Below are 72,089 nucleotides of genomic sequence, written 5' to 3'. Positions count from 1 at the left end.
TCGCTTCCCTACTCCATCCCAGTAATACTAATTCACTTGCCCAGCCTCAGGGCCAGTTTGTAAATCCCAAATTCCAGATCAGCATTTACACTAGAGCCGAAGACATTTCTCAAGAGAAGTTATAAATGTAGGTCTTTATTCACAGACATATCTCTGTAAACAAGAACATACTGTCCTAGAAAATAAAATGAACCCCAATTATTTTAAATAACCATTCTTCATTGAATATTAGTTTTACAGCTCGCTAAATCATGACTACCATTGTCCTGAATTCCCTTGGATGAATTATTAGCTCCGTCATCTCTGTTACTTTTGTCATTAATATTATTGTTTTTTCAAAGAAAAGAAAATATGCACACATAAAAATATAAGATGGGATTTGTTAAGAACATGTTAATTGTACCCAGCCAAAAGGTGTAACTTAATATCATTGTCTACCAAAAAAAAAGAAAGAAAGAAACACAGCTGGTACGTTAACAGAATTTGGAGTTAATGTTTAACTAAGGAGTTTACAGTCTGCAAAACCCTAGTCCTTTTTTTAACATTTCTGTCATTTTTTGGCACCTAATTCAAATTGTTAGCTTTGCATAGTGGCCAGCTGTTGACTTCCCCTTATATGCCCAAGAGGAATATACAGACAGGAATATAGCATAGACGTGGCTTGAAAACTTAATTCTGATTATCTGTGGAGTTCTCATTACTTTCTGTAAATGGCTGTGGGATCAATGAAAGCATGTCTTTCTTGATGTAATCTCTCGCCAGCATCTGAAGCAGCCATTACTGTTCGTAAGGATTTATGGGGGAGCAATTCAAATGGATTAAACCCAGTGTACAAGAATTCTGTGTGGAAGACATTATCAATCCAGTAGCTGAAACAGTGCCAATAAACTGTGATTTTATCACTGTTCTACTTTATTTAAAGATTGTGGATCTTCAGTACTGGGCACAGGACCTTCTGATCATTCAACATGACTCTAGGCAGCAATGCTTCAAAGGTTACAAACTTTTAATTGGACTGTAAAAGACAAACATTGGATTTTCTATAAAAAAAAAAATTAAAAAGTGAATGAGTGATTCCATATGGTCAGTTAAAAAATGAAAGGGACATAAATGTCATCTTTTAATGAGGTTATATTAACCTTTGGCAAAGTGTTTACTTATCTGGCTGATACGGACTTGCACTTGCCTGACTGTAGCACTAGATGTCCTAGTGTCCCAAAGGAACTATCAGCAAACTGACGTGCAAGGTTTGAGTGTCTGTGAGGAAACCAGGCAGCGCATAAATGGTTCAGAGAAGAAGTCTACAGGAGCTGCCGGAGTTCCTTGAAGAGAGTTTTCGCATGCAGAAACAGGGGGAAAATCCGGTGTGTTTTTCAGTTGCAAAGCCAGGAGAAAGGCTGTGTTCCTTACTTGTCTACGCCAGGCACCACGTCTGACTAGTTATATAAACCTCGGGTCTCCTGGTTTAATCAAACACAGCAAGACAGACTCTGGAAGAGTTTATTGTTTTGGTTTAACTGGTAAAAAAAAAATTAAAATAATTAATAAGATTATGTTCGTTGTTTGAAAAGACTCAGCTCAAAGGAGCTACAACACACTGAGACAGGGTGGCCCTGAAAACTATATTGAACTGAACAGAGGAACAGTACATTGAGACAGGGTTGCCCTGAAAACTATATTGAACTGAACAGAGGAACAGTACACTATATTGAACTGAGGCTTTGTGAGTTAACTGAAATGTAGTTAAATAAAACATTTGAAGATTGAGCTTTGAAAAAAAAAAAAACATTGAAAGAGTACTCCAACGAACTGTAAAAACAACACGTTCTAAGAGACGAGACGTGACTGCATGTGTGTGTGTGTGGGGGGGGGGGGGGGGGGGGGGGGGGGGGGGGGGAGTTATTATTGATCATTTCAGCTTCAGAGCTTGAGCGTTTAAAACAATTATAGTATTGCATGATTACTATTAGTATTATTGTTGCCATTGTTATTCAATTCACCAGTGTGTAACATAATTAAATGCTATTTCATTGTTCATTTTCCCTGTGTGCATGGGTGCACATTTAATTAGTAAATTCAGGTCATATAGTGAGTGGGGAGGCTATAAGCATTGACGGGGCTGGCACAGTAACAGATATCCCTCAGAGTATTTTAATTAGAGCACTCTCTTCCATCCAACGAGGAGACAAAGTAGGGAACCTTCTTTTCCCTGGAGGCATCAAACAAGCCATCAGCCCTCAAACAACCCAGACTGCTGAAACCCCCTGTAGTGACAGTGGGGACACCACGTAAGGAGCGCCTGCAAAGCAACAGGTACATGCGCAGCCACCAACATTACAACGCTAACACATATATTTAGAAAAACCCTTCATTAAGTGAGGACTGAATTTCACTGTGCTTTTAGTAAGGTCATTTTATATTTTAGAAGCAGTGACAATTTGGGGCTTTCTTGAAGTTCATTAGGGTGCATTCTTGTGCCTCTTCTGGAGTTTGCTTCGCTGCCTCCTCCCCCTCTTCCAGAGGAGCTCCTCTGCTCTACCAGCTCTTTAAATCAATGTGATCTGGTCAGTTGCCATGGTGCTGTCTGTCTACACACTTTCACCCAGCACAGACCTGAGCATTCCTTTAGCAAGCCTCTGGCTTGATAGACTAAATATAGTTTTATATCATGAAACTCTCCTAGGCTGCTGTTCTCTCCTTTAATACAAATATCAATCTATCAACCACTCTTTAAATAACTCACACGTGAATGCTTTGTGAAAAGGGCTCATATATATTGCTTTAAAGCACACATCAAAGTACATAGAAGTATTGTGAAATGGGTCAATCTTAGCTACATGCAATCAAATTACATCTGCTGGAGGCATGACAGGAGGCACAGCATAAGCCTATAAACACCAACCAGGAGAATAAATCTGTCAGACGCTACGCAGTGCCAAACCCAGGCATAACCAGACACAATGATCTCCAACACTGATTCCTTAATAGTAAACATCTGTGTGCTTGTCTGTTTGCTATGCGTACAGTTTAGCTAACCAGCTTCATTGTAAAACTAACAGATCCATAATTCAGACTTTAAGGATCATATCCCTGTATGATGCTACCATCAGGGCATGCTTGATCTGTTTAGAAAAGACAAGTGTTCCTTATTTTTTTAATGCTGCAGCAGATTATGGCTCTGGCTCTTGAAGATTGGGCATAATCTGTTAATTGAAAGACCATTTTTATGAGTCAATGAATCAATTCTTTATTAAAGCAATTAGCTCTTGGTGACTTGTCACTGTCGGTAGCTGAACAGGTCAGTTCATCAGCATTAGACAATTTTTAGAGCATTTTACAGCACTGGGGAATCATACTGGATTACATCAACCATGGCTATCCCCTAATATAATCCAGCTGTGGTCCTAGTGGGGTATCTCAAAAGCATTAATGATCTATGATTTACTGCACCATGCTTTCTTGTGCTGCCATGCTTAACCAGCAGCAGACAGCTGCCCAATTGGCTTTTACAACAGAAATTAGAAACAGTTAATGATTCCAATGGCCAAACTAGTTACCAGTTGTCCAATTGCTTTTTCAATAGAAAACAGCCACGTGGAGATTAAATTGACCAATGGACAAATACTATAGCTCCCTGTAGGCCATTTGGCTTCTCAGATGGATATTTCCTTATTTAAATTCTGACTAACCAAGCGGAAGTCAGTTTCCAGTCAGTTGTTCAGTATCTGCCCCATGGTTTTCAGTATGAGACCCCTTTTGTTAATGCTGTAGTGCTGTGGGATAAATAAATAACTGACTTCAGGCTTTATATTTATGAGACAGCTGTAATCAGCAAAGTAATTGGCTATTACCAGGAGCATAAATCATTAAAACCAACATCATAAGGGTTACACGCTGCTCTTATCAGTCACGAAGTGTCAACTACCAAACTCAGAACTCTTTATTTCTCCTGACAGCGCAGTAAACAGAAAGTGGGCAGCTGGATTAATCACATACTAGGTATGGGGCTTTTCAGGAATTTCTTTCCCAAACCATTTGTTTTCCATGCTCATTCTTTAACATCTCGGAGTCTTCTGTGCCTTTTTGCAGTGCTCGTATAATGTGCATTCTCGTAGTTCTTTAAGAATGGACACAAGAATGACATTATTAACATGCAGAATAAACATTACAGTCTCAGTAGATATAAAGCACAGAACCAGGTACTTTAACCAGCAGGTAAAGAAACTCTGGTTTTCATGTTAAAATGGGTTTAAATCTGTAGTACCATGGTACGGTTGTCAACAAAATGAACTTCCATAGCAGCAAGCTTATCTTAATATGTGTCTTTTAAATGTTTTAATGCAGTTAGTCAAAAGTTGTTTTTTTTTGTTTGTTTTTATTAATAGGTCTTATACAGGATGCTATTTCAACTTTTCAGATTATAAAAGCAATGGTTACAACTAGAGAACGTATCAATAATGGATTTCAATTTCCATCATGCAATAGTAAAGCTGAGTCAGCACAAGAAGGTTAAAGAATAATAATCCTCAATTTTTAAACCCAAATAAGGGTGTCAGGAGATGTTGATTTCCCCAGAGAATTAAAAGGATAAATTGTGAACTTATAGAATATGCAATATAAATATCACTAAGGGGTGTCCTTACAAACCTGCATGTTGATCTTGAATACATTTGCATGGAAGACTACACCGTCAGCTAAGAAATTGTGTATTCACATTACATACACAAGGCTTAGTGATCCACTTAGTGAAACACACATGTTAAATTAAATTAAAAAACCTTGTCAAAAGATTGTTCATGTTTTGTTTTGCATGTCTGTTTTCTTTGAACAATTGTAAATATACTTGCCCGGCAAAGTTGTAGACATAATTTATAAACACTGCGTAATAAAACACATTTATAAGAATGTAATTATGAGAAAGATGAATGCAATTATGAGGAAACAATCTCCCATCATTAACCTTACCATGTCCACCTCCCATCATTAACCTTACCATGTGAACCTCTCCATCTCCCATCATTAACCTTACCATGTGCACCTCTCCATCTCCCATCATTAACCTTACCATGTGCACCTCTCCATCTCCCATCATTAATCTTACCATCTGCACCTTTCCATCTCCCATCATTAATCTTGCCATATCCATCTCCCATCATTAATCTTACCGTGTCCATCTCTCCATCTCCCATCATTAATCTTACCATGTGCACCTCTCTATCTCCCATCATTAACCTTACCATGTGCACCTCTCCATCTCCCATCATTAACCTTATCATGTGCACCTCTCCATCTCCCATCATTAACCTTACCATGTGCACCTCTCCATCTCCAATCATTAACCTCACCATGTCCATCTCTCCATCTCCAATCATTAACCTTATCATGTGCACCTCTCCATCTCCCATTATTAACCTTACCATGTCCACCTCCCATCATTAACCTTACTATGTGCACCTACCCATCTCCCATCATTAATCTTACCATGTCCCTCTCCCATCATTAATCTTACCATGTGCACCTCTCCATCTCCCATCATTAACCTTACCATGTGCACCTCTCCTTCTCCCATCATTAACCTTACCATGTGCACCTCTCCATCTCCCATCATTAATCTTACCATGTGCACCTCTCCATCTCCCATCATTAACCTTACCATGTGCAACTCTCCATCTCCCATCATTAACCTTACCATGTCCACCTCCCATCATTAACCTTACCGTGTCCATCTCTCCATCTCCCATCATTAATCTTACCATGTGCACCTATCCATCTCCCATCATTAATCTTACCATGTCCATCTCCCATCATTAATCTTACCATGTGCACCTCTCCATCTCCCATCATTAACCTTACCATGTCCATCTCCCTCCCATCATTAACCTTACCATGTGCACCTCTCCATCTCCCATCATTAACCTTACCATGTGCACCTCTCCATCTCCCATCATTAACCTTACCATGTGCACCTCTCCATCTCCCATCATTAACCTTACCATGTGCACCTCTCCATCTCCCATCATTAACCTTACCATGTGCACCTCTCCATCTCCCATCATTAACCTTACCATGTGCACCTCTCCATCTCCCATCATTAACCTTACCATGTGCACCTCTCCATCTCCCATCATTAACCTTACCATGTGCACCTCTCCATCTCCCATCATTAACCTTACCATATCCATAGCCATCTCTCCCTCTCCCATCATTAATCTTACCATGTCCATCTCTCCCTCGCCCATCATTAACCTTACCATGTGCACCTCTCCATCTCCCATAATTAACCTTACCGTGTTTATAGTCTTTCATAGTTTGGCTTTCTCTGTATTCTGCTTTTTTGAGAATGAAGGACCTGTTGAAAATGAAGAGGAGGTCCTTGTCTATATGTCACTATGAGGTCCAAATAGGTATGCTTACAGCAGTAGAAGGTAATCAAGAAAAGCAGAAATTTACTGAAATGTTGTTTTTGTATTATAATAATAATAATAATAAATAATAATAATAATAATAATAATAATAATAATAATAATAATAATAATAATATATTTTGTTTAACTCATATGGGGCATAAACCATGAAAAACTCAATGATATGTAAACGTGTGTGCTGCACTTCCCTCTAGTGTGATAACCCGGAATTGCACGGTTTAGAAAATCTTAGTTAATATGTTAATTACAAGAAATGTGCGAATACAACTTGTCTGACTTTGTTTACTATCTGCAGTTACCCATGCTTTTGGTTTCCTGTTAATTAAATATGTGGAAAATTACGTTTTAAAAGCCAACTTTTCCTATGGTAAACTATAGTTGGGTTAAACATCCTATAATCGCGAATACTTGAAATAGACAAACCAAACATACTTACACACATAACACAATATTTTATAAGTATTTTTCTTTTTAAATATTATTATTTTATTGTTTTGTTTTTTTTGTTTTGTTTTGTTTTTTTGTTTGTTTTGTTTTGTTTGTTTGTTTGTTTGTTTTACATAATACCCCAAATCTACACTGTAATAATAGAGCAGGGCAAGTTATAAACTGAAGTGGCGTTTGCAAACACTTTATAATAAAATGTGAACACATTTTAGTATGGGGTCTGTGGATACTATATCCCAACACTAAAGCTTTTTTTTTTTTTAATGGACTGTTCTCTGCCGCACTTCACTCTTATATTCCTCCACAGAGCAATATAGACTGTCAGTACCTATACTAAATTACAGACTTTGTTATTCATGTGCAAAGGTCATTCACCATTTCCCTGTCTAAGGAACAGTGCGGTTAGTTTGAAGAGCACTCACAAACATGACTGGAGTAAGGAAGATGAAAGGTATAAATCTATACTTCATGTCCAAGCCTTTCAGGCAAAAGAATGATTTTATTGCCAAGCTGTCATACAGTGGCTGTTCAAATAAAAAAAGTCCACACATTTTAGATTTACTAAGCTTTTGGGTTGTACAGCAAAACAATGGCCGTAAATTCGTTTGAATTGAAATTGAATATGAAATTAATAGCTTAGAACTGCAATGTGAGTTTCACTTTAAAAAAAAAAAAAAAAAAAAAAAAACGGTTCCTCGACATCTATAATACTATAACAAGCTCGGTTCAAACAGGCACGGGTTTCTCAGAGGCGGAGGTGGGACGCGAACCCGAGATCGTTACTGATGTCAGAAGTGAACGCAGGTACTCCCGAGTGGCAGTGGAAAGTGTAGACTGTACGTGGGTAGCGGCCAGGCTGGTAGGTGACGCAATAAAATATGAAGACATAAATAAGCCCATACCAGTAAGCCTATACCAGCAAGGGAGCCGGCTCTTGTACAGCGATATCGGCTCTGTGCTTCAATGTGGGAGGTCCCCAGTTCACGTCACAGCTCTATCTGCAAGAACTGAAAACGCTGTAATACTATCAATTACAATTGAAAATCAAATTAATAATTGCTTGAACAATGACTTTTATTCCTTTGTGGTAATAAGTTATTAAAATCGCATAGATAAATTGTGCTTGGGTTAATTTTATTAAATAAAAACATTACTGATGATCAATAGCGATTCATCATCTAAAATTGTGGGTTAAACCTTTGCTAACTTGATTTTGTTCCTTACCGCTATCCAGCATCATAATGTTTAAATAATTAAAATTAAAAACAAATACCGTCGTCAGTATTATTTTATGTATTTTTTTTTTATCAATATTTCAAAGTTTATTTTTTATCTTGTTTTAGTTGATATTGCTTAATCTATTGATAAAATAATTATAATGATCCGCTGTTGACTATTTCTGTTACCTTTCTGACGAGTGAACTTGCTGATCGGTGTTATTATTATTTGATCGGGAGAGTGGATACAAATACATTCTAGTCAGTGCAGATTAGGTAAAATATTACTTTCAATTTAAGGGCAACTTCGAAATCCTATCCTGTCTCTAAGTGGCTGGTAAGTATTGGGCCAGTCTACATGAGGCGACCTGGCAAGAAAATTAATTACCCCAATATTTTGTATTTCATTTCTTTGCATTATCTGAGCAATTGTGTTCATACTGGTCTTGCTCAAAATGTTCCTGTAATTATTTTCCTAAAATTAGACAAACAAATGTAATGTAATCCTTAATATGAAAACTTTATTTTATTTAAAATGAAGACTGCAAGTGCATATCAGCATGTGTAGTAAACTGCTAAGAAATAATATTAATAAACAAGTAACCTGCCTCACATAGAAAACAATTGTTGGTCTGTGTCCAATTTAAACGTCTCACTTTAGTCTCCCACGTGACCCTATAAGGGATTAAGCGGTTAATGATAATGGATGGATGGACTTTAGTCTCCCAAATCTTTTTTTTCCTCCATTTATTTACTTTAATATAGTAAGACACAGTAATATTCGAAAAAGCAAAATTGCACAATGAACAACAATGAGGCATATACATTCCATAATCAATTAATTCATAATAATAAACAGAAAATATCTAAAGGCTATTAAAATCAATAATTCAAAGAAAAGAATATGTTCAAAAGTTAGTACCACTGAAGGCATTCAATGTTCTGATAGCTCTTGTCTTTACACTTCTTCAAAGAATTGAGATATATTTAACAATCAGAGCGAAAATGAGAAAACTTTGGTTTGGTTTTCATCCATTTGCATTTATGTATGTAATATTTTCCAAATTAATTTATATTACATTTATAAGGAAGGCAAGAGAACAATCAAGATCAGAGTCCTCAAAATAACAAATTATATATTTTATCAAGAAATAAATGAGGATACTGCAAGAATCAAGAAACCATTAAATAACTCTTCTCCAAAATACATTAGAAAATTTACAACTGAAAAACAAGTGAGGGATTGTTACAGTATGAGAGCTGCAAAAGGTGCAATTTGGGTCAATGTTTGAATGTATTTTATTCATATAATAATTAATTGGATAAACCCTATGTATGATAAGAAGTAAACTGAATCTCTTTAATTTTTGGCAATAGGGCATACTTATATAAAATTGTCCATGTTTTCTTCCAGTTAACATTGCAGTTCAGTAATGAGTTCCAGGACACACACGCTTTAGGTCTTGCGTAATATAAGTCTGAGAAGTGCTGTCTTACAAATCTATTATCGCACTTGGAATCAAATAAACAAACATTACAAATATGTAAATCTAGAAAGGCCGGGTCTAGATGATTATATTCAAATGATGATTTACAGAGGTGAAAAAGGCTACTAGGAATGGCATTAAATACTATAGCATATTCTTTTGGAGTCATTGGAATGTTAAATTTATCCAAAAGTCATTTTTAGAGGGTCTCCATTGGCTTTTAACAGATCATAAACAAATATAATATTATCAGCAAACCATTTGGGTTTAGATATAGATTTCCTTTTGTACAAAATGCATCTTTTGTTCCAGATAGGAAGTCTGTGAGGAGAGAAGTTGTGACAGAAGTCCAGTCTTGTTGCCTTCAGTACCTCAAGATAGAATCCAGTGAGTTTACCCAGCAATTTCTGATTATCAAAGTCACATTTAAGCAAGAAGCTAAAACCCCCATAATGTCTAAAGATTAATTTCAAAATATGAAACCACATTGAGTCATCCCCTGAGAAGGACTTCCTGATCCATTTTACTCGAAAAGTGTTCACTAAATTGATGAAATTTATCATGTTTAATCAACCTTTACAATATTCATTGGGCATGACAGTATTGTCATTTTATTTTATGATTTTTATGTCTCCATATGAAGTTAAAAATGACTTTATTTACCTTATCTGACCATATAGAGAGTGTAGAAAGCGCCAAAGCCGGATAAACCAATCTGGATATCCCTTCCGCTCTGGAGAGCAAAACCTTCTCTTGTAAAGTGAGATCTCTTTGAAGCCAGATATTAAATATCTGAGAGGCCCTTTTTATCCTGGGAGAAAAGTTATGCTCGATTCTATGGGTTATATTTTTACAAACATATATCCCTGAATATTTCACTTTTTCACACACCTTTATATTTTCAACTGAGGGAACAGTTCACATTTATTTAAATTTAGACAAGGACCAGAGTCATTGGTAAAACTGTGTAGGGTATTTAGAGCTCCAGCAACCTGCTCTTTATCTTTCAGGAAAAGAGTCGTGTCAACGGCAAGTTGGCTAATAAGAAATTGACGATCACCAATATTAATTCCCTCAAATAAATTACTGCATCTTAGTAAGATGGAGAGTGTCTCTGCAGCTAAAACAAAAATAACCTCTTATTATATTAAATATGGGTGACGTACCATTAGTCAGGCCAACTGAGCTATTGCTGTCTTTGTATAGAATCCTAATATAATTCATGAATTGGTTACCAAATTGAAAATATTCCAAAGTTTTAAATAAACCAAAACAGAATCAAAAGCCTTATAAAAATCTAAGAAAAAAAATATAAGCATTAGAAGAAATCAAATGTTCATAATCCAACATGTCAAAAATCAGTCGGACATTATGAATGATATGTCTGCCTGAGATAAAACCTGACTGAGCTTCATTTATTAAATAGGGTAAGGTGCGTTTCAATCTGTTTGACATAATTAAAGTTATAATTTTATAATCTGAATTTAAAAGTGTAACAGGCCGCCAATTATCCAAAACCGGTACATCTTTACCATCTTTGGGTATTAATGAGATCAGGCCTTGTTTCATAGTTAGGGGTAAATAATCTATGTAGTATGGTGAGCGCGTCCCCTTTAAAGAACAGGGCTTAGACCTCAGGTCAGGGGTTATAAACTGGGGCTTGCCTCCTTACCTTGATTGTATGACCTGCTGCAGACGCTGTGAGTACTGTGTGATGAAATGAAAGAACCAGGAACTACAGTGAAGTACCATTTCTACGGAGATTATAGAACAACCCGCTGTATTAGTTCAGTGTAGAGTTGCACTGTTTTTCTGTCACCTGATTTCACTTAATCTATTATTTAATTTATGTTTGTTTGGTTTGAATTATTTGCATTTCCAGCTTTGACTGGTGTTTTACATATTTTAGAAATGCTGCTATAACTGTACAAACAGATCTAATTATTGAGTGCTCTTGCTAAATTGCTAGTTTACACAGCTCTTATACATTGCCAGTTGCACATTGTTTACCACTAATGCTGCTAAATCATACTGTTAATATGTATTGCTTGTTTGCACATTAACCGCCAACACTTCTTTTTAACTTATGTTCTTAAATAAAAACTATTGTCACTTGAAAATGATTGTCTCTATTTAACTTGTGACCAACCGGGGGTTACATTTACTAACCATTAAGTTATATAATCTACACAAAACAGAAACCAATTCATTCTGAAAACACTGATACAATTCATCAGGGCCAGGTGACTTACCACATGCAAGTTTTATTATTGCTGCAGAGATCTCCTCCATCCCAACCTCCTTATCACAATACACTTTATCACAATCAACCACAATAGGGTGAGTTACAACTTCAAACAGAATTTCAAATCAGCCTCACAAGTGTGTTTCTTGTAAAAGGATAATCCTTGGTTTCATTGATTTACAAAACAACAGAATAGCCTTTCTTTTAGTGGAATTTCTTATGCTCCTACAGTTTAAAATAAAACAAGAACAATCAATAAGTCTAAACATTAACAATAATTAATAGTGGGTTTATAAATCCTAGAAAGAAGAATATATATATATTTTTTTCCTTTTCCCTTTTCTTATAGAAGCTTCCAAATCAGGAGGCGGGTGATATATGATCATTGAATGTCAGATTCAATCTTTTTTCCATGGATAGTTTGACTCAGACATATCCCTGTTTTCAGCTGTTGTTTTAATTTTTTTAAGTAACTTATAAGAGACTATAGGCAGTGACCGTCCAGCACACGCTACATCAGATCTATCTACTGTAATATGTGAGGCCACATCAATATCATTTGCAAGCACATAATTATAGTTATGCAAATCTGCAATGCAGACCTCTTGAGTTGAAGGTTTGTTTCCGTCTCTCACACCGCTATTCATTACTGCCTGGGAAATGTTCCCTTTTTTTCTTTAACATTGTTATTTTCTCTCTTATTTATTTCACTTTTCTTTTTTTTTCTTCCCCATCAAAAAACAACTAAACAGTAATTAAAAAAATAATGTCAAGGAAATACTTCCAAATGGTCCCAGAGGTATCTCGGTGATATAAATTTTAAGTCTGCATATTTCGAACCAAGGGTTTGTTGGGAAATGATGAAAAACCCAAAACCACTTCAGAGCTTTAACTCAGACATCATTTTCGCTCCATTCCTGTCTCCCAAATCTTTCATTAATGTTTCTGAGGGCACCTGTACAACCGATTTAATTAACCAATCACCTGCGGCAGTTCGCCGATCAAAAAAATATCAAAGGTTGGCCAAACTCTCTAATCGGCTCTGTAAGGACCCTGTTTATGCTGCCATCTAGGGGAGCCTCCAAGAAATGCACAAAATGCATTTTCTTTGGTTCTTTTTTTGCTTACCTGGCATTGGGCTACTTCACATTCCCCAAGCAAGCATCTCAATCGCTGTTAATAAAAGGACAGATGTGTTTGCATGGGCACTTATAAGGCTTATTTTCTATTACCTCATATGTGCTGCAAAGGTCAGCGGTATCTGTCACAGAAGTGAATCAACAGCATAGGAAATTATTGGCACTATTCTCTATTTAAAAATATTCAGGGCATGTTATGCATTCTACAGACAGGAACAAACAGTCAGTCCCTTTTCACCATATTTTTATTAGTCATGCAGAGAGAAAAAAAAAACTGGAAAACTATAGCTGCTTTGCAGGATCACAAGTAATACACAAAACAGTTAAAACGTGAACAGAAAGGTACTCTATACCAGAGCCTGTTTTGTATGCAGTGGACTGTTGCACATAACAACAGTGGCTGTTCATTTGTAGTGGCAGACTCCCTGTTCACAAGTACTCTTCTGTGGTATTCTAAAAGCGATTAAACCTGCAGACAATCAAATACTTTAGAGATACAGATATGTACAATTTCAATTGGGATGGCTTAGAATAGACAACGTATTCAATCTAGTTTGTTTTTTCAATAGAAACAAAACCACACTGGTACATTCTGCATACAGTATTTGACAGTGTGCACGTCATCTAATTTACTAATGCAAACTAAGGGCTAATGCTAGTATGGTATATTATTGGTATATTGTTGCAATGTTAAACTATAATACTTATGATACTCTACATCGATTTAGGGCCTGCCCTATAAAATCAGTTGTTTGTTGTCTACACTTTCAATTGTACCTAATTGCTGATTTTTTAAATTCCTTTATTTTCAGCCAAGCTATTTCTTCCCACTAGTGTAGAAGGTTAATTGTTCTCTTCTTGATTCCACTGTACTGTATTTACAACAAAAACTAAATTGCACTACTATATAATAGCACCTAATGCATAACAGCATATTCAGTAAATGATCAAAATAAACATTCTGAATCTAAGCCAAGGGCAATAATGGGCCTATTCTAAGAATGTTGTTGTGTTTGAATAGTGTTTTCTTCTGAAAACAAGGACTGCACAAGTTCAAGTTTTATGAATCCTAAAGGCTGTATTTGTAACTAAATCGTGTACAAGTAAATACAAAGTATTTTTTTACTGTACACTACTGATTTATTAGCACTGCCCCTTATAAATGTTTACCACAATATTTTTGCATAGTATTTCTGCAGTTTTAGCATGCTTTTCCCATGACTATACTATATATTTACCATAGTTTACCCTGTTTTGCCATGTTTAATAATATGCTTTTCCATACCTATTCTTTACAATGCTTACCTATGCTTTACCATGCTTTCGCTGTGCTTTATTACACATTGCTATGCTTTACCATTGTAAACCTTCATAAGGGGCCCACAAGCGTCCATGTTTTTAATGTAGCTTTTACTGAATATATATTGTAACTGCCAGATCCATGGCTGTGATCCAGGCTTGCAGGCTGACAGAAGCTCAGGTGACTGGCTTGCCTCTATTGCTTTGTCCTGAATGATTGCTACAGGGGATAGGAGGATTGCTTCAGGGTGCGTGGAGTGGAGGAGGCCTCCAGGAGCCCTTAGGGGTTCCTCTTCTTGGGGATGACCTTCTTCTTGGCTGGAGCTGCAGCCCGTGCTCCTCCACTGGGAGCCTTCCCAGCCTTGACCTCTTCGACGAAGGTCTCGATGCCCACTAACTTCTCACTGAGATCCCCGAGCCGCTCCTTCAGTGCATTGAATTCCCTGAAGAGATCGTCCAGGGCCTCTGACAGGGGTGGGATCCTGTAGAAATAAGAGAGAGAGAAAGGGGGATTATTATTTGGCATTTCATGTGCGAGCCTGTTTTAGCTGCTGAAGATCTAGATGTTTACCTATGTGCTATATTAGGAACACACCATATATGATGCCCAAGCCCAGATGAAGTGAATTGCCCATATCCTGGAAAGCCACTCTTTAACTACATTATGGATATTTCTATTTTAGTTGTAGATCCTGTTTGTTTTCCCTGGTATTGTTAACCACCCAGGATGATGACTGTCAATGTCAAATAATTTAATTATCCTGTGGCATATTCATAATTTATTACAGAACTGGTATTGTAACAGGGGGAACCTGTACTGGCTCATGGTGCGTGCATGATCCTGCAGGGGGGGATCGGGAGCCATGAAGGGCCCGCCTGTCAATTATGGCAGTGACACGGGGAGGCTGGGAGAGGGCTCTCTCTTTCTCTTTCTCTCTCTCCGAGTGGTTGAGAGGCGGATCTTGAGCGGCGCTTGACCTATAATAATGATGCTCTGCTACTCCTCAGGCCAGCCTTGCTGCGAGAAGGACAGCTGGACCGCTGGTCAGATCTAAACAGAGACCCAACAGACCGCCAGTGTCGGGAGCTACCAGGCGTTTATACCGGCGCCAGGATATAACCCAGAATCAGGGAGGAGAGGAGTTATTTCTTTTATTACAGTCCCACGAGGGAGCGTGGGAAGTTAGCAGGGAAAGTTTAGGTATCCCCACACAGTATTAGATAGAGGAGTAGCAAGCAGGCTCGTGGGGGAACGCTGCTGTGGCAACAACCTTTTGTTTGTAGTTTTATTAGTGTTTTATTTTCTCTTTTTGCTTTCACATTTTGTTTGGACTATTATTTTGACGCACCTGCGTGTGTATGTGCCTTCTCCATTAGCCCCCCATTTACCATAGTTGGTATTCAGGTGAGGTAGCAGTGCAGTGCCACCTTGTGGTGAAATTAATAAAGTACACCCCTGCTGGGTGTTCAAATGTGAAACTTTGTGTTTGTGTTCCACTACCCTGTCACAGGTATAGCTACGTGTGTTACCTGAGTTACACCATTACCCAGTGTCATATATTCATAGATGTTGACAGAAAGGTATTTTGAGAAGGTTCACTGTCCTTTTTTCACACCATTATCTGCCTGTTACCAGCCATGCATATTGAGAAGTATTTAAAGTACAGGAACAATGGGGCCAGGGAATAAGTCTGTACTGGTCCCAGCTGCACTGTGGTCTGCCTCATTGTCTCACCTGGAGTAGTCTGGGAGAAGGGCCTGGTGGTCATTCTGAACAAGGTTCTTCATCTGATTCAGGATGTCGAATCTCCAGTTGTCTAAAACCTCAGTTAGATTGGCCACCCCTCGCATGTTGACCTTATCAGCTAAAATGAAACATGAATGACAATTTATGACCGACAAACTGCAGTCTGTGACCATCAATACTTCCAATGGCATGACTTGTGATCATTAGAATTTTACGTTTTCTAAACTATCATCTCTCTCTCTCGTCACACAATTTCAGCACCAACACTGGAGTACACTGGTTTAACCTCTACTGTAATTTACAGATTCGAATGTATGGTCTTCCATGTATAATCCTACAGGAATTGAATATAATAACACTGAGATTGTTTAAATATGCATGCAACATTATGAAAAAAACTAATTAAGTATAATTTTAAAAAGGCCCACGGAAATGGAGTTCTGTACTTTATCACTTGGTTTGGACTGAAAGACTTAATTATCCAAAATTACAACTGAGCATAATTATAACACGCCAGACAGAAGACAATTAAGTTAAATAATCATTTTACTCAATTTCACAAAACTACAGACTGTGTTTACTGTACTTTATCAGAGTGCAAACGCTTTAAAACAAACTACTATAATAAGTTCTTAGACTATGGCAAACATTTTTGTAAGATTTTAAAATAAGACCCAAAGGCAGCATGGGTTCCTTGGGTACTCCCTCAGTAGCCATCACTGCACCGATACAATATCCCTGAACCAAATACTCTTCATTAGCAATGTAGAGGTACAACAATAGCAATGGTTCTTTACTAAAGATTAATTTAGCATTGCAAGTTGATACATATACTCTACACTTCAATCAGACCTGCACCTTTCATAAATCACAAGCACCAGAATTCAAGATGAATTCAGCTAGCTTACCTCCATCTCTATAGTCCCATTCATCTTTAACAGGACTTCTCTTTTGGCACTGCACAATCCCAAGAGCCAGGAAGAAAAGCACACACAGTCGAAAACACATGTTGGGATCCTGGAAACACTCTTGTTACCCTGGAACAGACACTGAAACTGAGCCTTCAAAAGGGTTGGGTGATGTATTTTATGTCACTGCACCAAACACTGTTCATTTTAGTTTGTGGCAGGTGAGATGAATTGGGAACATGACTTACAATATCTTATTTTGTGGTTTTTTCCACCCTTTTCAATACAAGTACATATATACAATATATTGCATATAGTAGTATATAGTTTATTGTTATTAACCCTGGTTGTACCATGGTTTATCATATTTATTAATGATTCTACTTAGCTTTAAAGTCATTTGTTATATTTTTTACCATGGTACACAATAGCAGATATATTCTAAAATGAGCTAAATAAACTGATAAAGCTGGTAATGAGTTTGAGATACCAGATCAGTGAACATCCTAAAGATAAGCACGGTTTTGCTTTGCTTTCAGAGTTCTCCCATTAGCAAGCCATTGACAGTTTCCTTAAATCTTAATCATCTTGTGTTGGCTATAAATCCTTATAAAACTCTGGAATTAGGATCAGATAGTTCCGGTAATGTTAATGCCAGATGGACAGTGAATACCAAACAAATACAATTGAGTGACAAATTCTCAAAGGTGTTTCTTCAATCAGTTTAAGTTTAATACTGTAACTTTTAAGCAAACTCATTTTTGGTACCAAAAAATTACTTTTTGTATTTTTTCTACATAATACATGACAGTTTTAAGAGAGCTAAAATAACAATACAGAAACCTAAATTATACCTTAGCTTGTATTTACTGAATAAGAAGAAAAATAATTCAGATTTTCCTAAGTTTCCTGAAGAATTGTTCTACGTTATAAAGTAAACAGAAAACACAATTAGCCTAATTATCAGAACTTTGTTTTATTTAAATATCTATTTTATAATAATAATAATAATAATAATAATAATAATAATAATAATAATAACAAAATTCCTATTACAGCAAACTGACCAAATATATTTTTAATTATCTGTACAACAACTCACTCTCACCGCTAGCCCAGACTAACCTCCAACTTGTCACAACTTTAATAAACAGGTTTACTATATATTTAATATTCACATTTAAAGATAAAAATGTATTCCCAATCAAATTGAAATGAAGAACTCTTAAACAAACAGCCGTTGCCTACCTGATTGAGGATCAGAGAAGCTCAGCTGCAGCTCTCAGTTTCACTCTGAACTCTCCACAGCAATAGCCTGTCTGGAACTTGTGTGTGTGTGTGTGTCTCTACTTGTGGTAGAGACACACACCCACACACATGAAAAAAAAAACTCCACTGGGCCAATCAGTGTGGTTTAATTACAGCAGCAACTAAAAAAAAGTAATGGTTTCAAACTTTCAAAGTTCCGAAACTTTTACTAAACTTACATTGATTCTCCTCTGATAGTGTGTTGTCTATTGATTTTTATAATGTATGTACCAGTCAACATTGTGTTTTTTTAGATAGAAAAAGCATACTTAGAAGGCTTGTTGATTGGCCACTAGGCGAGAATTCCATCTGCCAGCAGCATTTGAAATGGCCAATCACAAGACACATACAAACTTGAAACACTTCTTTAGAGGGGCTTGGTGCCTTTCCTCTCTGGGGGTATGGGATTCAATCCAGCTGTTCAGGTCACATGGGAAATTAGTTTGGTGGTCTAAGCAAAGCCCTCAGTGGATAGAAGAACATATTATAAAATCACAGCAGAGCTGATTAGCACCATGCCTGACTGGAGCCAGTTACTGAATGTTAACTCCACCTGCTCTACTGCTATACCACTGACAAAAGAGATATGTGCTTCCAGGCAGAACTTTAATAACACATGTTTTGGAGTTCAGATTTTAATGATCCTCCAACTGTGTGACGCCTACAGTCCTATTCATAGCGACTGAACTTCTAACAAAAAAATGCCCAGACTCCTGCTGGCATTTCTACTGACAAAACTTTGAACATCTGGTCAAAGAACAGAGAACATCCTGGCCCCAACTGTGACTCCTCCATCTGCTCTTTAAATGTTTTTTTTATTTCTCTTTAACTTCATTAGGACTTGCTGAGTGATTAATATCACCAGTGAGTGAGCCAGCACTGACCAGAATTAAACCCTTGGGGTACCTTCACAGGATTTACTTCATGTCTGAAGTTCACCTATTTGCACATAATGAAAACAGCTGAAGATAACAATGTTGATTACTGATGTAGGAGTATTTTTGACAATAATGCCATATTTTTAGATATGCAAACCTGAAGGTAGCCAGTAGCTAGAGTGAACTAAGCAGTACTGTTAAAATGTATTGTTTGTATAATATAGGGGCCAATTAAAACAATTAAAGTAAGACTTGCAATCTCTCCATGGCTAAAACGGTATTCCTGTCAACGATGTAACATATATAAGCGTGACGTGTGTGTAAAAGTACACAGGAGGCAGCTAAGACGGATTCCGATGATCTTCCTACAGTCATTTGCATACTGCCTTGGGGCAGCCAACCAGAATCTTCCTTATTTCCACTGACTGTAACAGGGTGTGCCAATGGTTTTGTCACAATACTAAAATGATGAACTGTTTCAGATATAACAAAGCAAGTATATACTTTATTTCATTTACTGGCTGATAAGTTTACAGACTTACTGTCTAGTAAGTTTCATTCAAATGTTTAGGGAAATGGCAAAATGTGACATATTTCTAATAAAGCCTTACTAAAGATTTCCATTGCTAGCCCCAGACCACTTTAAAAATACTGTACAAAGTATTTGGCATTAAAATAAAGTTAAATAGGTGAGAACAGGGTTGGTCTCCTTGTTCCAAAGGAATAGTGTGTGCTGTAAACCTCTGTAAACAGTAATATCTCCCATATCTATAAAGCATATGCTATAGAATTCCTGGCAATAAACAAGTTTGTTAAATATTTTCTCAAATATAAATTGTGTGCTTCATCTTTTTTTCCTTGTTTGCCTACTTAAACAACCTATTTAACTCTGTTCAACTTTAAACACACAAGACATGCAATAGTTCTGTAATTAGACAAACATAATGTTACTAAAATGCATTACTCAGTATTAACCTCTGTGATACCTTCAGAATGTATTTTCATTTTTAAAAAGATATCTGGTACTTCACTATGTTCAAGAAAGTTAAAGACAGAAATCTTGTGGGGACGATTTCACCCTCCAAGTGAAATGACCAGGGATATGCAACACCTGAAAGCAATATTAGCACTTTTTTTTTTAACATTTCTTAGTACCAATAGCAGATAAAATACATATTTACAAAACATGTGTTTCTTTCAAAACTACACATTTTAGATTTATATAATGAATGAATGTGCGCAACAGGTTACATTTATAAAATAGTTTTCTTAACTATAACCACTTTAATGCAATCCCCTGACTTCTTTAAGTGGCATCTCTGTCTATAATCACACTTAATCAAAGGCACACTCCACAGTTAATTATTAAGGAAGTTGATTGGGAGACATTATGCAGGTCCTGGCATTATGCATTGCAATAGCAATGCAGTGATTACCAGGTAAATGATAGTCAAACAATCCCAGTGTTTTTCCTACTGCCTGCTGTTTTTGTTTTTCATTTTTGTATATGCTTGCGCTTTAAACAGCATTATGTTATTTTGCCTTGTGTTGAGTTTTTAATGGGAGTCCCATTTTCGTTCCTATTCAGAAATAAATATGCTGCTCCCCAGTGCCACATCGACAGAGTTTTAATAGCTGACACATGTGAATGCAGAACCAAATTCAACTTTAAACATAGCATGTAAATTCTCCAGCCAAAACCTTGTTATGACAACACTGTTCTCAGGTCTGCATGATGCAACACTCTACTACTGCTTACTGGGCAAGATTTACGCCACGTATTCACCAGTGTAAAGTAAATTCAGTCTTAAAATATGTTTCAAAACTAAAAATAAAGAAGCTATATTTGTCATGTTATTATTATAAATCATAATAATCTATGTTGTTTATCTTTCACTGTCAGAATCTGTCATGGTGGAATACAATCTGAAAAATGGGGTTAGTCAAGCTGCACAGCTGCACATCTGACCAGAGTTTCTATTTAAAAGTTAAATAGCAAATAGATTTTTTTTTTTTTTTTTTTTTTTTTGTTCTAAAGATAAGTATGGACCCTGGTTTGGTCTTGACAGAATGATTACAGGGCGTATCCAACTCGTGAACTGGTTACCCTTACTACATTGTTTTCAATGGCAATGTAGTGGCACAAAGGCATCCGCAATGGAATGAACCAGTAATTGGTGGCATTACAAAATGACACCCTTTTACTTTTTATAACAACTAAAAACAGCATAGTAAGTTTGTAATGGGCTTTTCCGTTTCCATTGGATGTAATGGAGCCCTTATTTTCAAAGAATTCTTTGACAAAAACTCAACTTACTACTTGCTTTTTTCCCCCTTCTCTTTTCCACTCTTGGTTACATGACTAATTAGCCACTCACACCTCTGCAAGCTTGGATAAGTAACACACAAACACCTCTCCTAATACGACCAATAACAGACCATCACACTTCATCAACTGGGGATGAAGTCCATAGTCCAAAATGGAATAATACAAAATGGGACAAAATGTTTGTCATTGAATTTGTTAAGTGACTTTTAGTATTATCACCATTGAGTGTTTATAGTTATGGAGGATAATTGTTTCACTATCTATAACTGAGAAAGGGATATCACTTTTTTTTTTTTTTTTGGTAGGTCTGTTAACTTACCTTACTGAATCACTGTTATTTTATTGCTGTGTGTATGAGCTGCTGCTGCCTGTTATTTTCTTTGTGAGTGTCTCTGCCTGACTCCTGCTGTTGTGTGTGTGCACCGTTGTTGTGTGTGGCTTGCTGTGCTGCGTGAGTGGTGGAAGGTTTTGCAAATCGTCTACCTGAACCCCAGCAAACGAGCAGTGAGAATGGGCCTATATTAAGCGCAGCCTGCGTGCTGCAGGGTGTCGTTGCTAGGGAGTGTAAAAGAGCTAAATCCATCTTTTTGAACGAGCTAAAATTAAATGGCACTCTTTAGAGCCAAAAAGAAATTCATGGTAGCATCTTCAGTACCGCCACTGAGAACCCACCACACACCAGCACTACAATGCTTTGCGAATGAGGGATAGTGAGAGTCAGAGGGTTCAGGAATATACGGTGGTATTTTTCTAACTTTTCTATAAGGGAGGTAGAGGAAGTATCTTCAAGTAAATACATGTAGCTTCCAATAAAGAAGACACACTCTACAGTACCACCCCAATTTAATAAAAATTATAGGAATGTGTGGCGGGACTTGTTGTGACAAGTAAAGAACTGAGTGTATTGAATTATGGAAGTCGATTGTAAATAACATATAAATCATCTATAAAACCCAACAACACACATACAGCAGTTACTGTATGAATTAGTGGAACAAAGAAAAGTTATGTTATTCTTCTCCAGTCGGCCTTGGAATCTGTAAAAGGTTTTATTTGGAGATTTTCAATGTCAACGGGAAATTATTCATCTGCTCGTTCTATACTGCCAGATCTCAGTGGCAGCTTCTTTAATGCCATAAAAAAACAAATATTTATGTACTTAGCTTTTCCAATCTGCAGACTAGGCAGAGGCCCAAAGTTTATACACAAAACAGCTTTATAAGAAACCATCTCTCTCAAAAAGGACTTACAAGCTGTCGACTCAAATCATTTTCAGACTCATTTCTCCAGAGATAGCCCTAATGTTTGGTCTAGCCCCGAGGTTCACAGCAATATTAGGCGCCATGGGCCTCATTTACGAAAGGGCACTAAATTTGCAGTTATCCCACAGGTAAAGTAGCGAGCCTAAGGTGCACTATAAATTATAATTTACTGCCCCATTTACTAACAGAATGCACTAAAAGCATTTTTTGTTTTTTAGCAAACAAATTTTCACAGAACAACCATTCATTCAGGCCACTGTCAGTCACACACCAGAAAACACAAGACAGCTGAACTGCGTTTCCCATTACAGCTACATATTTGGCTTCCTATACTTCTCCTTTTCATTGCATCTAGAAAAACCTGAGACACCAAAGAGATTAAGTCGTTCTGAATCTTGTTAGAGGTACCCAAGAATACCATGGCTATTGACAAGCGATTGCTTAACATGCTGTCGGAGAAAGTAATTCCACATAATTACCTCTATTTGAGGATTTGGTGCCTTTCTCGTGCCCTCTGACAGACAGTTCTTGTTTTCTCATTGTGATGTATTGTATCACAATGCTGCTCTTATCCATTTGAGCATTTGTCCAAAAGTTGAGTGTAACAGTGGCTCGCAAGTGACTTTGGGAAAGCTCATGTTTTTGTACTGACTTTGATAGACATCCTAGATAGCCAGTGCTATTCCATATCACCATTTCTGTTCTGAACAAAAGACAGTTCCAGCAATATTATTTTTTTAATTGACACCTACCGGTAAGCCACGGATAACTTTAATAATTTAAATTTTGGAAGAGTCGACTATATCCCTTCCCTTCCTGTGTCGGTACGGGTATTTGTAGTATATATTTGTTAACAATCTCCATTTCTTTCTGAGAAACTTCTTAAAAAAAACCAAATCAACTACCATGCCTTTGTTGTCTGATGACATTTATTTTGTAAAAAGTAAATTGAAATGATGCTTTGACGTTCTCAATAACGCTATTGTTACACAGCTTAGGGCCTAGCATATTTATGTTCCGCCTCTGCTCAATCATGATTGGACAGCTGCAAAACCAGGGCAAATCTTTGACTCTCCCATTGGTTAAACTTACTCAAGATCATCAGCCGAGACTGAGAATATCTTCAACTGTTTATGTCCCACCTCTGCTCACTTTTGATTGGACTGCTGCAGAGATAATGCAAATCTTCTATTGGATGGTTTTATTTTATATGCAAAAATGATATTCTGCATGATCAAACTGTAAAAAAAATGAATCTGCGATCAACTCTTTAGTTGATTAATCAGTCCAATTAATCTGAATCTGAGCAGCCCTAATATATATATATATATATATATATATATATATATATATATATATATATATATATATATATATATATATATATATATGGGGATTAACTTATGACATATCTAGTGTAAACGAATTTTTTAATTTATCTATCGTGACATTTAGTATTCTTTCTGTAAGCCATTCATTTTAGGTTATTAATATTATATTATATTATATTGTTTTGTTATTACATTTTAATATAATACAATTGTGCTACACCACTGAAACTACAAATGCAAGTGAACCATTTCCGTTTTAGTGTGTATGTAAATGTTCTTATGCAACAAAATGATCTGGAAATTTAAAAAAACTCAAGAAAGAAAATGAGGAACTACAGAAATTGAATAATACCCTCCAGAGTGGTACTTTGATTATTGTTATCATTAATATTAATAAAGATGAAACAACTACGACTACAACTACTATGAACTCTATTCTTCCGTGGCAGCCATCGATAGAGGAGCGTTGATTGCGGAGAGCCGAGAGAGCGAAAATGGTTTGTGCCCAACCTTTGATATCTGTCTACTCCAAAAAGGGAGAGACTTCAATCAAAAATGTTATTATGCCTGCTGTCTTCAAGGCTCCCATCCGCCCGGATATTGTGAATTTCATTCATACCAACATATGCAAGAATGCCAGGCAGCCATATGCTGTCAGCGAGCTTGCTGAGCACCAGACCAGTGCAGAGCCCTGGGGTACCGGAAGAGCTGTGGCTTGTATTCCACATGTGCGTGGTGATGGTACTCACCGCTCCGGCCAGGGTGCTTTGGCAATATGTGTTGCGGTGGTCACATGTTTGCACCCATCAAGACCTGGTGCCACTGGCATTGCAGAGTCAATGTGACCCAGAAGCGTTATGCCATCTGCTCCGTCCTGGTCGCCTCAGCACTGCCAGCCCTGGTCATGTCTAAAGGTCACCGTATTGAGGAGATCCCAGAGGTTCCTCTTGTGGTTGACGATAAAGTCGAAGGATACAAGAAGACCAAGGAGGCTGTGCTGCTGCTGAAGAAACTAAAGGCATGGAATAGAAGGTGTCAATGTGACCTCTCAGCACATGCGTGCTGGTAAGGGTAAAATGAGAAACCATCACCGTATCAAGCATAATGGACCCTGCATCTACAACCTGCCAATGCAGAGTACTTAAGAAGAACCCACTTAAGAACCTGAGGGTCATGTTAAAACTCAATCCTTACTCCAAGACAGCAAGACGCAGAGCAATCCTGTGTCACGATCCCGCTCACAAAGCCCAGAAAGGGAAGCCAAAGAAGGCAGCAAGGACAGCTGGTAAGCCAGCAGCAAAACCAGCCACAAAAAAATAATTCTCATGTGCAGGATAAAGTCTAATTTAAAAAGAAAAAACGCTACTACTACGACTACTACTACTAATAATAATAATAATAATAATAATAATAATAATAATAATAATAATAATATGCATTTGTACTTTATTATATAAAACTATTTAAATAACAACAGGCTTCTGCAACTGGTATCTGTTTCAAAGGAAAATCTTCCTTTCTAGTTTCTACCATTTTTTACTTGCTTGTTAAGACGTGAATACAAAATACGCAGTACATTACTAAAAATGATTACACAAAGGTATGGATAAACCAGAAACCAGAAATGCTTACGATTAAAGATCAAGACTTATTATATATATATATATATTATATAGATATATATATATATTATATATATATATATATATAGTGAACAGGCTGGCCGTTATTTGGGTTCGTGCCCCTTTAAAAATGTGACCCAGAAATAAAAACTTAGATTTTAAAGTGCTTTCACGCACTTTTATTCACAATATAAATCAAACAAACAAAAACAAACACCTAGCTCTCATTGAGCACTAACTAAATGTTAAGCTGTTAAGGTGTTTACCTGCCAGAAACAAAAACATAACACCCTTTTACACCAAATGTAGGTTTATCTTGTGTACCATCACAAACAAGCTCTTCACATTACAACCACACACTACTGAACAAACTGGCTGCACTCTTTCAATACCCTGCACCTGGTTCTAATTTACAATTACCTCCAGGCGCAGGGGACAATTAGCAACTATCAAATTAAACAAAAAGCAATTAAATTAAACAAACTGCATTCTCACATGGTTAATTAAATTAAAGACCAATAGGGTGCAGCAAACCTTATGAAACCCTATGAACTCCATGATGAAACTTATTTATTTTTTAAGCACACTGTTCTGCTTGCACACTTGATACCACCTCTGGTTCAAGGTGCTTTATTCGATATGGCAACTCATATGCTGTGTAACAATTACATTTTTATTAGGGTTCTTAGAGCAACTGTGGGAAACTGTAGAAAATGGAAAGATTCACAGCGCACCAAACTGCAAAGAAAATAAAAATGGGAAAGCATTCATGACAGCAGCACAACTCTATCTGAAATTGTAAGCTCTTACCCTGGATTAGACATCACATAATTTAATACCTGTTTCAAACAACCAAATAGCAATGAATGTAAAAGCCTTAAAGTGAATTTGTGCTACAGCCTATCAAAATATATCCAGCTTGAGTTCAGTAAATATGGAGGTTTTTGCATTATTAATAATTAAGCTCATAAAAGAGTATCGTTCATACACATTATACTATTTAAATTACTTGTGTATAAATGTAACCACTTTGAAAGAAAAACAGAAAGGGGCTTAACTAGCTTTATGAATTCCACTAAATGAGGATCACTGTGATTGTTGTAGCTGCTTTTGAAGATACCATAATTTAGGGTGGAAATATTGAATTTAGTTCACTTCAGCTGAACCTTACTTCATTTTTCCCACCCTAAATTATGGTATCTAGATGAGGGTGGTAAAAATGACAGTGTTTATTTATTTGTGTTCATCTTTTGCACAAAATCCTGTAATTGCAGAGCATACACTGCAGGCATGTGGGCGTGCAGGTACATCATACAGCCCCATGGCAAAAGTCTTTAATGCAAACAAAAGAATTGCAGCAAAACCTGCTTTATGTCAATGCAATGTTAAAGCAGTAACAGGTTGGTATAAAAAAAAAGTACCTGTTTGTTCAAACTGTATTTATTATTGCAAATAATTAATCGAAAGGGGGAAAAGTTTGTTAAATTATACTTGACTACCATGTATCATGGTACACTATTTTAATTTTAATTATGCTATTTATAATGGGAACTATAATTGTATTGGTTCCATATTACCTAAAATAGGCATACTGTACATCCATCATTTAAAAATAAATCAATATTTCAAGTAATGTCACCAAGGTGTAATAAAGTACCAGTTTCCAACAGTTCTCCAAAAAATGATTAGGCAGCAATCCATGAAATACTTAACGATGAAGACAAATTAAGGAAACAAAAGCTGAGAAATTTATGAAAGCAAATTATACATATTTTACTTCTTCTTGTTGTTTTTATTAATTCATTCTTTATTGTATTATTTTATAGCTTTATGTGTATTTTGTGTAATTACTGTAATTATTTTTTTGTTATTAAAATAACATGCAATCCAATATATTATTTATTTATGGGAATTAAGAGGTAATGTATTATTAAATAACTATTGTGACTTCATTATAATAGGCAATATTGCTGCTCTCTCTCTCTCTCTCTCTCTCTCTCGTACCAAAACTTGACTGTGTGATGTTAGAAAGTGGTACGCTGTGAGATTTTGGTACAGGTGCAATCAGTTGCGATGTGATGTGTTTTTTATTGGCAACCAGAGTACATTTACCATTAATTATACTTTTTTTTTTTTGCAAACCATTAATTACATGTTTTTTTTTTTTTTTTTGCAAACTTAAACAATCAATGTCTCTTAAAAGAAAAAAACTATTCACGACAAATAAGACAAAATGAGAAGTCCACGGCAAAGTTGCAGAAGTAGAAAATGTACAAGACAAAATGTATTGCATATGATAAATATTCGCATACTATTTTCTTAATGGTGGAATAAAATGATACATTCAATTTAAAAAGTTGAAAAATACTGAAAGCAGCATAACATACCAGATTTGAATGGCGCTTCCCTGCTTTCTCAACCGAAGTTGTTCAGGCATGCGCGAGCAAGCGCAGTGCGCTGTGCACCTACCGCTTTTTACCACATACCAGAAAATAACACTACACAGGTACATAATTATTATTTTTTAAATCCATACAAAAATACATATTCACTTTTTATTTGTATTATTATTTAATTATTTAGCAGGTGCTTTTATCTAAAGCAACTTACATAAATTAAACAAAATATAAAAGTATATGTTACAGGCAATGCAATGCAAATGCAAAACAAACCCATATATACAATATATACAATATATATGTATATATATAAAGAAACATGCAAAAAGATTGAGTGCGCTTTGAGAAGACGGCACAAAGCAGGAAGAAAGACTGAACAGTCCTGAGGATATCCGGTTGCTGGTTCCACCATAGGGGAACAAGGGAAGAGAAGGAGCAAGCACAGGAGGAAGAGTGAAGAGAAGGAATGAACACAGGAGGAAGGAGAGTAAAGAGTAGAAATGAGCACAGGAGGAAGGAGAGTAAAGAGAAGAAATGAGCACAGGAGGAAGGAGAGTAAAGAGAAGAAATTAGCACTGGAGGAAGGAGAGTGAAGAGAAGAAATGAGCACTGGAGGAAGGAGAGTGAAGAGAAGAAATGAGCACTGGAGGAAGGAGAGTGAAGAGAAGAAATGAGCACTGGAGGAAGGAGAGTAAAGAGAAGAAATGAGCACTGGAGGAAGGAGAGTAAAGAGAAGAAATGAGCACTGGAGGAAGGAGAGTAAAGAGAAGAAATGAGCACTGGAGGAAGGAGAGTAAAGAGAAGAAATGAGCACTGGAGGAAGGAGAGTAAAGAGAAGAAATGAGCACTGGAGGAAGGAGAGTGAAGAGAAGAAATGAGCACAGGAGGAAGGAGAGTAAAGAGAAGAAATGAGCACTGGAGGAAGGAGAGTAAAGAGAAGAAATGAGCACAGGAGGAAGGAGAGTGAAGAGAAGGAGCGAGCACAGGAGGAAGGAGAGTGAAGAGAAGAAACGAGCACTGGAGGAAGGAGAGTGAAGAGAAGGAGCAGCACTGGAGGAAGGAGAGTGAAGAGAAGAAGCAGCACAGGAGGAAGGAGAGTGAAGAGAAGGAGCGAGCACAGGAGGAAGGAGAGTAAAGAGAAGAAACGAGCACTGGAGGAAGGAGAGTGACGAGAATAAACAAGAACAGGAGGAAGGAGAGTGAAGAGAAGGAACGAACACAGGAGGAAGGAGAGTAAAATGAAGAAACGAGCACTGGAGGAAGGAGAGTGAAGAGAAGGAGTGAGCACAGGAGGAAGGAGAGTGAAGAGGAGTGAGCACTGGAGGAAGGAATAGTGAAGAGAATAAGCAAGAACAGGAGGAAGGAGAGTGAAGAGTAAGCATAACAAGTCAGCCAGTAGAGGATGAGCACAGAGTGTGAGAGGGAATAGGAGACATGAGGGATTGGAGATAGGAAGGGACAGTATGATGAATAGAGCGATAGGCAAGAGCAAGGGTCTTAAATTGGATGTGAGCAGAGATAGGTAGCCAGTGGAGTGCGTAGCGCGAGAGTAGAGGGGATGGGTGAATACCAGACAAGCAGCAAAATTTTGAATAAACTGAAGAGGGCGAATAGCCGAAGCAGGGAGACCAGCGAGGAGAGAGTTACAATAATCCAATCTAGAAGGAGTTGAGTGGAATAAGTAGATAGAAAAGGGTGGATTCTATAGATGTTGCTAAGAAAGAAACAAAAGTATGTGTTAGTGAAGAGATGTGTTGAGAATAGGAGAGGGATGTTTTGTTTTTTAGTTTTGGCACTTGATACCTGCATGGTCTTTAGTTATGATATATATTGTAACAGCTGAGGCCATTTAAACAGTCTTTTTATTTGTGTACAAGCAAAATTATTCTAAACGTTTTATGCTGTCGGGCAACAATAAAGACTAGGTAAATTTTCATCCCCATGGGTTTTTACAAAACCTCCCTTAAATGATTTCCTGTTTTTTCTCTACGTCGGCAAGTTTCTTTTTTTCTGTGGGTCTTAATATTTTGTGTTCAATGTAACATCTCGATTTGTCTCTGTGGTTTGTTCTGTATAAGTACTGAACATATGTTCTCTAAATCCTTCCTGCAAGAGAGACAGGACCAGGGCAGCTCAGAGCTGGTTCTCCACTGCTGTGTTGCTTTGTTCCCCACTTGATTTTTATCCTGTAATAGTATGCTGGGCTGACCTTTTTTAACAAACTTCAAAGCTTAGCATAGTCTTATGAAAGTAATTGAATGTTGTTCCGTACCATTAACACTTCCTGTTAGCTTAGTACTTTGGCTATGTTTTGCTGTTTAACCCCACTCACTTTTGACTTCAATCCTGTGTTATATGAAAAGCATGGGAGGGCTGATAAAGATGTGTGTTTTGAAGGGAGTTTGGACATGGTAGGAGAATACTATACAAAACCTCAGGCATGAGAGATAGCTGCTCAGTCCATCAGACATACCACGTCGGCATTAGACCTTGGCTGCTTCACTGTCCCCTGACTGGCACATCCAGGGTTCATGAAGAAACTGTCCTCCAGCCACTGAAAAGGACACATTTTCCATTCATATCTGTCTTCCCAAAATTCTTAGTGCTTTTGTCCCAGCATGAGCTGCTGCCAATGCAAATTCCATTGCTTCTCATTTTCTAAATTGCACACTGGCTAATTTGCGATGGAAGGATGAATCCTTCACAGACAGTTGAACAGGTTGATGTCTTTCTCTTAATGATTCTTTATGCCATGAAGAGGTTAGGACTAATTGTCTTCTAAAAATCTTCCATGGCTGACTGATGAGTTTCCCTCCAACTACGACTGCTATTCATAAAGCAATTCCTTCAATTATTTAAACAGCATTTTATTTAATGTACATTATACAGCATGCATAGTCTGTAACACCAAGCATGCAAATACTAAATCCCATTCATTCATTCTAGAAAAGTATTTGTTGATATCTAAGAATATAATGTGTTTTTTGTAACTGATAATATAAAATGAATAGAGACTCAATTTAGGAGGTGGATACTTAAACATTTTAGGCTTTATAGTTGTAAAATCTCTTGGATTTTAGTTGTTTTTCAGTTTTATTTTATATATGTACATTATTCTGCAACAAGGCTTTTATCCCTTAACTTGCTTTCTCTGCTAGAGACATTCAAGACTTTTCTTGTCTTCTTTTTTAAGGTTTGGTCTGGTCTGTTGTTTATGTATTTCCAGCCTAACAATTATGGTTAAAACTACAATAACTATGAGGGTGTGAAATTAATAAATGCTACAACAGCATGCAATTAAAAAAAAACAAAAAAGAGTTACATTTATCACAGTCAAGGTATTTTTGTGTTTGGTAGGGGGTCTGATAGGTACTATGTGTTTATTTGGATTATTTATTTATTTATTTATTTTTGTATTATTATTATTTAAATGTACTTTTTTGTGTTTCTTTTAAAACGATGTTTTGTTATTGTTGTTTTACAGCCTGGGTGGGGTTAAAAGTCCCCATCCAGATAAACTCGTGAGAATGTGTGGGCAGCAGCTAATGATTTACTGACAGATTGACTCGCGTATCAGAAACCCCGCGCAGACTGTGGTCGAGGGATAAACTAGGTAATTGACAGCCAGTTAATCCCTTGACCACGATATAAAAACCAGCAGCTTTTGTTAATCAGCATGGTACTTGTTTGTGTCTCTGTTTGTTTTAACCTTTTATTTATTAAATAAAATAAATCTGCGCTTCAACCCTCATTAATACTGCCAATTTCTTCTTGGTCTGATGTCACCAACAAGCCACATGGGCCATATTTCCATTCCATGCAGTTACACTGGCCGGGCGGGGGGGTTAGGTGGATTCCGTCCATTCACTTTTTTGTAAGGGTGAACGTAGTCCACCCACTATTTTTGGTTAAACGCCATTATTTACGCACCATCTACGTTGTTATTAATCTTGAATAATAGACTATTTTATTTCTCCCTAATACGTCATCGTTTAACGTTCCCGACGCAACATTTGTATTTATCGCGTCTGCACTCTAATGAAACAGCCACTCGAGTTCTACTGAAATTGACGTGAAAACTGGTGGAAGGTGATTTCAATTAGTTTGTTAAAGAATCTTCTCACACAAGAATAACATTTTCAACATTTATAAAATAAACTAATTGAAAATTAATATAACAGCTGATCATGTTTTTTTCCCTTCCAAAAATGACACAATATCCAAACAGATTCGATGAAAAATAGCATTTGCTCCTAACAGGCACTGCGTTCCTAGCAAATACAAAGCGAAGTTTAATAGCATATCAGTGTTTACAAAGACACTGCACACCTGTTTTACTGTAGGCTATAATATAAAGCCTTCTGTTCTTAATTTTATTGCATACAAATTGTCGTATTGTTTATTTGTGACTTGCAATTTTTTTCGATTTTTTAATGTTTTATGTTTTAAATGTTATGCTTACAATTTAAGATGACTTTGTGCTTTATTGTGTGTTGTATAGGTATAATTCGCAATATATATATATATATATATATATATATATATATATATATATATATATATATATATATATATATATAGTTTGTTTTTTTTTTTAAAATAAAAAGACTATCTTTCAGCAAAAAATAAAAATAAAAAACACATGATGTACAATGTGGGGTGTTTTTTTTGTTTTGTTTTTTTTGTTTTAATTTTTATTACGATTTGCTCAAAGCGTTTATTTTCGGGAATTAAAAAGATACAGCACTCAAATACAGTAAACTACAGTAGCTTTCGGTTTCAATAAAATAAAAGCATTTAGAATCACACTCGAGCAACTCATAAACCTTCAACATATTACATGTACGGTTGATGTTAGGCTAGTACATATAAAAGCACCTTTAAGATTCAGATAATGCAGAAGTGCAGCCCGGTCCCATTAGGTTATTTACAGAGCTCTTCAGTTCGGCATTAGATGGTGATTGAGGAGCTGAATCGGTGTTGAAGCTTACTGTCGAGAAGAAAGATATAAGAAAGTTGGCTGTCTTTCACGTCACCCCAACATTTGTGATGTGTATTTATTTAATTTGTGGTCTTTTGTTTAGAAAGGCATTAGGGTATTGTAATGAGTGCTGGTCAGACGGGTGATTTTGTTTGTTTTTAACATTTGTATATGTATTTATTTTTTTTTATTTTTTTTATGTTTTAAGCCAGGGTTATTTAAATTAAATTAAAACGTCGAATTTTAAGGCAGAAACCGCCGCGATAAAAACCAATTAGTTTACCTGAAGACATTCTGATAGTGTTAACATGTTTCCAACCGCCCTGCTCCGTTCCTCTTTAAACATGCTAATCGTGTTTTATTTTGTGTTTTAAATATTTTGTTATTAGATATTGGCATGCAGCAATAACATTTCTTCAACTGGATCTGTGCTATTAGTGTGTAGGCTATATTGTGGTCATTTTGAGGGCTTGAAAGAACTGAATACTTTTGCTCTTGTATTGTGCTTGACTGTGGTGTCAAAGGATAACAGTGTGCCATCTTGAGATGTCCCTTAGTGTGTTGATGCCATACTTTCTATTTTGTGGACAACATATCTTTGTTCTCCAGTTTTAAAATATTGTCTAATCCTAAAAAATGTATACATTATACCAGACATTTAGTGAATGCAAAATACAATTTATTTTATATGTTCAAACAATTTCTTGGGGGACCAGGAGATGTGAATAGTCAAATTATTTTCCCAAACAGTTTCATGTAGTGGGTAAATCCCACATTAACATTTTTTAAAATGCAGTATTGCACCAATAGCCTTGCGGCCAAGTAATATTTCTCAAGAACAGGCAAGGATAGCCCTACTACTTTAGAGAGTGAGAGCCTCTTATTCTTTATTCTGGGCTGGGAACCTTCCATTGAAATCTACTCAACAGAGAGATTGGCAGCATTTGCAGTTCAGCACTGTTATTATACTGATTATTGGTAACCTAAATCTTAATTCCAATCTCCACATAATATCATTATTTAAATGCAAAAAGATTTTCTCATCCAACTAACAGTATGATTTTTCATGGACCTGGCTCGCCAAATAATATTTATAGATCAATGTCTTCATCTTTTTAGGTGTAAAATTGACTTCACTGGAACTGTAAATGTAACTGGGGCCTGGGGTTGCAAAACCCCTTGCGGTTAGGAAAATGTGTACCATTGCTCAACATTGGTTAAACCTATAGAGTCCACTCACCATTTTCTGTGGGAGTGTAACTAACTAAGTTAGTCTACCTTAAGTATAGTGTTTCTCTGGCAACACATTTGAGAAGCAAAGAGAAGCGTTTTAAAAACTTTTTTTTTTTCTATTGGGATTGTATAAACCAGTGATCTCAGTGTGGAAAACTTAGAACTTAATTAGCACTTGAATGTCACACCCAAACCCTGTGGTGTTCACAGAAGTGGTCTTTAAAACTTTATGAACATTTTGCTTTGTGTAGCAGATTTTTTTCTTGGTTTGTCTTGCAGAGTGCAGCAGCACCAGTTCACTGTTGACCTGTATAACTGATGAACTCGGCTCTTTTGTAACGGTAAAGATTGGGAACACCAACAGTGTGCTTACTCTTCTGTCTGTTTTGTCAGTCCAGGGCAGCCCTTTCCCTTTTGGGATCTGCTACTATTACATCCAGGACAAATCCATCCAGAGGACTAGAGACTCTACTATACCCAGTTCCAGTACAAGACCTGCCTTTATACGCATGCTATGAAAGCTACAGTGCCATGAAAAAGTATTTGCCCCCTGTCTGATTTTCTGAATTTTTGCACACTTTTCACATTGAATTTGGTCAGATATTTTTGGGCAAAAAAGTTAACTTGTCAGCACACAGGTTCTAGAGGCACATCATGCCACAATCAAAAGAAATTCCTGAAGACCTCCGGAAAAAAGTTGTTGATGCCTATCAGTCTGGAAAGGGTTACAAATCCATTTCTAAGGCTCTGGGGCGCCACCAAACCACAGTCAGAGCCATATTGTCCAAATGGAGATAGTTTGGCACAGTAGTGAATCTTCCCATAAGTGGCCATCCTGCCAAAATCTCCAAGAGCAAGGCATGAAAACGTCCAGGAAGTCACAAAGAACCCTAGAACAACATTCAGGGATCTGCAGGCCTCTCTCACCTCGGCTAAGGTCAGTGGTCATGACTCCACCATCAGAAAAACACTGGGCAAAAATGGGATTCATGGCAGAAGCATGGCTCACTAAGAAAAACATGAATGCTCATCTCAAGTTTGCCAAAAAGCACCTGGATGATCTTCAAGAGTTCTGGAACAATGTTCTATGGACAGATCAGTCAGACAACATGGGCCCCGTTACATCTGGCGAAAACCAAACACTGCATTCCACAGTAAGAACCTCATACCAACGGTCAAGCATGGTGGTGGTTGTGTCATGATTTGGGGATGCTTTGCTATCAGGACCTTCTAAGGAACCATGAATTCTGCTCTATATCAGAGAATTCTACAGGACAATGTCAGCTCATTGGGTGTTGAATAACTTTAAGAAATAAATTAAATAAGTATCAAAATTTTGTGTTATTTGTTCACTCAGGGTCCCTTTTACTTAATATTAGATTTTGGTTGAAGATCTGATAACATTTAGTGTCAGAAATATGCAAAAATACAGAAAATCAGACGGGGCAAATACTTTTTCACGGCACTGTACATTTCTTCAGGACCACCAAGGGTATCATACTAAGATAAAGAGAAAACCTCTTCAGATGCATATATTTTATAGTATTAGATATTTATCTCGTGTAAATATGATTTCATGTATGTGATCAATGTTTTATTCTCCATTGATACCATGATTTATCACAGTGTTTTTTTTTTTTTTTTTTTTTTGTGATAATCGTAGATGTGGCATTTTGATGCTGGTAATTTCATCAGCGTGACACCTGGTGGATTAATGTTGTATTACTTGTAATTGGTTATGTTCAGTGTTTCAAATCTGCATGTTGTTTTTGTTTTGTTTGTTTTTAAATTTGGAAAAAAATAAATAAAAGGGGTAATTAATCTTGTCCCCTTCTTTTCCTGTTCTGTTTTATCGCAGATGTTGAAGCTGCAGGCAGCTATCAAGTATGGAGAAGAGGCTCTTTCTGGAGCAAGTACATGACAGTTAAGTGGATAGTTATCTTTGCGTTGATTTAATAGGACCCCTGTGAGCACTAATATTGGACTGCATTATTTAAAACAAAGATAGTAGCCCTGGACCCAGTGGCACTGGAACAATTTTTAAAGTTGGGGTGCTGAAAGGCATTGAACAAAACTGTAACCCATGTATATAATGGAAGTCATGCAAAGACAGGGGGTGCTGCAGCACCCCTAGTTCCAGCGCCCCTGTCTGGAACAATGCAAATTTCAACTGTTTAAGATGGCATTTCATTGAGAACCACTCAAATTCAAAGCAAAAACATTCCCTTATTTTAGTGGAGCAGCTGCCCTCCAATGATGCAGGCAGTGAGGTTAATCTGGGATGTTTACTCAACATGGAAGGGGAGTATGAGGAGGCCTACCAAAGCATTCTCACTGTCATGCAAGTCATGGGCTATCAACCAGGTAATCTGCATTACTATACATGTTGTTTGTAAAATGCAACATTAAATATCACACTGCAATGTGAATGTGTACATAGCCTATAACCAGGTTTCATATTTTGAAACTGGCGTTCCCTGGACTGGTATGTACAATAGTATTGGTTTGCATGAGTAAGATCAATTAAAACAGACCTTACAGTAAAATACATAGATTATAACTGTATGCTGTAATGTAAACAATAATTCAATACTAAAGAAAGTGTAGGGTAGTATAACAGGGCGAGGAGCCCTGTACATGTATTTGTTTATTTTAGAATGCTTCCGCCCCTGAGCAGTTTATTGTTTTGTATTTGTTTTGTTGTATTATTGTGATTTATTTATGTTTATTATGATTTATTTATATGTATTATGGTTATATATGATGACAAGAAGCCATTGGTTTTGTTTGGCAGCGTGGATGGGAAGCCCCATCCACATTAAAATACCTTGTGTGAATGCGTAACTATCAGCTACGCATGAATTAGCTGGCAGTCACGCATAATAAATCTACCTGTGCAGACTATGGTCTAGGGTTAATGATAGCCAGTTAACCCCCCGGCCATGATATAAAAGACCTGCAGCTTTGGCTGTAAGAGGTGGGTGTACAGAGGAGAGTACGGGAGAGCGAGAGGAGAAAGGGTTTTAAGTTTTCATGTCCTATAGAACAGTGAAGGCAATTGCCCAGCTGGACCTGGAGTCAGTTTTGTGTGCAAGACCTGTGTTTTTTTTTTATTTACTTTTTTATTTTTGCTCTGTGAGCATTGTTGTTGTTTACATATTTATGTTCTTTTTGTTTTGAAAAATAAACAGCGCCGCAGTGTCCCTGTTAAACGTGGTGTTCAGAGTGGGATCACCAGCACCTCCTAGACCAGGAACGGGTACTGCAGGTTTTTATTTTTTTTTTTTTTTGTGAGTGAGAAAGAGGAGGATGGAGGAATCTTCATGGTGCCTGCACTTCACAGAGGTGAGGCACTACAGGAGGGAAAGCGCTCCCCAGAGGCCACCTCTCCAGAGAAGGATAGAGAGGTACAAGAGCTGGATGAGGGACCCCAGCGCCCCCCTGTGGCTAAAAACAGAGGGGAGACATCTGCTGGGAGACAGCAACCTGCATATCCTCTTGGATTTCATCACGCTAAAGCCAGATGTCCTACAAAAAGCCATCACTAGAGGATATCCAGAGCTCATAGAGATGGTTGCCTGGTCTTCCAGGAGCAGTACAGAGGAGACATGTATCCAAAAGGGGAGGAGTCAGTGCATCCAAAGCCCAATAGGGAGGAGTTGGTGGATCCACAGCTCAAGAGAGAGGAGTCAGTGCATCCACAGCCCAAGAGGGAGGAGTCTGTGCATCCACAGCCCAAGAGGGAGGAGTCAGTGCATCCACAGCCCAAGAGAGGGGAGCCAGTGCGTCCACAGCCCAAGAGGGGGGAGCCGGTGCATCCACAGCCCAAGAGGGGGGAGGTGGACCATCCACAGCCCATGTCTCCACCAGCAGAGGAAGAATACCTGCTGGTTCACCACATGGCTACCCTGTTACAGGTAGTAATTCCATTTTGGTCTGGATGTTTTTTTTTTTTTAATGTAATCTATTTTAAATTAAATTTTGAGCCACCATTTTCTTAACTAATGTATGTCGTGTATTTGTTTTTTATAAACTAGTTTTGAATTGTGTTAGGTGTTTTTCAGATTTGTTGTACAACATTGCCCTTTGTTACTACAGTATGAAGCAGTGTGCTCCTGCCTTGAAGTGCATTGCAGACATAAGAGAACATGAAATTCGAGAGCAGTCCCATATTGTATTGTTTTTTGTTTGATTATACTTTTACTGGTTCTGATTTCAGTCCCTTTTAAATTGCATAGTACATGTCACTAAACTTCCATCTTCTTTACGGAGAAATTGTGATTAATGTGACCGTTTTGCAAAGACTATGATTTCAGGTGTAATTTAAAGACAGTACAGAACTACAGTAGGTCAAAGAGGCTTTGATCTTTATAAGTCTTGTGAAAAATGCAGTGTTAATGCAGCTGTATCTTTTGTGTCCATATGTTATGTATGTACCTTTTCAGAACGAGTGTTGGCATGACAACAGAAGGTATCGCTGTAAGGAGTGTTGGCAACATGAAACAGCATTGATCGAAGCATTTAATCTTAAGGCAGCCTTTAGTGTACCAACTGAAAATCTGTAAGTATGTCAATTGGTTATTTTCACGTTAGATAACTTTAAAACAAAGAAAGGTATTTCAGACCAGCACTCATATGGAACTGGAATCCAAGCTGTAAATACAGATGGAGGCTGTGTTATGATTAGTGCTGCAATAACCGATTTATTTGATCAGTTATGGTTTTGTGGCAAAGTGCCCGCCCTTGTGTGTATTTTGTGTTATATGTTGTGTGTTAATGTTGGTGTATAGTCATTGGTACACGGGATATAAATGGGTCTGTGTAACAGTGTTGTGTTGTGAGTGTTTAAAATGTATATTTATTTAGGCACGAGGATTGCACAGCACTTCACGTGCAAGTAAAAAGTAATAATATGTGAGCACGGGGAATTGCACTTTATTAATTCACGTGCAGTTGTGCTGCTACTCCAATTGAATGATTGATTAGCAAGTCTCAGTACAGCTGCATAAAAGCAGCATGTTTTCAGTCACTCAGGGTTGTGTGTTCGGTGAGTGGAGAATGGGATTGGAGATGGAGGTAATAATAATAGTAATAATAATAATAATAATAATAATAATAATAATAATAATAATAATAATAATAATAGTTAAAAATATCAGCTCACCGTGTTTGTTCAGTGTTAGTCCATTTTGTTTGTTTCTTTAATTTGGCGAATGTGCCGTGTCCTGTGTTTTTGTTTGTCTTGCAAACTTTTATTTTCTGTCCGTCTCTTCATTATTAAATGCTGAGCGAGACCATTCGCTCAGCTTCACCCAACACCACCTCTTTTTGTTTATTTCCTGGTTCCTGTTTCTGGCCTGACGTCCCCCACTTCAGCAGTCTTTGTGACAGGTTTTCATTATTTGAACATTTAATTCAAGTTAAAGTATTGACACCTGGAAAATTGGCATTGGCATTCCAAGTTGAAGCACATGAAATAACCAGCAAACAGCTGCTGGTTATTTCATGGAGAATAGTTAAGAGAAGCTGTGTTGTGCCACATACATAGAAACTTAAAATGAATCATCTACTACAGTTTGTTTATACCTAGTAGGCCTGTCTATGCATGTTGTGGCAAAGTGCCCGCCCCTGTGTGTATTTTGTTATATGTTGTGCGTTAATGTTGGTGTGTAGTCATTGGTACACAGGATATAAATGGGTCTGTGTAACGCAAGTGTTTAAAATGTATATTTATTTAGGCACGAGTATTGCACAGCACTTCACAAGCTGGTAAAATATTATGTGAACACAGGGAATTGCACTTTTATTAATTCACGTGCAGTTGTACCAAGACTCCAATTGAATGATTGATTAGCAATCGAGTCTCGGTACAGCTGCATAAATGCAACATGTTTTCACCCACTCGTGTGTGTTCGGTGAGTGGAGAACGAGATTGGAGACGGAGGTAATAATAATAATTGTAGTAATAATATTAATAATCATGAAAAAATATCTGCTCACCGTGTTTTGTTTAGTCTTAGTCCGTTTTGTTTGTCTGTTTATTTTGGCTACCAGTGCCGTGTCCTGTGTTTTTGTTTGTCTTACAACCGTTTATTTTCTGACTGTCTGTTTATTTATTAAATGCTGAGTGAGACCATTCGCTCAGCTCCACCAAACTCCACCTCTCTCTCTCTGTTTATTTCCTGGTTCCTGTTTCTGGTCTGACGTCCCCCACTCTGGCCATCTTTGTGACAATGTGCACAAAATATACCCTGATGGAGAATGCAGTAGGGCTATGGAGGAATGAACAAAAGTCTTTTAACGAAAAAAGTATGAAAGAAAAGGGATCATACCAGTACATGTGGCTTTTTTGTACCAATTAAAGGTTGTCACTGAAGGAATGAATCAATGAAGGAAGTAATATTGTATAACACCCAAAGCCCTACTTAGTTGCTTTTCAGCATAAGGCTGACACTGATTAGCACTAATGTTAGACTACCTAATGTTACCTTAGGTAAGTTAGAGCTAATTAGGGTTTATTTGAATGCATTAGGAATATATTCATTGCATTGATTCATCATTCTGTTTTTTGTTTTTGTGGTTTATTTATAATCTTCAAGATACAACTCTGCTGTAGTAAAAAATTGCACCATTGATGAAATACTGACATGCCTCTCCAAATTGTTCTCAGCTGTCGATGATCCAGCCCAGGAAGCCTTGACAGACAGGCCTCCATGTTCTGAGGAGGTGAATAGCACTGACATTTTAACAGCAGAGTTCCCTAAAGAGTTCTGTGTGTGTGAATTATAATGTGTGGAGGTGTATGCTATACACAGCAACAAACAGATTATTAAAGTCATTCAGCTGTTTACTTAAACGTGACATGAGCTTTAGAAGCCTATGCAAATGAGCTGTTGAAAGGTAGAAGTCTAGCCGTACACACAGACTGGTAAATTTAATTGTGTAAAATGCAGTCATGCCCATTAGTAACTTCCCACTGGCTCTTGTTTGATCTTAATTGATATTAAAGCAGCCTGCTGCGGTATTCCATAATGAAAACATTAAAACTGCTGGGTCGGCAGGATTTGTTTGCTCTAGCACGATAGCTTTTCCCCTTTTATATAACACAATTTATTCATTAGGTCTCTTTAATCCTACCCCTGATCCCTGGAGATTCCAGTACTTTTTTTTTTTTTTACTATAACTGGAAAAAAAACAGGAGGAACACTCTTAAAATACTTCCCGTCAGCACACATGATTACTAGAATTATTTGTTAACACATTCCATTTTCAGAATGTTTTTTTAAAACAGTTGTTACTCTGTATGCTGGGTTTGCTATGTCTTTGCAGCATATGTGGTCTTAAGAATTGTAGACATCTGGAGGCTGGGAAACCTCAACAATATATCCCAAGCAGCCGTCTGCCCTGCCTGTATTTGTAGGGCACTACACCTGTTCTAAAGATGAGGAATGAATCAGGGCTGTAGGAACATGCCTTTATGTTACCATCTGGATACTAAATGGAAGCACTGCTGCTTATAATGTAACAAAGTTTTTTGGCCACTAAATTCTTGACCTACATCATAAGCCATTATGGATACAGATTGAACCGAGGAGCTAAAAGAAAGTCCATAAAATGAATGCATGCAATGCTGAATTATTCATATCTAAAGACTGTAAAAACAGTTTTTGATTATATATACTGTATTTATGCCTGCACTTAAATACATCTGCAGCGCCTGACGCATACATTTTGTGTTCATATCTATCCATAGATATTTTTAGGACATGTGTGCCCCAAACACTTTTTGATGTCGTAGCTGCTTTAAGGACAGTGCTGACATTTAAAGATAATATCTTCATTGTATTTATTTGTCCCATGTGATTAGGTTTACCCTATCTCATTTATTCTGAAAATGGATCACTGCTTGTTGCAAAGATCTATTAATGTCCTGTCATGTATGTGTCTTATAGAAAATTGCTTTGCATTCCCTAGCTACTGTAGACCTTATTTCTACCAACTGGAATTTCAGATTATAGAGCACAAGTTATATTTGTGCTGTGTGGTTGACTTCCAGAAACTTACATTTTGGTTGGGAAAGCTTGCTTCTGACCCCATGAGGTGGTTTTTAAAACAAGCTGAAAACATGGCTTTTTATTTATAGCTAAGATTTCGGGCAAAAATATTTTAAGTGTGCTTGATTGTAGGGGCTCGATCCAGCGACTCTGCAAAACCAAGCCTTGACGAATATGCATTCCAAACCCACAGAAGTTTTTGAGAAGTTGCTGTTTCTACTGCAGCAGAACCCTTTCCCCGCAGAGACCTTTGGAAACCTGCTGCTTCTCTACATTAAAAAATTAAGTGAGTTTGTTTAAATTTACATTCATATCAGTACATTAATTGCAATATGATGTCATTTCTGGTGATGTGTCTTCAGAAAAAAGCTTCAGTTTGTTTGTTTAATGTCATTTTATTCTACATTTTTTATTCAGATTGCTGCAGAATACCCTTATTCCAATAACCTTAAATTCATGCTTTTTTCTTGAAAGGAAGGTACATGAACCTCAAGTCTAAATGTTGTGTCGTGTGTGACTGATAAGGGTTACCACATGACTGACTCCAGACCTGAAGTTAAGGTGTGGACCTGAATACTTATGTGCTTTATTGGTGCATGACTGACTTCTTCTTCAAGCGTCTGCTGGCTACATAAATGATCTATTTTCGCAAGGCAGTAAAATGTATCAATGCACAGTATAAAACACAATACAGCAATTTGACCTGATTTTGAGTTTCTTTCAAAAAAGGAGACATCTAAAATGGAAACTAATCTAACAGGTTTTTAACATGACAATAAGCCAATGCAGACTTTTTGCTCTAGAACAGGGCTTTCCAACCCTGGTCCTGGGGACCCCTGTGTCTTCTGGTTCATTCCAACTGAACTCTCAATTACTTAACTAACCCCTTGATTGAACTCATAATTAACTAACTTTATTAGGCATTGTTAATTGTTGGAAATTTCAACTTATCTGTAAAATATTATAAATAACTTGAAATCTACCATTTTAGGCATTGATAACTATTAAAAATATCTAATTAAACTAATTATTAGCTCAATTAAGGGCTTAGTCTTGTAACTGAGAGCTCAGTTGGAATGAAAACCAGAAGACACATGGGTTCTGAAAGACCAGGGTTGAAAACCACTGCTCTAGAACAATGGTACTCACTTGTGGCTCTAAGTTTTTTCAAAACCATGACCTTGTTACAATCAGGTCCTTAATATCTTAACTGAACGATTAGCTTCAGTTAGTCTATTAAAAGCGTGATTGGAAGAAGGTCCTGGACTAGAGAAAGAGAACACTGCAGGCTCACTAGAAAATTGGACTACTTTATTTTTATTTATAATGATCTGCTCCTGATTAAAGATGTTTATGTCCCTGGTTTAAAGATAGCTCATAGTTCACTGGACTGTCATGCAATTAAGCTGTTAGTTATTTGCCTTTTGGTCCTAGACCTTTGTTACTCTAGCTATATTGATCCCATGTCTGTCAGTAGAATACATGTGCCGAATGTAGCATCTGCTCACAGGCTTTCAAGCCATATTGTACTTTGTTTGCTGATAATGGGATTTTTATAAAGCTGGCTGTTGTTGTAATGGAAATCAATGTGAAACCGTGAAAAACAGGTTCAATATTTCAGTGCAAAAGATTATTTGTTCATTCTTGCATCTAAACTCATAAGATGTAACATTTCATGAATACAAGCAGTACATTCTCCTTAATTTTATAGACAGTTTGATTGTGCTTCTGAGCAATGTATTCAGAGTTGTAAATTTTGACATTTTGAAATCTGTTTGGATATTTTGCTACAGGCTATGTATAAATGAGAATTTTTGTTTTGTTTTGATTTTGTTCATTTTCTCCTCTAGCATATTGCTGTTTGTTAGCAAATTCACAGGAACCCTATTCTTTTTGAAGTAACATATTTCTCAAAGTCTGAGGACCCTTATCCTAAAGCTAGTAACAGGTCCACTAATGGAAAATATATAAATGGGTACACAGCAAATAGACAAGTGTGACTCTTATTGCACTCTAGTAATGGTCTGTAGCCTAAGTATATTACATTATTATGCTGCTGTTTATATCTTTCCTGTACTACTAGAACACTCTGCAGGTTTCAATGGAATAGTGTTTAAAGAGATGAGGTCTGCAAATTAGCATGCAAGAGATGAAAATGTTTATACCTAATAAAAACTAAATGTAACTTTTCTTAACTTGCATTCTTTGTTCTTTTAGTATTTATAGGAGTTTTTAGACATCATGATAACATGGCAAACTGCCCCAGAAGAGATCATCATTTGTCCTCTACAGTATTTCTAGAAAGTGTTTGTGCAATCATTTAGTTTTGTATTGACCTGTACAAAGATTAAAAGAACAAATATAATTCAATTAATTTCAGGCCCAATTTTTAAAGAATTATTTAATGTCAGGGGGAAATCATTCTTTTAAAAATAGATTTGTTTCCTTAGGCATTCCAAAAGTTTGAAACTGCAGCTAAACTGACAGAGCAGCTTTGTAAACTGACTAAACAGGTAGAGTTTGATCTCCTCCTCAATTAGAAATGCCTATTCTTAATACAAATGATTGCATTTCTATTAATTATATTTTCCAGCCTTTCAAATTTGGATAGTTCTTTTTTCATTAAGGTGTAAGAAGCAAGACATCATTGGGATGATGACGATGCTGTGAAAAGGGCTGCAAATGAGTATGATGAAGCTCTTGAAGTATCATAGTGGCCTATCACATTTGCAATGTCTGTGTGGCATTGGAGATGACAGTACATTTTTACATCGTCATCTGATTACACATGCATCATTTTATTTTATTTTTTTAATTGGAGGGAATTTAAGGGGGGGCATGAACTTTGAGGTAAATATTCATTGTTAATAAAACTAACATTTATTTACTGCATGCATCAACAACACAATTTTGGGAAATTATGACAATAATAATAATTGGCATGTGCTATACCGTCGTTGTAAAGGAATTGTAAATAAACATGTTCTGTGTGTTTTGGGTTTACACCAGGCAATAATTGTTAGCAGTAATTGTTAGTGGACAAACTGCACTGAATCCACACAACACAGAATTTTGCAGAGAGTCAGAGAGGCTCTGACTGGGAGGCAGTGGAAAGGAATATCCAGAAACTGTGCTCAGGGCATCTGATGATTCCAGGGCATTTGTCAAGCACTCACAGCTTTCACTTCCAGAACTGGTCACCTCTAACATCAATCCACCCTAACCCTAACTTAAACCCAACCCCAACCCTAACCTTAAGCAACCCCAGCCCTAAAACCTAATCCTAACCCAATACCTAACCATTAAGAATCATCTGATGCCCTGAGCACAATTTGTAGTGCATATTCCTTTGTGCTGGAGCAATATTTCCCGGCAATTTTTGAGCCTGTGATGACATTTTACTCATCATTCTAAGATGGCCACGCCCAAAGATAAGTCGCTCTTTTTTTTTTTTAAGTTAATGGTTGTCTTTGAGACTGCAAACATTAATAGTATTAACGAAAAAAAATGCTGTATTCTCAAATTTCTATAAAACTGAACACAACAGGGATAAGCAACGGATTTATTGTATATCTCTTTTTATAGTTTGTCGTTATGTTTTTTGCTAATTATGTTTGACAGCAACATTGTAATATTCTCACAAACATTGCGTAGAAAATAAAACTCTTACTTTAAACATCATAGTTGATGATTTATTTAATCTATACCCTGATAAAGTAATTTTTTAACTAAACGGAAAAACCTGCAGCAGTATTTAAGTAAATGTATAGTACTGCTGCTCATTTTTTGTATTTCTTTATGTGGTTGTTTTAAGCAGATGGAACTTTGAAGTCATATTTAGGGCAAATATTGTTCTATAGCCTACTACATACTGAACTGTAAAACAGCAGTACGCGACAGCACAGATTATATATGCATTGATCTGTAAATTACCAATAATAAAAATGTATTTTCCATTTTGTACAATTTGAGAAAATCAAGTTACCTTAATGCCAGTTTATCACAGTAACCAAATGGAAGAGAATACAGTGCAATATAGTCTATTATGAGTACAGGGCTTTTGAAATTCCAGAGACAGTTTCCACTAGAGATAACACTGGTTCAAAGACTCCATGAGAATACAAGTACTCTACTCTGTTCCTTCTGTTTGCTATAGCTGGGACATTGTAACAACCAAGAATGTCCTTGCAAGAGAAGAAAACCTCAGTAAAGTGCACTGGTGAACTGGAGTTTTTCATCTGATTGAATTCCATTGCTCTCTCTACCTCTTTCTACCTCTTTTCTACCTGTCATTATGCAGGTTTTTTTAGGTTTTTTTTTTTTTTTTTTTTGGGGGGGGGGGGGGTTGAGTTTATGCCACGTCTTTTGACTGAAAAGTGACTTGGTTTATTTACTATTTAGTTCCTGAATGCGAGTGCAATCGTCCTGGCTAATCCCTGCATCTTTTACATCATGACCAGCCAAACCGAGGAGGTAAGCAAAGCAATAAGTGGCATTTGTTGACAACAACAAAAAACTAAAATATACTGTAATAAACCCAGCAATAAACAGCTTTACAGTCAAAATGCTTTGAACACATTGCATTGCTAAGAGAAGAAAATAATGTGTAAAACAAGACACCAGAAGAATATATTGATTCAAGTGCTAAAAAAAAGTACATTTGTGATCACGTTCTGGATTTTTCGATAAAAGAAAGTGAACATGGGAGAATTCCATAGCATGGCAAATGCATTGAGTTATGCGATGTTGGTTTAACAGTCTTGGCATAAACATGCATGTGATGGAGGATGCAACCACTCCCATCACTAATACGAACATATTTCATATGACTTGTGTTAAACATTCTAATATGCATTACCATTGTAAAAAGAATATGCATTTTTGCATATTTAATGAAGTTGTGAGAAATCTGCCAGTCCCTGACCTGTTCCTTATTAGAAACAATTCATTGATCTCACCCCAAAACCTATGGATCAAAGCAATGACGACAAGCGTTTTTTCTACAATAAAAGTTATTTCTAACACTTGCATTCTTGCATTTAAAGAAAGTATAGGCATGGTAAAATTATGATAGTACAGAATAAATAATCTTCATATTTCCTTATTTAACTGCATACTACTGAAACATATAATCAAGAAACAACATCCTGTTAATGTCTACTGGGTGTCTGCTGAAGTCTGATGTTCCTTACCAACTTGTTGCCATAAAAAAATACCTGAAATAACTGAGCTCTGCCAAAACTAAGAAAGATTATTTACTTGTCCTGGGTTTCTTATTGTTTATATGTAACAGTGTCTGGTCCAGTTAATGTCAGAAGCTCCTTAATTAGCCAATGGTACTATTACATTATTGAGATTTTAATCCACCTCACATTCATATCTATTATATGTATTAATGTAAACAGTGGTCTTGTCACTGTGTTACAACTTAATTTCCCAGTGGATTTATGTGCCTTCATCCAACTGGAAAGTAATTTAAGAGAGCCAATTAAAAAAAAATGATTTTGATTGTTACCAGCTGTTTATGTCCCTTAAAGGGGAACTGTAATGTAAATGAATATCTAACGATTTTAATAGAAAACATGTTAACTAAAGCTTTTGATGCATTTTTAGCCGCTCTTTGAGCAGCAGTATATCGTATAAAAACCATTCAAATAAATTAATATTGAATGTATTGGAGCTCTCTTCCGTTGTGCTTTGTGTGCCGTCCTGTCGTTGACTCTATAGTCACACATAGTATTCTATTGAGCGTATGTCTCGTTCCTGTGTTGTACAGTCGTTGTTTTGTTATGGCTGCCGTTTGTTGGTTTAAAGGCTTAGGTACACAAAAATACTTTTTGTTACTGCTTTTCCTTTTGTTATTTTTGCACCCGAACGCTTTGCATTCCGACATAATTTAGCCTGCCGGCGTTCACTGGTGTGGGTGGCTGTGAACGATATGACGTAACACCGGCGCCAGAAAGGTTCCAGTTTAACAAAATTGGCGCAGCGTGACACTTTTGTTATGTATACAGAGCATTTAGAAAGCCTTGTTATTTTGAGTACAGTTCCACTTTATGAACATCACTGAGTGTGCTAGTTAGCAGCACATGGCTTTAGAGCTTTTGTTTAAACCAGAAGGCTCTATCTGTAAATCTGTTATGGGTATGGGTAGGGAGTGCAGTCCATCACCCATTTGTGACATGCACTTGTATTGGCTGTGAAAACATACAATTAGATGTAAAATTAATTGTTAATCTTAATTATTTTTATCACATTAAAAAACTGACTCATGCCTTACACTTTCCCATCTTTACTAAAGCAGATTCAAATTATTAAACAGCTGGCAGTGTAACCCAAGAGAATTTTTTAGCAGTAACAATTCTTATGCTTGGATACCCGTAGTTAATTATAAACTGGAAATGTGTTTACTGTAGAAATGTTGGTGTCTCTTCCTCTGTATCTAAAATAGCATTATTCTCGAGTATTGTTAAGATGTGTTATACAGTATCTGCAATGCCGTGAAGCTAAAATGAATTCACAGAAATATAGGTACTTGTAAATGTAGTCATGGCGGGCTATATTTATACAGTGCTGATATCTTATTCACAGAGCTACTAATTCAAGGTATCAACAACAGGTTTGCTATATAACTATAATCTCTTTAGAAACAATTTTTGCTGAATTTAATTGGTCTTCCAGATATTAGAGATTTTAAAAAATATGCATTGAAAATGTGCTTGATTTCTTCATTTTGATTCCCAGCTTGGGACAGACACCTGGTACTACACCAAGCGTCGATTCCTGTCCCTACTAGAAAACATGTCGAAACACATGATCATGCTACAAGACTGCGTCCTGCAAGAATGTATCTAATTCCTGGAACAGTGAAGGTAAGTGGCTGTTAAATATTTAACAGGTTCAAGCATACTTCAAGAGATTTTTAGGTCAGCTGTAGCCAAAATTTGCAGCATAAAATGTATAGATCAACTGCAATGTATTCATCATCATTATTTTTATGTTAAAGATAATGACAAATGTTCACATGTTAAAACATAGTAGATATTGAAAGCAGATGTCCATAAATGTGGAGTCTGTCCTATGTCTAAAATTACCAGTTGGATTTGCAATACAATATTGAGGTTTCATGTGGAGTTAGGTAGGAAGGAACCAACTGAGAAACTGTTTCTTAATTATTATTCACATGCATTGCACACTAACAGTAATTATTTTTCTCCTCAGAGTAAAGAATGTTCCAGCTGTCATTGAGCAGCCCCTGGAGGAGTACCGAATGCACACTGGAAAGAGCACAGTCACATATGAATCTCGCCTGCTGAAAGCACTCATCTATGAAATTATCTCATGGAATCAATAACGTATTAAATACTGTATTATATTTATTTCAGTAAAAAACTATTCTTTTCTCACTCGCTCAGCTCTTGACACCTGTATTTCAAGCTTTTAAGATACTGCTGACTATATTCATTCCCGTTGTCAAAGCGTCTGTCTTGGGTTTAACTACTTGTTTCTTCATGTTTGTTAAACTGTCCGACTATTTTTCTAATGGATGCAGCTTCTTATTTCTTAATGCACGCTTTTCAATTACTGTATTTGTTCTGCAGAACCTGAATATACATTGATTTTTCTAGCAATAAACCATACTGTATCTCACAGCTGTTCAAATAGATTCATTTAACTTGCAGTAATATTTATTTTCTATATCCAAAAGCCATTTTATCTGACAATCTTTAATAAATAACAGCCACTAAGTTTGTGTTACAAAAGACCATATAACAACAGAGTTTTTCAGCATACAGGCTTAACCAGTGTAACCTAAAAACACTGCAATAATGCACTTGACAAACACTGTAAAACATGAGTAAGGCAGTTACATTTCTACGACAATATTCAAGCCCTGAAGCGATTAATGGATTAAAAAATCTCACCTTACGGGAGCAGTTCTTATAACAACACCCTGGGAGATAGGGGAGTTTTAGCAGTAATAAATATTCTTGATTCCACATTCTGTTATTAAATTTTTTAGAGCTGACACGCGGACGGTGACTCAAGGAAGAATCTGACAGATGAGTTTCATGTACTGTATGGTTAAGGCAGTGGTCTTTTAGTGATGTCCTGCTCTGTTTGGTAGAAGTTCATGTACCCTCCCAGCGTACTCACTGCAACTGCAGTCATGTGGCTGGAACATCCATCTGTGAAAACAGAATGACAGGTAACGCTTCAGACAGGAACATGACAGGACAGAAACAATGGGCACTTTACTGTCAATACTAATATATATTTTAAACAGGGTTCACCAATCAAACATCCAACAGCCGTACAAATGTAAAACGAAAAAATAGACACACGACAAGTAATCAAATCAAATTGCTAATTGGTTTAAATCGCACTAATGCAAATAAAATAGGCATTCCATCTATTCAATGAAGTGCATTACAGCCTCCTGTCATCAAAATACATTTTTCTAAGTATACCCTTTAATGTTTTTTCTCTTCTCTTCACTCTTTTGTGAAGATTTGTGGTCTCCAGTGGGTTTCTCTCCAGTCTCTGTGAGCTTTCCTCCTCCTCTGTAAAGATAAACAATGCTGGAACACCCAATTAACTCTCTTCGCTAAACAGGTCACCTAAACAGCATAAAACTTTCATAATTCAAGCTAACAGGTCAAATGTAATTTCTATCTCTAAGTATATTTTTAGCACCTGGATTAATTATGATTATTTTAACTTTATGGTACATTTTTGTTTTGCTGTATCACTTACCATCTTTCCCAAAACAACCCACATCAGAGTCTTGCCATGTCAGGATGTGCCTCAGCCAGCTTGGTTTATAGAAATCCGAGAAGCCTGCCATTCCACATAGCATTACTATGAAAACAGCACAGACCATTTGTGTTCATTACAGTAGCCTTCTAGTGTTACTAGTTCAATGCAAATATACACATTGGTGCACACTTGTTTAATGTTTAGTCATCAATTAACTCTTTTTTTCCACAGGAAAGAGCGCCAGTGCAAATTACCTGTAAGTATTTCAATGGAAAAGGACCAACAGTACTGCTTTGTTATTAATGTTCTTTTACTAGACTTTACCATTGTATCGATCAGGAGGAAACACTCACTGTTCTCCATAAAAATGTCCCGTGTCTGGATTGGGAAACCACTCTTTTCAAACTCAACGTTGCGCTTCATCATGTTAGAGCAGAAAATCGTCTTGTAGTCGAGGTCTGTCAGGTTGGCTCGGCTCTCCCTGCGCTCCCCTTGCAGTATGTTATAACAACCTCTCTGAAAACCCAAGAGGAAATGACAGACACTTGATGAAATTAACTGGCATTACATGAAAGATGCTTTCATAATATAAGAAATCTTTCTCCCATGCAAAATCCATCAAGGGAAAATAAAATATGTACAGTAATAGACAGTAACGAGTACCTGTGAATACAAACTAGAACAAAGTGAACCCACATGCTGTTACGTAGACTCCTGGGTATTTTTAATGATCTTACCATTGCTCCAAACATGAAGTACAACAGCTGATGAGACAGGGAGTAATCAGGACATCCGAATCTCGTCATAATGTTCCTGCAGGAATTAGTGATAATGCATGGAGTCCCGTTGTCTTTCCTTCAAAAGAAAAAATACAGCAGAAAAGTTTTGTGTTAGAGAAGCTTTAGTATATCTAATTTTTCACGGAAACATAAAAACCTAGCTTTATATATGGATTGCATAAAAACCTTGCCCTTTAATATTGTATTTGTAAATATTTTATGTTACAATTTTATGTTTCTTTCACCGAATGTATCCACATTTTTGCAACTATCCAAGTCCCATAATTAAATTAAAAGCATCTCATGAAATTCTTGTTTCATTCCCTCTGCACCACTTTGATGATGCAGTGAAAAGGCATCATACCATGTTCCCAGCAGAAGGGTCATACACTTGTCACTCAGTTTCTCATCAAAGCACTCCACTTCTCTGAACGCCGGGTAGACGAGAACTGGGTTTGATGTGTTCCACATGTGAGGAACTGTCCAAAAGTCAGCTCCCAAAATGGGCTCAAATTCTGAAACAAAAAAGAAATGAAGTAGGCATATCATGAATCTGTCATACATTTAAATTCACAAAACCTGCTTGAGTCGAAACATTAACTCACAGATATTTGTCCCTACTCCACTTAAGAATACTACTGAAGATTACTGTGCCTTCTTAATAGGGAAAGAAAATACAGTATCTGAATTTAGTTGGCAATGTTAAGAATGATGTATGAATGGTCGTGATTGATCAATAACTGCTATACCTGCCCAAGTCAAATATAAGGTAAAAATGTAATTAATAAAATCAACAGCTTGTTCAACTGCACATGGATCTTTTTTCAAATACGGTATCATCATAAATGCACTATTTTGAGCCATTTCTGAAGCTTATGCACTTGTACCTCTATAATATGTAGGATCGCTCTCCTGGAGTGTAAGGACTGCTTGGATAATGACAGAATTCAGCCTGTTCACCAGCCTCTTCACTCTGGAGAGCTGAGGTATGTCCCAAGGGTCTGTGTGGGGCCATCTTCTCAAAGCTTCCTTGACCTCCACTGAAAAGATGCAATATTAAAAAAAAAAAAAAATGTTCTGCGGGTTTAGTGTGGTGATATTGTGCTTTAGGATTTTGGTTTATACCAGTTGTTAACAATGTGGTAGCTTGCCCAGTGGTATTACAACCAGAAGGGGGCGATATAATATATACAGTATGTATATATTATTGTGCAAAACTTCAGCAATACTGATTTTTTAAAAAAAAATATTATTATTATTTGTGTTACATATGTTGTTACACATATTATGTACTGTAATTGCTTTGGCAATACTGCTGATGTATTTGAATTTTAGAGAGAGAGAGAGAGAGAGAGAGAGAGAGAGAGAGAGAGAGAGAGAGAGAGAGGGAGAGAGAGATGATTTGCACAAATAATTATTTCCCTAAAACACAGTCATTCATGGTAAAACAAACATGTTTGTTGAATAGGAGCAACATATTTCTGCAGAACTGAATGAAAGTATTAATCTTTGCTTCCATTTAATACATGACATTGGGACAGATTATAATTACTTAAGAGATTTAAAACCTATTTGTGGTAAATCTGTCCGTGTCAGTGCAAATGCTGTTTCTGCTAGCTGAAGACAATGTTTTACAGGCTAGACTGGTCAGTCCATTTCAGAGTCAAATAGCAAAAGGAAGGTGTACATGAAAGAAATGGGTTTCAGAATCTGATTCCAACTCTTGCAAGTGACTATAAGTAAGTGCAAAGCTTTTATGTTCAAATACAGGACCAGTGCAGTATCAATACACATAACTCAATCAGTCCCTCCTCTTTTTTCTTGGAACGATGTGCAATCGTTCAAAACATAACTATAACGAAAAACGCAGTATGATCGTTTCCATCTTTTACATCAGACAACATCATCAGCTAGTTTCACAGAACGCTAACACTATTATTGGGCTACTTTACCTAAGGTAACATTAGGTAGTTATCAGGGTCTGTGAAACCAGCCACATAAATGTTACCTTTAGAAAAATATATACATTATACAGGGAAACATTAAATTTTCAGTGTATATTTCTAGTAAATGCCCTACACTATAGTATTTAGTATATGTATTTGTTTGTTAATTTATTCATTTGACAAAACACTTTAATGCATTCACACATGGCATATATATTTCATGTTACATTTAAACGCCAGATGTTACTTACCATTCAGAATTTGAAATCCCATGACCCCGTCCAGATTAATGTGTCTAAACTCATTTTCAAAGAAGACGGCAGCCTTTTCCAACGCGAGTAACACTTCGCCTACTACTTCTTGGTGTGTGGCACCAACTGAGGCTAAAAGTACAGCAACCACGGCAGCAAGGTGCGAGCTCATCCTAGCTTTCCCACGCTTTAATCTGTGAAGCAGATGTACTCAGCTCATCGATGAACAGCTGCTGTAACTGCACACTGCAAACCAGGTTGAATCAGGGTCTGTCACGTGTTTTATTGAGGCGTGGTGGTTACCTACTTGGCCTGACTTTAGTGCATGCATGTCTAGGTAGGGTTTTTATCTTCCAGTTTTTATATCTCTAGTTTTATAATTACTAGTCTCATATAATTATTTGCATTAATTACTGTATAACACTTAATGCAATCATTCAAATATCTTTGCTGTGCGACTAATGCACACATATACAAAGAGCAACACGATTTGCAAAAAGGTATCTCACACCATTTACATTAAACAGTTTTTTTTTTTTTTTTTTTTTTTTTTTTTTTTTTTTTTTTATGTAATACTGAAATACATGCTGTTATCCACAGATCTTCCAAACGACAGGGGCCAATTGAAAAACAAACTCGCTGTATTATTAATGCTATACTATTAAACAAAACAAAACTACAATTAATAGGTGATGAGGGTAAAGATGGACAGTGCAGACTGTACGTTATTTGTTCATATTTAATATGCAAGTAACAAAAACAGCGTCTCGCAAAAAATAAATAAATAAATAAATAGGTATGCTGTTCCTGTATGTTCAGTTATAACAGGTGTCGTTATAACTCGATTGGTTAACTTGTGCTTTTAGTTTGTGTTCTACAGTTTAACACTTGCAGAATCAGTGATAAACTATGAGTTATGGTAAGCCAAATTGCATTTTAAGATATCTTGAAATATTTAGAGATATCTGTAAAACATTTCGAGATATCTCAGATTGAATTCCAGATATATTTAATTGTGCAGTTTCTAAGATATCTAAATTAATTAAAACATATATGTAAATCAATTTGAGATATCTAAAAATAAAATAAAGATAGCTCAGATTGATTTACAGATATCTTTAAATACTATGGAAACCATACGGATTGTGCTAGCATGGCACGCCAAACTACCATTTAGAGATATCTTAAAATCAGTGTTTTAAAAGATATCTCTAAATAACTATCTGTTCATTTAAAGATATCTTATTTGAAGATATCTCAAAATAACTTCCTGTGAAAATGCTCTATGTTTTAAATGGACTTTAAAGATTTAGAGCTATCTCTGAATGAACAGGAAGTTATTTGAAGATATCTTTAAATGAACAGGGCATTATTTCGAGATATCTCTAAATGATTTAGAGATATCTGAAAAAAAAACATTTAGAGATATCTTAAAACGATTTAAAGATATCTAAAAATGCGTTTTAGATATCTTATTTAAAGGTCCATTTAAAGATATCTGTAAATCATTTTGAGATATCGCTAAATGTATTTTAGATATCTGGAAATGATTTAGAGATATTATTTATATATATATATATATATATATATATATATATATATATATATATATATATATATATATATATATATATATATATACCTCTATATACAGATTATATGCACTGTGAAAAGATAGATTGTTGACGGCGTACTTCAAAGGAACAGTGTGTTCATCACACATATGTGTGTTGTGCCCGTGGCATCAGGTGCGCTCCCCAAGTAAACCGACGCCCGGATAGTGAGCTGGCCGCTTAAAGTTAAAATGCCGGGTCAGCACACAAAGTGGTCAGCTGACGGCACACGCTTCAAAGGACACAGTGTGTTCATCTTCGCCGCTCCCAAGAACACGCCGGGGTGGTGGCGGCGGTGAGCTGAGCCTAAAAAAAAAAATCCTATATATAGTTGGATATTTCAAATTGGTAGAAAAATAGGATAAAATCAATTGGTGACTACTAAATTAATAAAATAAAATAAAACATAGGAGCCCCTTACGTATAAAGGCTTTACTCCAGTTTTTCTGCAGATCTTCCTTCATGGCACTGGTGATGCAAAGGTTGTGATTAGAAAACATTCCAAAAAACTTTTCATACCTGGCAGAAAGACTGAGATCATTAAAACTGAAATTAGGTGTTTGTTAGGACAGAGACGGTTGTACCAATCTATCAACTGTTATGAGAAACACATTTACTGGAAAACCTATAAAAGCACAATGTAGCTAATGGCTGGCATTGTCTCTAAACTCAGTTTGAAGTATAGCTTTTTTTCAGTCATTACAAAGTTGGGTTAAAATGCATTTTTGTAGCATATAATTGACAAAATTGACATCATCAAAGGGTTGTCTATATAATTTTGATATTTTTGAAGGAAAAAAAAAATAGATCATCCTATAACAACATAAACTACAACATTAATTAAGATTAAAAGACCTAACTAATTGCATTACTGTACTGGTATTATTTTTAAAGCACTTTGCAATCTGGACAATAGGGTCCTTCTCTTCATGAGTCCCATGATGGTGTACCCATAGTTGTGCCAGTCAATAATGAACTTGCTGCCCCATACCACACAGACAGCCCATGTCACAGCTATACTGGGCAGGCCTAAAGGGTTCTGGAAGACACATAGTTAGAAAGAGATATCTGTTTGCGTGTGACGCAGGGCGACTATTAGGCGTGTAACAATACACTAATGTCATGACACGATACATATGCAGATTGCGATATGAAATATTTCACAAAACTTGTGATTGTCCTGATGGATTTTTGTGTGATTCATAACAAGATCAAATGATCATTTAATGAAGGACTTTTTTGTTAAAAGACAAAAAGTATTCATACCAACTATAAAACACACTTATTCTTCATTCAAGACTTGGTGAACTACAATGAGGTATACAAATATCGATATAAAAGATACATGTCTCTATTGTAATATCACATGTAAAGAAAATATCACGATTCATCGATACATGATGAATCTTTACACCCCTAGTGACTATAATTAAAATCCGATGGCTGCTTTCCAGTGCTGCTGTGGAAAAATAAAACCAAAACATTCCTAACCATACTGAATGATGCGATATGTATAGGTGTGTGACAGAAATACAATGATTCTTGGTTGTAAATCTCCCTCCCGACCTGTGAGGGTACTAAGCAGCGAGAAGAGAATTCCCTGGATGGGCTAGCCTGACAGTTCTTTCCCAGGGTTCAAGGGAAGTCGGCCAGCTAGAAAGGGGGCGGGACTCCATTACAATAACGCATTGACCAGGAAGAGAAACGATGTGGCAGCTGCAGATTGGGGAGGCGGTTGCACTCGCTTACCAAGGGATCATGTGTGACAGCATAAAAGGGGATGGAAAATCGCAATCTGTTCCTTTGGGACTGTGAGAGACCTGTAAACAAAAAGTATATCGTGAGTGTTGTGTTTTGTTTGTTTGTAATTGTTTTGCCCAGACAGCTAACACAGTTGTGGAGCTGTTGCCATGGGCCAGCATTAAGCCGGAACAGCACTTCACCATTGTCACCTACCACAAGCACTACTGCATGCACCAAGAACTGGTCACCATGTCTGTATTATTGTGAAGTGGATATTGTTTATTATTTCGGACTGCATTTCCCTTGTTATTTATCCCGTGCAATACACATTGGTGTGTATTGCCAGGGGGTTATTGTTTGGAAATAAAAACTCCTTTCCAAACAGGATTACATGGCTCTGTCTGTTTCATTACCACACTGCATCACTCCTGCACCTGTTTCCACAAAGCCACTTGTTCATAAGGTGTTGTAATATTGAGTGCCAAAAAATACAATCATAACAATCAGGAAAATGCACATGATAGTGCACAATGATATCTATATAGAAGTGCAATGTTTCAAAAGCAAGTTTTCTGTGATTTTTGCAGACTTTGAAGTCCTACCTGCATGGGAACATAGGAAGGGACATCAATCTTCAGCAGCACATAGAACAGCTGCAGCGATTGCAGAATAACCTTTCCAATGTACCGGAAAATCACTGGCCCTACTGCAAATTAGGAGCACCAAAGCTCTAAGCAAAATGCTGTTTCTGTATTTCTTGGTTTAATGAAGTGTGAGTTTATTTGAGGCAGTCATTTCTCACTTCTCCTGTTTTGCAGAGAATGAAGACTTTCTCCCTCTTCTGAAGGCTCTGGAAGGTAGGGACAGGCTTGTCTTTAAACCTTTCAAAATGGTCAGTTCTAAAAACAGATATTTGAGTCAGTGATGCAGTTCACCTTTAACAGATTGTCCTGTATTTATTTCTTTTTTAAACAGATTATGAACAGTTCATTAATGATGCAGCCATGTTGCCTTCATTGGTCTGTGTCATAACAAATCTCCATCCTTGCATCCGACACCCTGCCCTAGCCTTTCCACACCCAACATCAATAGGTGTTGAGCACCACACCATGAACGTGTACAGCACAAGCCAGCACAGTCATGGGAATTTAAAAACACTTTTTTTTCAATGCTGGTTTGGTTTGTATTCTTAGGCAAAAATACTACAAAACACTGATTGATGAAATCATTTCCAACATGTAGATTTGCAAACCGTGGTTGGAAGCAGAAAATTATCCAGTCTTACTAGGTAAATCCTTCAATATGTATGTATATATATATATATATATATATATATATATATATATATATATATATATATATATAAACACACACACACACACACACCACACACACACACACACACACACACAGTGCCAAAATCTCTCCAAGAACAAACCAAAAAATCATCAAGGAAGTCACAAAGAACCCCAGAGTTACATTCAAGGATCTGTAGGCCACTCTCGCCTTGGCTAATTTGAGTTCATGACTCAACTATCAGAAAAAGACTGAACAAGAATGGTGTTCATGGAAGGATAGCCAGGAGGAAACCACCGCTCTCTAAAAAGAACATTGCTGCCCGTCTGAAGTTCGCCAAAGAACACATAAACGATCCTCAAGACTTCTGGAACAATGTTCTCTGGACAGACGAGTCAAAGGTAAAAAACCAAACACTACGTTCAAACAGAAGAGCCTCCCATGGTGGTGGGAGTGTGATGGTTTGAGGCTGCTTTGCTGCCTCAAGACCCGGACGGCTTGCCATCATTGACACAACCATGAATTGCATTGTATCAGAAGATTTTGGAGAATGTTAGGCCATCCGTCCATGAGCTGAAGCTGAACCGAAAGTGGGTCATGCAGTAAAACAATGATCTTAAACATACAAGCAGATCTACACAAGAATGGCTGCAGAAGAAGAAATTCCGCATTTTAGAATGGCCTAGTCAAAGTCTGGACCTCAACCCCATCAAAATGTTGTGGCAGAACGTGAAGCAAGCTGTCCATGCAGGAAGCCCTCAAATGTCACTGAGTTGAAGCAGTTCTGTAAGGAGAAATGGGCCAAAATTCCCCAAAACCGATGTGAGAGACTGACCAACAGTTACAGGAAACGCTTTGCTGAAATCATTGCTGTTCAAGGGGGTGCCAGCAGTTACTGAATCTAAAGGTTCACATACTTTGTCACACATGGATATTGAATGTTGAATCATTTGTGGATAAATTTGTGGACAAAAAGTATCATGTTTTGTGTCATTTGTTTAATCAGGTTATCTTTATCTATTATTAGAACTTAGATTAAGATCTGATAACATTTTAGGTTTGAAATATGTAAAAATCCTTTGGGGTTCACAAACGTTTTCTCTGCACTATATATATATATATATATATATATATATATATAATAAATTGCCTAAGTCTGATGTCAGTGTATTTTTTATTCAGGGCCTTAGATTAAGCTCTAATAACATTTTAGGTTTGAAGTATGTGAAAATCCTAAGGGGTTCACAAACTTTTTCTCGGCACTATGTGTGTGTGCGTGCATTTTGCTTAGAGCAGTTTGCAGTGTATTTTTGTATCTGTAAATGTATTAGTGTTTACACAGTTGCCTGATTACATATTTCTGTTCATGAAAGAGTCATGAGTCTCAGTTTGGTTTTGATCATATCTGCAGGATCTGCTGACCTTAGGGTGTCTCCACAAGTCATCCAGTGGCCTTGACCTGCCTATGAAGGTGGTGGACATGTTTTGCTGCTGTCTCCCTGTCTGTGCTATGCATTTCCAATGGTGAGCATGAAGGACCTTTGACATTCGGCTTTCATTGGGCAAACAACATAATTTCCTTTTAGACCATATGTCAGTCAGGGGCAGGGCAGATTACACCGTGTAACAATTATTATTATTATTCTATTTTTTTGTTCCTGGGTAGTAAGTGTTATTTCCTAATTGCTTATGCTTCAAAAGTATAGAAAATGGCTATTATTCCCCACCAACTTTGCTTGTAAATACAGTAGAATCGTAAATCTCGAAAAACTACTCACTTCTAAATCTTTTGTAGTCATTTTTGTATTACTTTAGTATAAATACATGTTAATTTGGATTCATATGTTGTTTTTTTTCTGACTTTATGTGAACAAAAAGACACACATTTGCCTGTTTTCCCATTGGAAATAGTGATATTTTGAAACAGCACTGTCCTGGTCACAAAAGCAAAGTTTGTGGGGAATAATAGCCATTTGCTATACTTTTGAGGCATAAGCAATTAGGAAATAACACTTACTACCCAGGAACAAAAATTGTGTTACAGAGTGTTATTGATGCAGTTTATTGATAAGCATAGAAATGGATAACATGACATGAGCAAGTATAGTCCTACATACATAGTGTGGTGGGTGGGATCAAGATGATCAAGACACCAGGGTGCTTCTGATTAAAGAAATGCACACATTGGTTGCATGAAACATAAACCTCTTTTCAGTTTACATGAACTTGTGAAGCATGACATGAATGAAATGATATTTATGGACTCAAAGGAACTGGCTGAGCAGTTAAAAGGTATGGAAAATGTAATTGATGATCCAAGTTCAAGGTCCTCGTTTTATTTAGGGTTTGATCTTCGACTACTTGTACTTGGATAACCATCAACCCTCTTATATATGCTTGGTTCAGAGCTCATATAAGCTGCAACCCGGATCCTCATGTTAGTTTTGCACCTCCAAACACTGCGGACTGACTTTCCAAGCATTCACTGCAAGCTGAGCACCCTCAGGAGGAACCTCAGGAAGTCTGGACAACCTCGGTGGGACGAGAGTTTGGACCAGGCTGTTCTTCCTCTTCTGATGGCTAACACTGAAAGGGGCCCCAGGGACCCAAACATGAGAGAACTGGCTGCTGCAGCTAACTCCAGTGTGGACATACAGGCATCTCTGTTTAAACTGTCCTGCCTTACCCACACTCAATAGCAGTCACCAGCTACTTTATGCTTATTATTCCCTATTATTTCAGACCAATGAACCATGTTGTATACAAAACTTACAAAGTTGTATCTCGATCTATGACCAAAAAAATAAAAATAGGATAATTTGCTACCACAGTATGAAAGTATGTTGAACTTCATGTGATACGCACAGTAATATTATACTATAACAGTGCATTTCCAATGGTTCACAATTATATTTGGAAAATAGTTTCCATATCAATACCCTTTCAGACTAGGGCAGTGGGACTTGAGCAGTGTTGAAGCTGGGAGGAGAAGCAGCACCACTGTCATGATTTAGCGATTCTGGAAGTCTTGTGTTAATACCATTTTCTAGATGACCTGTCCGAGGCTACAGTGTAGATTCACATAATAGTGAAGTAACATTTTAAATGTCCTTTACTTGAACAGAATAAATGAGACTGGAATTAAATCATTCCAGTGTTATTACAAGTCAAAGCTCTCCCTGTCACTCCATAGATACAGGCCATTGTGAAAACAAATGGCAGATATTAAATTTAGGATGCATCTGCAACAAAGACTTTTTATTTCATAAATGCAATTTTATAATTTCTATTTTCGAGGACCTGTTATAGGGGAACACCTGTCTTGTAGGACCTGGAATGGCTTGCTGTCTGATCCCAATTTTACCTGTTAAAAAAAAAAAAAACACATTAGGCCAACATGATCATATTGGTAAAAGTATGTGCTGAAATTTAACTGTAGTTTAATTTTGATTGCAACCACTAAATTAGACCAGTTATTTTGAAACTTAATGCATGCTAGGTTTTACACAGATACCACAATTGTTTGTGGAGTTTAATCCCAGTGCCAAAAACTGTTGGCTCAGGAATGTTTACCTGACATAGCTTCTGAAAACTAATTTACTGCAGGGCTCTGTGGTAAATGGGATTGAATGACAACCAGTCTTGTGACCTACTGCGCTCAAAACCTGTCAACATCTCCAAGTGGAATTTAATCACAGAGGCACCAATACAGCATCCTACTTGTTCCAGCTTTTTAAAACTGTCTGCAGCAATGTTAGACTGTCTGCCATACATTGCTGTTTATTTAATGCCAAGACTGTCAGGATAATTCACAGCTGTCAAAAAATACCCACAACAGTATGTCAAGCACTCTGCAATCTTAAATGACATCAGAGGGTGCAGGGTGGCTTTGTAATCCTAAGGAATATGTTTGAGGCGCTTCCTTAATGATGAACTGCATCAAAGCTGTCTGAAGTGTCCTTGGAGTTGTGTAATGAGTTGAAAATGTCTTCAGGGTATTTAGACAGTATTTCTCTCAACCTCCTCAATGGATATTTGTGAGTGCTGTGACAAGCTTATAGTGGTAAATAATTCAAAGATGCTACAATTCTAGAAATATAAAAAGATGGCTAGATCGCAGCTGCTTATATTTTCCACAGTAATGCATGTGGAGTATTTACCGAGTTCTGTCTTGAAGAAGCTGTACGTCTCTGGGTTGCGGATTGTTGACGAAATGTAAACTTCAGGGATGCTGTCCTTGACTGTGCAGGATAAAAGTTTTGAAAGCAGCCCCACTAGACAGCAAACAATCTCTGGATCATAAACCACATCTGAATGAGAAATCCAGAAGAACAGCAAGACAGAATGAAGTTCTAATAACATGTTATGTATCTGAAAAGGATTGTAGATTATTTAACTGCAGGCATGTATATATCTAATCCATAAAATCAGGCACACATAGACAAGAAGACATAGATAAAACAATTTAATACATACTGTGAAGATGAAAACTCGCATGATAAATACGGTCGTAAGGTGCAATAAATGCAACTACGTTTTAACAAAATTGTATTATTTTATCTTATTTTGCAGCTTGCATACATATTGTATTGTGACATACAGTAAATGCTGATTAGCAACAGAAATACATACTGTACATGCAGTAACAGACAGACAAATTGACTCTTGGGCACCCACGTGCTGCCCACATTTATCCCGTAGTTGTGTGCTCTACCTGAGGCTATCACAACGTCAGCCTGAAGATCTTGAAGCTGCTCTTGAGAAACAGTTTCCCAGTCCAGTCCCTCCACTGCCACCCCCACACCGGCTGAGCTCGAGTCAGCCACTGAGTTCCCCCTTACAGCCAGGCCATTGCGCTCCACGTTGCTCTGCAGCTGCTGAAGCACAGTGGGGTGGCAGTCGCTGAATGTGTACCTCTTGGGGCTGCAGGATTTACACAGAGCAATGCCAGTCAGTCCCACTCCACTGCCCAGCTCCAGCACTGACCTGGCCAGGGGATGTAAACAACAAAATTAAGCTTGGTGTGTCATCTTCCATGCAAAACAACACTGAACAGATGTACAGCACCTTTGTTGAAAATCCTTCAACAAAGATTATGACAACCAAGAACTATAGTTTAGCCCTTGCATGCACCAAAGGTAGCGAAACCTGCTTGTCAATATGTAAGCTGCAAGTAGGAATCCACGTGCTTGTACTTCTGTAAGCAAAACATAAAGGAAAATTCCAATCAGACCTTGACAGTTTTTTTTTTTTAATTTAATGATGCTTTTTGGGAATGAAGGGGAGCTTTTAAATGCAACACTTAAGCTAGCCTGCTCCAAAACAAACTCTTCCCCACAATTGCATCCATTGAGCTTTTCCTGCTTCAAAAAGTAATTTAGGAAAGGGGTGCATTGTTGAAGTATATTCTGTTCATACACAAGTGGAGTTTATTCAAATGACCCCATCTTACCACATTACGACAGTTCCTCTAATGTACAATCTAAACGAGTGTCCAATCACAGTCCTGGAGGGCTATTCCACTCCAGGTTTAACAGGTAAAATTAGATAACGACTAGGGTTTGGAAGGTTTAATTGGTTCAATTAAGCAATTTATAACAGGGTTTAAACAAAGACCAGGGGCCTCATTTATCAACCATGCATATGCACAGATCTGTGCGTAAACTGTGCATATGCTCGATTCCACGCAAACTTTGTGATTTATCAAATTTCAACATACCTCTACGCAAACTTCTGACCATCCGTACACTACTTCCAGTGGCTGAAAAGTGATATTGCACGCTTGAAACATGTTTTGTTAAGTAAAATAAGATATTGGGCGTTTGTGCAATAGTTAAGGGCTATTGTTTTATTGCTGTTAATGTCCGAATAAATATATCTGCATACAAATGCATCAGCACAAGTGGATAACCAGACTGTGATAATAGCAAATGGTTAATACAATTACAATGATGCACATCCAAAGAATAACATGAACACATTTAATGATTTGGTGGAATTATCAACTGATAATTAGTGACATTATCCACTCACAACTAGCTAGCCTTATCGACATATTATGCATTCCTGTAGTTCGCACGCTGGTTTTTGTAGCCACAATGCGCCTTTTACCCTCAACCTTCATGTCAGACCATTTATCTTATTTCGGTCATAGTCCGGCTCTCAGAACTCACCAAGTTTACAGCAGCGGTGACCTCCTGCTAAGCTACATATTTTTGTTTATTTGACAAGCCACTACTTAAACTGCTGAAAAGGGAGGACTTTTTAGCCTCCACCTCGCTTAACAGAAGCCTCAATCTCACTCCCTGTAAAACTGCGTTTCTTGGTTTTCCTTAGCTGTGCACCTGGCATTGCTGCTTTAGAACGTTTTCTTCTTTCTCTTTTAGAATGTTCAATTTCACTTTGAAATATGCTCCTATTTATGCACCATATAAGGCTAATTGAGGGCGGGGAATTGAAGCACGCGCACACATTTATAGGATGAATGTGATTTATCAATGAAACTATGCGTAGGTGTGGCGTATGCCAATTTGATAAATCCCATTTTTTTCTTGCATACTCAAACTCTTAAGTGGTTAATTCTCATTTTACCTGTTAAACCTGGCATGAAGCGCTCCTGGACCATGATTAGACACCCCTCTGTTACACTCTCAGTAAGTGCCTTGGCCCCCAGAACCAGAAACTAATATTAACAGACTAAGGTTAGGACATAAAGCACTAAATCATCATGTACACAGGATTGGGAGCCATGAGTATGGGTTGTGTAGTAATTGTGGGAAACAAGAAACAGTGGAACAAATTCAGGAAATGCAATACATATATTCAGCAAAGAAACATATTCAAAAGAAAATGAAGGGAAATTGACATTAAATGTAAACAGTAAACGACATTTTGAAGGCAGAAGGGAGAGAAACAAATATATTCAAATTTATACAAAGCATAAGGAAATGGGAGAACGACATAGATAAACACACACATATTAGTGGCAGGGTGCGGGTATTTTGTGTGCGCTCCGACTGAGGCACGCCAGCACGGAGCGCATGTATTTAGAAGGAAAAGCTGACGGGGAAAATGAGCAAGGTTACCGGTATCTGTTTTGTTTACGTTTGTTGAGTTTTGTTCATAAATACTGTGCCTTGCGGCGAGAGTTTTTAACTCTGTGTCTCTGCGTCCCCTACTTCGGTTCTCTGCGTGCCTGCCTGCTACTCTCCAGCACAGTAAGAACAAGAAGTCCTTCACAATATACACAGTGCCTACAGAAAGTCTACACCCCCTTTCAAAATGTTCACCTTTTGTTGCCTTATAGCCTGGAATTAAAATGCATTAAAATAGGATTTTGTTTTTCATTTATCTACAAATCCTACCTCACAACTTCCAAGTGAGAAAAATATTCTAGAAATTTGCAGAACATTAATTAAAAATAAAAAATGAAATAGCTTGGTTGGACAAATTAGGTGTAACCAATCGCCTTCAAAAATCAAACATCAAGTTAAATGGCCTCCATCTGTGTTAAATTGTAGTGATTCACGCGATTTCTGCATAAATTCAGCAGTTCCTGTAGGTTTCCTTTACTGGGTAGTGCATTTCAAAGCAAAGACCCAACGATGAGCACCAAGGTGCTTTCAAAAGAACTCCGGGACAAAGTTGTTGAAAGGCACAGATCAGGGGATGGGTATAAAAAAATATCACAGGCCTTGAATATCCCTTGGAGCACGGTCAAGATGATTATTAAGAAGTGAAAGGTGTATGGCACCACCAAAACTCTGCAAACTGGATGACCGAGCAAGAAAGAGATTGATCAGAGAGGCTACCAAGAGGCCAATGGCAATCTGCAATAGCTACAGGCATTTATGGCCAAGACTGGTCAAAGTGTGCATGTGACAATAATTACCCTAGCACTCCAGAAATCTGGCCTGTATGGTAGGGTGGCAAGAAGGAAGCCATTACTCAAGAAAGCCCACCTTAAACCCTGTTTGAAATATGCAAAAAGACACCAAGGAGATTCTGTAGCAATGTGGCAAAATGTTTTGTGGTCTGACGAAACTAAAATGAAATTTTTTGGCCTAAATGCAAAGCGTTATGTTTGGCGCAAACCCAACACAGCGCATCACCCAAAGAACCCCATCCCTACTGTGAAGCATGGTGGTGGCAGCATCATGTTATAGGGTTGTTTCTCATCGGCAGGGACTGGGGCACTTGTCTAGATAGAAGGGAAAATGAATGGAGCAAAGTACAGAGAAGTCCTTGAGGAAAACCTGCTGCCCTCTGCAAGAAAGCCGAAACTGGGACAGAAGTTGACCTTTCAGCATGACAATGACCCAAAGCACACAGCCAAAGCTACATTGGAGTGGCTAAGGAACAAAAAGGTAAATGTCTTTGAGTGGCCCAGTCAGAGCCCTGACCTAAATCCAAACAAAAATTTGTGGCATCACTTGAAGATTGCTGTCCATCAACGCTCCCCAAGGAACTTGACAGAGCTTTGTAAAGAAGAATGGTCAAATATTGCCAAATCTAGGTGTGCAAAGTTGGTACAGACCTATCACAACAGACACAGCTGTAACTGCTAGCAAAAGGTGCTTCCACCAAGTATTACCTCAGGGGGGTGGAGACTTATCCAATTATGATCTTTCAGTTTTGTATTTAATATATAATTTTTTTCTCAATAAAAACTTTTTTTTCCCCTTAGCAGTGTGGAGTATGGTGTGTAGATAAGTGGAAAAATCCTCATTTAAATGCATGAAAAACTGAGGCACTGACAAGTTCAAGGGGGTATAGACTTTCTATAGGCACTGTGTATGTATGTGTGTGTGTGTGTGTTTATAATATATTATAAAATCAGTAGTTTGCAGAATTATTCACCCCCTATCAATAATGTCGCATTTTGTTGAATTACAGGTAATTTATGCGCAGTTTTTCAAACCAACATTTTTACTCAAAGCTGTAGTGGTTAAAAACTACTAAAAAAAAATGTACAAAATGAAATTTGTGTGTTGCAGAAGTATTCAGCCCCTTAAGTCAGCACTTGGTAGAATCATCTTTTGTAGCAATTACCTCTACGAGTCTTTTTGGACAGGTCTCTACTAGCTTTGCACAGTAGGATTGTGACATTTTTGTCCATTCTTCACTGGAAAATTGCTCCAGTTCTGATAAGTTTGTTGGGAATCGTCGATGGACTGCAATCTTCAAGTCTTGAAATTTTAAACTGGATTCAAGTCAGGACTTTAACTGGTCCACTCAAGAACATTAATTCTCTTCTTGTTCAGTCATACCAGTGTGGCTTTGGCTTTGTGCTTTGGGTCATTGTCCTGCTGAAATGTGAATTTCCTCCCCAGTTTCAGAGTCGTGGCTGACTCAAAACAAGTTTTCCTCAAGGAGTTGCCTGTACTTTACACAATCCACTCTCCCCTCTATCCTGGCAAGCTTCCCAGTCCCTGTTGAAGAGAAGCATCCCCATAACATGATGCTGCCACCACCATGCTTCACAGTTGGGATGGCGTTGACTGGGTGATGTGCAGTGTTGGGCTTGCGCCAGACATAACACTTGGAATTTAGACCGAAATGTTCAATTTTTGTCTTGTCTGACCACATGTCTGCAGTATCAACTACATGCTTTTTCGCAAACTCCATACGTGCTTTAAGATGACACTTTTGAGTAATGGCTTCTTTCTTGCCACCCGTCCACCCAGCTTTGTGTAGGGACCGGCTTATTGTTGATGTGTGAACACTGACTCCCACCTCAGACACAGCACTTTGCAGATCTCTCAAGGTCACCGTTGGCTCCGAGTAACATCCCGATCCAGTTTCCTGCTTGGCCAGCTGTTCAGTTTGGGAGGGTGACCTGATTTGGGTAGTGTCTGGGTGGTATGATGCATCTTCCACTTCTTAATGATGGACTTCACTGTGTTGAAAGTGATAATCAGCGCCTTTCAAATTTTGTTGTACCCTTCTTTTATTTTGTATGCCTTTTACTATTTCAATAAAGCATTTTAGAAACCAAACAAGACAAAGAGCTTTCCATTAAACGTAAACGTGCAAAGCAGAGTTCCAGAATCCTGTGTTCCCGAGTCAGAGATGGGGCGGTGTGGTAAGGAGTGGCAGCAGCGGATCCGGCGTGTGACCAAAGTAAGCAGTCAGCAATTCCTGAATCGGAGATAGGACGGGTGGCCACGCAACTCATCAACAGCAAGTCCAGTGTGTGAGCAGTGAGGCAGCGATTCCCAGGTCGGAGACGGACGGCGGCAGATCCTGAGTGGGAGACGGAGCGACGCCAATACAACACAACAAGCAGCAGATCCAGCGTGTGCGCAGCGAGGGAGTAATTCCACAGACAGAACGACGGCATGTCCTGAGTCAGACATGGCGCGGCGCCGGTGCGGTCCTCATCAACCACAGTACACAATAAAATAATATAACTAAATACAGCACATCTAACAACAATATCACACCACATTGATCAAAACGACTGCACCGCTTAAAAAGAGGGCAGCCTTTACATGAGGGCAGCCTTTATTAATAATACTACGATTTTTGAACGCTGCAATATTTTATTACATGATTTATGACATTTTAGAAGTATCGCGGTTGCTTATTTTCTGCAATACGGTGGCCTACCTGTATTTAGCAGCGTGTGGGGCTAACCTACTTTGACTACAGTACATTTATCAGTGACAAGAGCCTATTAGGTGGGAGTTGGAAGGTCAGAGAGTACTGTACCAGCGAATCAGGAGTGCGTATCTGTTGTTAAGGGGACAATGCACTCAAAATCAAAAGTGTGATGTAGATGTTTTTCTGCACCAAAAACTATCTTAGAATGTCAGACTCAAAGACCATCACTTTCAATTCAAAACACAAAATGTTTCGTTTTCAATCACTTGACAACACCCACAGTACAGAAATGTTCACTAATGATCAACAAACTGTGAATGTTTTTTTTAAAACAAAAATGTAATGCTGGTACATTCGTATCAGAGAAACTGGAGATGAATGGGAAATTAAAACAAGGTAAAGACAATCATCAAAATAAAGCTGAAACACTAACAGATAACAACATAGAACATCTGTTCAGCCCTGAAACACTACATTTAAAAAAACTCAAATGTTGTGCTCAACCTCGTCGTCTTTAATATAAGCATCACAAGAGTATGCATTATAAAAAATAATAGATGTGCCTTTTCAGTGAGTTACGGGAAAACAATTCCATCTCAGGTTTCTGTGAGTTTATAAATTACTCTGTCTCGTAATTTATGACGTCACAGAAACCCTAGCACTAACTACCAGAGACAGGCACATACACTAAAAAGCCAGACAGCTAAGTTGTTTACCAGACTAAACAAAACAAAAACACTGTTTCACCCAAAACACTCAAAAAGCGAACAGACTGGCTTCTACACACACCTCAGCAGCCCTGTACAAACTGGCAGCACACTTTTTAAACCATATATATATATATATATATATATATATATATATATATATATATATATATATATATATACACACACACCTAGCGTTCATCATCTCCATTTAGACGGCATGCACCAACAACCCCTAAAAAGAAGACGACCCCAGAACCCACCTGTCTTTGAAGACTTGTGGGAGCTCCAATGCCCATTCTGCCAAGCAGAGACCTGCCTCCCACGTGACCAGGCCTGTCGTCCCTTCAGAGATGACAGCCACGCTCTCTGCCAGGCTCACAACATCCCCTGAAGGCTGGAGAAGAACAAGAGAAATTGTGCGCCTTACAGGAGTAAAGCAACAAGACAAACTGATGGTATTGTAGTGTTCCTATGGTACTTCTGTTGCAGTCAGAATCTTTTTTACAGGTTTGTGAAGAAAAAAAAGGTATAAAAAGTACCAGGAGGTAGTTTTTATGACAAACTTTTCCTTCCTCTGCTCCCAGAACCTCAGCCAAGGCATCATACAACTCATCCAAGGGTTCTGTCAGGGTGGCTTCGTGCTGCAGGTATTTAAAATAAAAAGTTACCAAATTGAAACCAAAACAGAGATGTGTGTAGTTAAGACCGTTAGCCTGTATACTCAGACCTCGACATAATATGGAAATCAAAAAGAAAATGTACCCGTTTTATAATTTCTTGCAGGAACAGCCTTCTGTATTTCACAGAGGGGGGGTTTCTTCTACAAACTGGATGGCAGACAGTCTGAAGAAAAAAATTGCTTTCAGTGTTACTATAGTATTAACCTTTCACCAGCAAGCCTTCAACACAAGATCTGCCAAAGCTGTGTGTACCTTCTTTAGTATCTCCTGTAGCACTGGTGAGGAATCTGAACTCTTCAGCTTCGCCTCGAACTCCTGAAACAAAGAAACTTTAAAGTCTAAAAACGGGAAAAACAGGTAGAGTACCACAGTACAGTATGTGTGAACTGCAGCCGGTCACAAAACGTTCAGTACCAGTGGAGATATACAGAGCTTTGTGGAACAGCCGTCTGTTCAAATACCAAGGAGAGGAATAAGATCCATGCCACACACAGTACATTTGACACTATATCGTCAACATTTTTTTTTTTTATCACATACTGCACTACCAATGTTCATGTTCCAGTTAATATTTCGTTTACAGCATATTCTAATATAAGATGGAAACAAACAATAACAATACAAGTATTCTGAAATATTTAAACTGAAAAAAAAAAATTGTGACAAACTCCACAGTAGCCCCACCGTGCGGCAGCTTACAACTTAAAAGGACATTTACAAAAAGAAACGTTTCGATATATACACGTGGTTTACACAGTGCCAACACTTCAACGCTGACAGGCCTGTCTGTACACTGAAATGCAACATACCACTGTATCAATCAACATTTTGTAAACTTACGTTCCAGGGAAACGACCCCAATCGGCACATTGCAAAGAACGAGACTTGAAAGGTTGTGAACAAATCATTCTCGTCTCCCACGCATGATATAGAAATGTTTTCGGTTTCCCCTTCTAGCTCTTTTGTATTATTCATCTTTAAAATATGGGCAGAGGCTATGGCGCTACTTAATTTAAATACATTATATAAGAGCTTGAGTAAAAACACAAGTGCCTCATTTACAAAGGAACTACCGAGTTTTTGATTATTAGCTACCCATAGTTCACTGCGAGCGTGAACCTGGGTAATGTAGTTTTTACGTACTTTATAGTGCTGTGTTCAGCATTGCAGGTTTATTCCGAATTCTACCAAAAAAATTACAGGATTTTATTTTTTTTATCCATTTTTAGTATGCTATTCATTATTTTCCCGGTACTATTTTCTAGGAAATACACAATATTGCACTGACCAAAGATAGAGCTGCTACGTTTACACGTCAGAGGATCAAACAACGTTCAAACGTTGCACGTGATTGGTACTTTGTAACAAACACATTATCATTCCGTTGGCCAATGG

The 72,089-nt window shown here is 37.3% G+C and overlaps 2 protein-coding genes, 1 long non-coding RNA gene and 1 pseudogene across 6 annotated transcripts; 2 read left to right on the top strand and 2 right to left on the bottom strand.

Moving 5' to 3' along the window:
• The first annotated feature begins 24,516 nt into the window (after positions 1-24,516).
• LOC121331168 lies at positions 24,517-25,167 on the top strand (annotated as a pseudogene).
• A 17,339-nt stretch (positions 25,168-42,506) lies between these two features.
• Positions 42,507-49,961, top strand: LOC121330753. Of its 2 annotated transcripts, XR_005951887.1 has the most exons (5): positions 42,507-42,597; positions 42,786-42,872; positions 46,713-46,784; positions 49,056-49,183; positions 49,533-49,961. It is a non-coding gene; the product is annotated as an uncharacterized LOC121330753 (long non-coding RNA). The 2 variants fall into 2 exon arrangements; XR_005951886.1 differs by lacking the exon at positions 42,786-42,872 and having other exon boundaries at positions 42,513-42,597.
• A 78-nt stretch (positions 49,962-50,039) lies between these two features.
• On the bottom strand, positions 50,040-54,541 carry LOC121330752 (UPF0764 protein C16orf89 homolog). Of its 2 annotated transcripts, none has more exons than XM_041277477.1 (8): positions 54,048-54,541; positions 52,738-52,890; positions 52,215-52,365; positions 51,809-51,926; positions 51,425-51,587; positions 51,069-51,173; positions 50,783-50,893; positions 50,040-50,500 (listed from the first exon to the last, which is right to left on the bottom strand). In XM_041277477.1, exons 1-8 carry the CDS (start codon positions 54,217-54,219, stop codon positions 50,397-50,399), a joined length of 1,077 nt encoding a protein of 358 aa, XP_041133411.1. In that variant the 5' UTR covers positions 54,220-54,541; the 3' UTR covers positions 50,040-50,396. The 2 variants fall into 2 exon arrangements, with proteins under 2 accessions (XP_041133411.1, XP_041133412.1); XM_041277478.1 differs by having other exon boundaries at positions 50,043-50,500; positions 50,783-50,875.
• A 2,868-nt stretch (positions 54,542-57,409) lies between these two features.
• eef2kmt (eukaryotic elongation factor 2 lysine methyltransferase) lies at positions 57,410-71,794 on the bottom strand. 2 transcript variants are annotated; one of them, XM_041277220.1, is made up of 9 exons: positions 71,535-71,794; positions 70,947-71,009; positions 70,777-70,857; positions 70,554-70,655; positions 70,275-70,408; positions 63,414-63,685; positions 62,860-63,009; positions 62,000-62,063; positions 57,410-57,480 (listed from the first exon to the last, which is right to left on the bottom strand). In XM_041277220.1, exons 1-9 carry the CDS (start codon positions 71,667-71,669, stop codon positions 57,417-57,419), a joined length of 1,065 nt encoding a protein of 354 aa, XP_041133154.1. In that variant the 5' UTR covers positions 71,670-71,794; the 3' UTR covers positions 57,410-57,416. The 2 variants fall into 2 exon arrangements, with proteins under 2 accessions (XP_041133154.1, XP_041133155.1); XM_041277221.1 differs by lacking the exon at positions 57,410-57,480 and having other exon boundaries at positions 61,943-62,063.
• Between the last annotated feature and the right edge of the window lie 295 nt (positions 71,795-72,089).

Source organism: Polyodon spathula, chromosome 18, assembly GCF_017654505.1.
Source record: "Polyodon spathula isolate WHYD16114869_AA chromosome 18, ASM1765450v1, whole genome shotgun sequence".
Taxonomy (NCBI): domain Eukaryota; kingdom Metazoa; phylum Chordata; class Actinopteri; order Acipenseriformes; family Polyodontidae; genus Polyodon; species Polyodon spathula.
The sequence above is the reverse complement of the archived record's forward strand: the minus strand, read 5'-3'. Positions and strand labels throughout refer to the sequence as shown.

Excerpts from the sequence above, each read along its gene's own strand:
- LOC121330752 (XM_041277477.1), bottom strand. The coding sequence starts at position 54,219 with ATGAGCTCGCACCTTGCTGCCGTGGTTGCTGTACTTTTAGCCTCAGTT. Across the intron at positions 52,366-52,737 it reads CGATCCTACATATTATAGAG|AATTTGAGCCCATTTTGGGA; the intron begins GTACAAGTGCAT and ends TTTTTGTTTCAG. Across the intron at positions 51,588-51,808 it reads ACTTCATGTTTGGAGCAATG|AGAGGTTGTTATAACATACT; the intron begins GTAAGATCATTA and ends TTGGGTTTTCAG.
- eef2kmt (XM_041277220.1), bottom strand. The coding sequence starts at position 71,669 with ATGAATAATACAAAAGAGCTAGAAGGGGAAACCGAAAACATTTCTATA. Across the intron at positions 70,409-70,553 it reads GTCATAAAAACTACCTCCTG|CCTTCAGGGGATGTTGTGAG; the intron begins GTACTTTTTATA and ends GTTCTTCTCCAG. Across the intron at positions 63,010-63,413 it reads TGACGTTGTGATAGCCTCAG|ATGTGGTTTATGATCCAGAG; the intron begins GTAGAGCACACA and ends TTTCTCATTCAG.